Source organism: Triticum aestivum, chromosome 7A, assembly GCF_018294505.1.
Source record: "Triticum aestivum cultivar Chinese Spring chromosome 7A, IWGSC CS RefSeq v2.1, whole genome shotgun sequence".
In the NCBI taxonomy this organism is placed as follows: Eukaryota; Viridiplantae; Streptophyta; class Magnoliopsida; order Poales; family Poaceae; genus Triticum; species Triticum aestivum.
Genome location: NC_057812.1, coordinates 77,067,319 through 77,139,407, shown reverse-complemented (window position 1 = coordinate 77,139,407; position 72,089 = coordinate 77,067,319). Strand labels below are relative to the sequence as shown.

Below are 72,089 nucleotides of genomic sequence, written 5' to 3'. Positions count from 1 at the left end.
TAATATAGAGTGTAAGGAATATCACTCACACTAGCACCCTGATGTCTACTATGCAACTTTATTCTTGTAGACTCGTGTTGGGCCTCCAAGCGCAGAGTTTTGTAGGACAGTAGCAATTTTCCCTCAAGGATGATCTAAGGTTTATCAATCCGTGGGAGGTGTAGGATGAAGATGTTCTCTCTCAAACAACCCTGCAACCAAATACAAGAAATCGCTTGTGTCCCCAACACACCTAATACAACGGCAAATTGTATATGTGCACTAGTGATACGTCTCCAATGTATATATATTTTTTGATTGTTCCATGCTATTATATTATCGGTTTTGGATGTTAATGGGCTTATTTATACACTTTTATATTATTTTTGGGACTAACCTACTAAGCCAAGGCCCAGTGCAAATTGCTGTTTTTTTGCCTTTTTCCGTGTTTCGTATAAAAGGAATATCAAACAGAATCCAAACGGAATGAAACCTTCGGGAGAGTTATTTTTGGAACAAACGTGATCCAAGGGACTTGGAGTGGACGTCAAGAATCAACAAGGAGGCCACGAGGCAGGGAGGTGCGCCTGCCCCCTGGGCGCGCCCCCACCCTCGTGGGCCCCTCGTGGCTCCACCGACCTACTTCTTCCTCCTATATATATCCATATACTCTGAAAACATCCAGTAGCACCACGAAACCCTATTTCCACCGCCGCAACCTTCTGTACCCAAGAGATCCCATCTTGGGGCCTTTTCCGGAGCTCCACCGGAGGGGGAACCGATCACGGAGGGCTTCTACATCGACACCATAGCCTCTCTGATGATGTGTGAGTAGTTTACCATAGACCTTCGGGTCGATAGTTATTAGCTAGATGGATTCTTCTCTCTCTTTGGATCTCAATACAATGTTCTCCTCGATCTTCTTGGAGATCTATTTGATGTAACTCTTTTTGCGGTGTGTTTGTCGAGATCCGATGAATTGTGGGTTTATGATCAAATTTACCTATGAACAATATTTGATTCTTCTCTAAAATCTTTTATGTATGATTGGTTATCTTTGCAAGTCTCTTCGAATTATCAGTTTGGTTTGGCCTACTAGATTGTTCTTTCTTGCAATGGGAGAAGTGCTTAGCTTTGGGTTCAATCTTGCGGTGTCCTTTCCCAGTGACAGCAGGGGCAGCAAGGCACGTATTGGATTGTTGCCATTGAGGATAAAAAGATGGGATTTATATCATATGTTTATCCCTCTACATCATGTCATCTTGCCTAATGTGTTACTCTGTTCTTATTAACTTAATACTCTAGATGCATGTTGGATAGCGGTCGATGTGTGGAGTAATAGTAGTAGATGCAAAATCGTTTCGGTCTACTTGTCGCGGACGTGATGCCTATATACATGATCATGCCTAGATATTCTCATAATTATGCACTTTTCTATCAATTGCTCGACAGTAATTTGTTCACCCATCGTAATACGTATGCTATCTTGAGAGAAGCCACTAGTGAAACCTATGGCCCCCGGGTCTATCTTTTATCATATAAGTTTCCAATCTATTTTATTTTGCAATCTTTACTTTCAATCTATATCATAAAAATACCAAAAATATTTATCTTATTATTATTATCTCTATCAGATCTCACTCTATTAAGTGACCGTGAAGGGCTTGACAACCCCTTTATCGCGTTGGTTGCGAGGTTCTTATTTGTTTGTGTAGGTATGAGGGACTTGCGTGTAGTCTCCTACTGGATTGATACCTTGGTTCTAAAAAACTGAGGGAAATACTTACGCTACTTTGCTGCATCACCCTTTACTCTTCAAGGGAAAACCAACGCAGTGCTCAAGAGGTAGCAACTAGTTCGGTGAAGAGACGATAATAAAAGTGTAATATGGATGGTAGAAATATATTTTTATAATCTGAATAAATAAAAACAACAAGGTAGCAAATAGTAAACGGGCACAAAAACGGTATTGCAATGCTTGAAAATGAGGCCTACGGTATGTACTTTCGCTTGTGCAATCTCTCAACAATGCTAATATAATTGGATCATATAACCACCCCTAAAAGTGCGATGAAGAATCACTCCAAAGTTCCTACCTAGCGGAGAACATAAGAATAAATTGTTTGTAGGGTACGAAACCACCTCAAAGCTATTCTTTCTATTCGATCTATTCAAGAGTTCGTACTAAAACAACACAAAGCTATTCTTTCCGTTTGATCTATCCTAGAGTTCGTACCAAAATAACACCAAAGCAAATTCATATTCATAATACTCAATCCAACACAAAGAACTTCAAAGAGTGCCCCAAGATTTCTATCGCAGAAACAAAGACAAGAACGTGCATCAACCCCTATGCATAGATTACCCCAATGTCACCTTGGGAATCCGTGAGTTGAGTGCCAAAACATATATCAAGTGAATCAATACGATACCCCATTGTCACCACGAGTATTCAATTGAAAGACATATATCAATTATTCTCAAATCCATAAAAGTATTTAATCTGACAACAACGAAATATCAAAGGGAAAAACTCAATTCATCACAACAAGATAGAGAGGAGAAACACCATATGACCCGACTATATTAACAAAGCCCGTGATGCATCAAGATCATGACATCTCAAGAACACGAGAGAGAGAGAGAGATTAAACACATAGCTACTAGTACAAACCTCAGTCCCGAGGGTGGACTACCCCCTCCTCATCATGGTGGCCACCGAGATGATCAAGATGGCCATCGGAGATGATTCCCCCTCCGGCAGGGTGCCGGAACAGGGTCTACATTGGTTTTTGGTGGCTATAGAGGCCTGCGGTGGCGGAACTTCTGATCTAGGTTCACACCAAGGGTTTCTGGAATTTTTGGGAATTTATAGGGTAAAGAGGGGGTGCGGGAGGCCACCGAGGTGGGCAGAACCCACTTGGCGCGCCTGGGCCCCCTGGCGCGCCCTGGTGGGTTGTGCCCCCCAAGGTGCTGCTTTCGCCCATCGGAATTCTTCTGGTCCATCAAAAATCCACAAAAAGTTTCGCGGTATTTGGACTCCATTTGATATTGATTTCCTGCGATGTAAAAAACAACAACTGGCACTAGGCACTAGGTCAATAGGTTAGTCCCAAAAATGATATAAAGTTGTTATAAAATGATTGTAAAACATCCAAGAATGATAATATAACAACATGGAACAATAAAAAATTATAGATACGTTGGAGATGTATCAGCATCCCCAAGCTTAGTTCTTGCTCGTCCTCGAGTAGGTAAATGATAAAAACATAATTTTTGATGTGGAATGCTGCCTAACATGTCATCTCATATTCTTTTCTTTATAGCATGGACATTTGGACTTTTATATTGTTCGAAGCAATAGTCTAGTCTTGTCATGATAACTTAAATACTCAAGCATATCAACAAGCAACCATGTTTTTCAAAATATGAACGCTAAAATAAGTTATCCCTAGCCCATCATGCTCAATCATTGATCCATTCACGAAACACACTCGTATATTAGCTACACCCAATGCTCAAGTACGATCATAGTGCCTCCTAGTTGGTGCTTTATAAGTGAAGATGGATACTCAAATTAAAAAAAATTGCATAAAGTAAAAGAAAGGCCCTTCCCAGAGGGAAGTAGGGATTTGTAGAGGTGCCAGAGCTCAAAGTGAAAATTGAGAGATAAAAACATTTTGAGAGGCATACTTTTCCCACCAATGAAAACGACTTAGAGCTCCCAACAGTTTCCATGCTAGATATATCATAGGCGGTTCCCAAACAGAAAATAAAGTTTATTCCTTTTTCCACCATACTTTCACTTTCCATGGCTAACCGTATCCACTGGTGCCCTCCATACCAACACTTTCCAAGTAATTTATTATTTGACAACATAAAGTAATTCATTTTTCATTTCGGGGCTGGGCATCCCTAATACCTTTGCCTTACGCTCGTGCAATGACAAGTGAATAAACACTCATCATGAGAATAACACATCTAGCATGGGAAATATTGGCCACCCCTCACTGCCTCGCGAGCGGTACGAGCACACAAAATAGAAATTTATTTTGAAAATTAGAGATGGCACATACAAATTTGCTTAGAACGGCAAGAGAATACCGCATATAGGTAGGTATAGTGGACTCATGTGGCAAAACTGGTTTAAAGGATTTTGGATGCACAAGTAGTGATCATACTTAGTGCAAAATGAAGGCTAGCAAAAGATTGAGAAGCGACCAACCAAGAAATGAATAATCTCATAAGTTGGCATTGAGCATAATTAACACCGAATAATGCACCACAAGTAGGATATACTTTCATTGCACAACTATTGACTTTCATGCTTGCATAGGGAATCACAAATCTTAACACCAATATTCTTACTAAAGCATAATTACTCATCAAGATGACTCACATATCACATCAGCATATCTCAAAACTGTTTACTATATCCTTCTTGGAATGAAGTTTATTTTGTCAAGTTTTTATTATATCCTTCTTGGATATCTATCACTTTGGGACTAATTTTCAAGTGTTGCTTTTGATAAGCTCAAAAAAAATTATGTGAAGATCATGAGCATAATATTTCTTTCTCTAAAATTAATTTAAGTGAAGCAAGAGAGAATTTATACAAAAATATTAAAGCACATCATCCTCAAAAAGATATAAATGAAGCACTAGAGCAATTCCATAGAAAAGAGCTTCGTTGACGGGATGTGAATGGCGCTTACTTAGCCTCCCTGGCAACTATTTGAGGACTCTATTTTATTTAAAAAAATCAGATCTAAGTACTTTATTAAAATAGCAAGAAAAAAATGACAATCCAAGGATAGCACACATCATGTCAAGAAGCAAAAACTTAGGCTCAATCGATACTAACCAATAATTGTTGAAGAAAAAAGGTGGGATGCCTACTGAGGCATCCCCAAGCTTAGATGCTTGAGACTTCTTGAAATATTATGTTGGGGTGCCTTGGGCATCCCCAAGCTTGAGCTTTTGTGTCTCCTTAATTCCTCTCATATCACGGTTTTCCTAAATCTCAAAAACTTCATCCACACAAAACTCAACAAGAACTCATGAGATAAGTTAGTATAAATCAATGCAAAACCTTATCATTCTCTACTGTAGAAAATCACTAAAATTAGTATTCAACATTTTACACTAAATTACTCTTCATATTCAATACTCCTATACTCAAATAGAATCATTAAACAAGCAAACATATGCAAACAATGCAAACATAACAGCAATCTGCCAAAACAGTACAGTCTGTAAAGAATGCAAGAGTATCAATACTTCCCTAACTCCAAAATTTATCAAAAATTGCCACACTATAGAAATTCATCATAGCTCATTTTTCAAAAAAATTCAACATTATATCACATTCTTAATTTTCTAGGGAATTTTTGCAACAACAGTAAACTTTTTGTTTTCAAATAGCAACATGTATACTTGCAAAATAAGCATGGCAAAGGCTATAATTGCCACTTTTATTGAAATAAAAGATGAAAAACATTATTATAAATAACATAAAGCAAATACTAACAAAAAAAAATGATGCTCCAAGTAAAACTCATATCATGTGACGAATGAAGACATAGCTCCAAGTGAGGTTACCGATAATGTTGAAGACGAAAGAGGGGATGCCTTCCGGGGCATCCCCAAGCTTAGTTGCTTAGATCTTACTTGAATATTACCTTGGGGTGCCTTGGGCATCCCCAAGCTTAGGGTCGTGTCACTCTTTATTCTCCTCATATCGACATGTCACCCAAAACATGAAAACTTCAATCACACAAAACTTAACGAAACTTTGTGAGATAGGTTAGTATGATAAAGAGCAAACCATTTCACTTTTGGTAATGTCATAGACAAGATTCATAATTGTTCTCACACAATTCCTAATGTATCATATCATTTCCAAAATTTATATTGAGCAATATAAGCCATGGAAATTAGAAAACAAGCAAACTATGCATTGAAAACAGAATCTGTCATAAAGAGAACAGTCTGTAGTAATCTGTACTCCAACCATACTTATAATACTCCAAAAATTCTGAAAAAATAGGAAAACCCGGCCAATTTGTCTATTAATCTTCTTCAAAAAGAATCAGCATTTTATCACGCTTCTGTTAAAAATGAGAATTTTTTCCTGAGCGCAAAAGTTTCTGTTTTTCAGCAAGATCAAATCAACTATCACGGTAAGCCATTCCAAAGGTCTTACTTGGAACTTTATTGAAACTAAAGCTATAAAACATGATTACTACAGTAGCTTAATCATGTGAACACACAGAAACAGTAGGTAAAAGTATTGGGTTGTCTCCCAACAAGCGCTTTTCTTTAATGCCTTTTAGCTAGGCATGATGAATTCAATGATGCTCGCATAAAAGATAAGAATTGAAACATAACAAGAGCATCATGAATCACATGACAAGCACATTTAATTCTAACCCACTTCCTATATATGCACAGGGATTTTGTGAGCAAAAAATTTATGGGAACAAGAATCAACTAGCATAGGAAGGCAAAACAAGTGCAACTTCGAAACTTTCAACATAAAGAGAGGAAACTTGGTATTATTGGGATATGTAAAAGAAGTTCCCCTCTGAAAATAATTTTCAGCAGCATCATGAGTGAATTCAACAAAATAGCTATCACATAAAGCATTCTTTTCATGATACATAAGCATAGAAATTTTCTCACTCTCCACATAAGTAAATTTATTCTCATGAATAGTAGTGGGAGCAAAATCAACAAAATAACTATCATGGGATTGAAAATTAAAATCATGATGACAAGTTTCATGGTTATAATTATACAATATAGAATACATGTCATCACCATAATCATCATAGATAGCAACTTTGTTGTCATAATCAATTGCAACCTCTTCCAAAATAGTGGATTCATCACTAAATAAAGTCATGACCTCTCCAAATCCACTTTCATCATTATAATCATCATAAATAGGAGGCATGCAATCATATAACAAATTTGCACATCAAATCTTGGGGGACTAAAAATATCATCTTCATCAAACATAGCATCCCCAAGCTTATGGCTTTGCATATCATTAGCATCATGGATATTCAAAGAATTCATACTAACAACATTGCAATAATGCTCATCATTTATACCAAACATTCTATTGAATTCTTCTTCTATCAACTGAGCACAATTTTCCTTTCCATCATTTTCACAAAATACATTATAAAGATGAATAATATGATGCAACCTCAATTCCATTTTTTTGTATTTTTCTTTTCATAAAGCAAACTAGTGATAAAACAAGAAACTAAAAGATTCGATTGCAAGATCTAAAGATATACCTTCAAGCACTCACCTCCCTGGCAATGGCGCCAGAAAAGAGGTTGATGTCTACTATGCAACTTTATTCTTGTAGACTCGTGTTGGGCCTACAAGAGCAGAGTTTTATAGGATAGTAGCAATTTTCCCTCAAGTGGATGACCTAAGGTTTATCAATCCGTGGGAGGTGTAGGATGAAGATGTTCTCTCTCAAACAACCCTGTAACCAAATACAAGAAATATCTTTTGTCCCCAACACACCTAATACAATGGCAAATTGTAAAGGTGCACTAGTTCGGTGAAGAGATGTTGATAAAAGTGTAATATGGATGGTAGAAATATTTTTTTATAATCCGAATAAATAAAAACAGCAAGGTAGCAAATAGTAAACGGGCACAAAAACGGTATTGCAATGCTTGAAAATGAGGCCTAGGGTCCGTACTTTCGCTAGTGCAATCTCTCAACAATGCTAATATAATTGGATCATATAACCACCCCTCAAAGTGCGATGAAGAATCACTCCAATGTTCCTATCTAGCGGAGAACATAAGAATAAATTGTTTCTAGGGTACGAAACCACCTCAAAGCTATCCTTTCCGTTCGATATATTCAAGAGTTCATACTAAAACAACACAAAGCTATTCTTTCCGTTCGATCTGTCCTAGAGTTCATACTAAAATAAAACCAAAGAAAATTCATATTCATAATACTCAATCCAACACAAAGAGCTTCAAAGAGTGCCCCAAGATTTCTACCAGAGAAACAAAGACAAGAACATGCATCAACCCCTATGCATATATTACCCCAATGTCACCTCGGGAATCTGCGAGTTGAGTGCCAAAACTTATATCAAGTGAATCAATACGGTGCCCCATTGTCACCACAAGTATTCAATTGCAAGACATATATCAAGTGTTCTCGAATCCATAAAAGTATTCAACCTGACAACAATGAAATCTCAAAGGGAAAAACTCAATTCATCACAACAAGATAGAGAGGGGAAAACACCATATGATCCGACTATATTAACAAAGCCCGCGATACATCAAGATTGTGACATCTCAAGAACACGAGATAGAGAGATTAAACACATAGCTACTGGTACAAACCCTCAGCCCCGAGGGTGGACTACTCCCTCCTCATCATGGTGGCCACCGGGATGATGAAGATGGCCACCGGAGATGAATCCCCCCTTCGACAGGGTGCCGGAACGGGGTCTAGATTGTTTTTCATGGCTACAGAGGCCTGCGGTGGTGGAACATCTGATCTAAGTTCACCGCAAGGGTTTCTGGAATTTTTGAGAATTTATAGGGTAAAGAGGGGGTGCGGGAGGCCACCGAGGTGGCACAACCCACCTGGGTGCGCCAGGGCCCCCAGGCGCGCCCTGCTGGGTTGTGCCCCCCTCGGGGCACCCCCCAGGTGCTGCTCTGGCCCATCGGGAGTCTTTTGGTCCATAAAAAATCCAGAAAAAGTTTCGCGGTGTTTAGACTCCGTTTGATATTGATCTATTGCGATGTAAAAAACAAGCAAAAAACAGCAACTAGCACTAGGCACTGTGTCAATAGGTTAGTCCCAAAAAATGATATAAAGTTTCTATAAAAATGATTGTAAAACATCCAAGAATGATAATATAACAAAATGGAACAATTAAAAATTATAGATACGTTTGAGACGTATCACGCCCATATCATATAAACCATGATAAGAGTGATCTCCTATTTTAACTGGAATAATAGGCATGCCAACAACAGGTCTATGTTTATCTTTTCCATCAGGTTTAGCAATTCTAGCAGCTTCTTCATAGAAGTAAATAACATGCCCATCCATATCTTCTTCCAATAGATCTTTAACCATAGCAATGCTAGGTTCTACTTTAATTTTTTCATCCGGTTTAGGTGTTCTAACATATCTTTTGTTAACCATAGTTGAAACTTTAGCATGCTCCTTTATCCTAACAGGAAAAGGGGGTTTCTCAATATAAGGAGAAGGAACAACTGGATCAACATTATAAAATATAGTTTCTTCTTTAACTGGTACTGGTTCTTTAATTTCTTCTTTAGTAGGTGGGTGATATTTAAACCACTTCTCTTTAGGGAGTTCAACATGAGTAGCAAATGATTCACAAAAGGAGGCTACTATCTCAGAGTCAAGTCCATATTTAGTCCTAATTTTTTTAAAAGCATCGGTATCCATAAAAGATTTAACACAATCATACTTAAGTTTAATACCTAGCTCTTTACCTTCGCCGAGTTCCCAATCTTCAGAGTTGTGTTTAATTCTTTCCAAAAGATCCAACCGGAATTCAATAGTCTTCTTCATAAAAGAACCAGCACAAGAAGTATCAAGCATGGTTTGATCATTATGAGAAAGCCGAGCATAAAAGTTCTAGATAATAATTTCTCTTGAGAGCTCATGATTGGGGCATGAATATAACATTGACTTAAGCCTCCTCCAAGCTAGAGTGATACTTTCTCCATCACGATGCCAAAAATTATATATATAATTCCGATCACGATGAACTAGATGCATAGGATAAATTTTTTGGTGGAACTCCAATTTCAAACGATTCCAATTCCATGTTCCAATATCATCACATAGCCTATACCATGCCAATGCTCTTCCCTTCAAAGATAAAGGGAAAACATTTCTCATCACCTCATCTCCGGGTAAACCTGCAAGCTTAAACAATCCACAAATTTGTTCCACATATATCAAGTGCATATCAGGATGTTCGGTTCTATCTCCTACATAAGGATTAGCTAGCAGTTATTCTATCATACCCGAAGGAATTTCATATTAAATATTTTTGGTAGGTGCAGTAGGTTGAGGGGTTGCTAATTGTGGTTCCGGACGAGGTGAAGATACCCCGAACAAACCGCTCAAAGGATTGTTTTCCATAGTAACAGGTGACAATAAATTTCAGCACACTATGTAAATGTTTCCTTACTGAATTCCACTTACCAAAGGCGCTTCACTCCCCGGCAACAGCGCCAGAAAATAGCCTTGATGACCCACAAGTATAGGGGATCAACTATATCTCTTTTAGATAAGTAAGAGTGTTGAACCCAACGAGGAGCAGAAGGAAATGACAAGTAGTTTTCAGTAAGGTGATGTCTACAAGTGCTGAAACTGTAAGTAGTGAGTAGTTTGATAGCAAGATAATTTGTAATGAGCAAGTTACGATAATAGTAACAAGCATGCAGCAAGGTAGCCCAATCCTTTTGAGGCAAAGGACAGGCCCAAACATTCTCTTATAATAAGCAAAGCGTTCTTGAGGGTACACGGGAATTTCATCTAGTCACTTTCATCATGTTGGTTCGATTTGTGTTCGCTACTTTGATAATTTGATATGTGGGTGGACCGGTGCTTAGGTGTTGTTCTTACTTGAACAAACCTCCTACTTATGATTAACCCTCTCGCAAGCATCCGAAACTATGAGAAAAGTATTAAGAATAAATTCTAACCATAGCATTAAACTCTAGGAACCTATCGGCCCCTTACGGAATAGCGCATAAACTGGGGTTTAAGTTTCTGTCACTCTCGCAACCCATCATCTATTTGCTACTCCACAATGCACTCCCTTAGGCCCAAATATGGTGAAGTGTCATGTAGTTGACGTTCACATGACACCACTAAGGGAATAACAACATACATACCATCAAAATATCGAACACATATCAAATTCACATGATTACTTGCAACATGATTTATCCCGTGACCTCAAGAACAAAGGTAACTACTCATAAACAATAAACATGCTCATAATCAGAGGGGTATTAATATGCATAATGGATCTGAACATATAATCCTCTAGCAAATAAACCATATAGTAATCAACTACAAGATGTAATCAACACTACTAGTCACCCCCTAGCACCAATCTACAGTTCCGGTAACAAGATTGAATACAAGTGATGAACTAGGTTTTGAGATGAGATGGTGCTGGTGAAGATGTTGATGGAGATTTCCCTCCCCAAGATGGGAGAGTTGTTGGTGGTGATGATGACGATGATTTCCCCCTCTGGGAGGGAAGTTCCCCCGACAGAATCGCTCTGCCGGAGGGCAAAAGTGCTCCTGCCCAAGTTCCGCCTCGAGGCGGCGGTGCTTCATCCCAAAAGTCCTCCTCTTATTTTTTTTCTAGGTCAAAACCACTTATATACCAGAAGATGGGTACCAGAGGTGGGCCGAGGAGGTCACAACCCACCAGGACGCGCCTGGGGGGGGGGGGGGGGCTGGCGCGCCCTGGTGGGTTGTGCCCACCTGGTGCCCCCCTCTGGTGTTTATTGGCTCCAGTATTTCTTAAATAATCCATAAAAAATCTCCATGAAGTTTCTGCTCATTTGGAGTTGTGCAGAATAGGTGGCCTGACGTAGCTTTTCTAGGTCTAGATTTCCATATGCCAGAATTCTCCCTATTGGTGTGTTCCTTGCAAATTATGAGAGAAAATGCATTAGAATTACTCCAAAAAGCATTATTATGGATAAAAACATTATAAATAATAGTAAGAAAACATGATGCAAAATGGACGTATAAAATCCATGGTCAGATAATAAGCGAGATTAAGCTTAGAGCGGAAACTTCAACTGTATCTTCACTTTTGAAGGACAAGCTTCTAATTTTGAAGCTCATTTGTTAGCCAAGTACTCTCAGTCTTTAGGTCGGGGCCGCCATCTTTGGTTGGGACAACCCCACGATTCCTTTTGTATTCCAAACTCTGTGATCTTTGAGTAATGAAGACTTGGTTTCCCTCAAAAAAGACTTGCTCCATTTTTTCTTCATTTCTTCACACTCGAGTTGCTGCTCATTTCTCGATCTCTCTCGTGTGAGCTCCGTTTGCAAATTCCTTTGGCAATATTGTTGCTTGGTATGTGGCTCCTCCACCCATCCAATTATATTTTTGATTGGTGCCCCATGCTTAGAGATCCTAGATACTGTTATTAGTGATGAATTTGAGCTTGCATGGTGAGTTGAGATTTTTTTGTTGTGGTTTTGATGCATAAGGAAGTTACTAGAAGCTTTATTAGAGTGGTTACCCCTAGTTTATGTGTGTAAATTTTACTTTTTTTACATGTCCAAAAATTTTAGAACATAGGCACTATGCTCAAGAGCTTAAGAAAGAAGCTCATGGGAGTTCATCCTCATCTTCTTCAAGGAAAATTTGGTCTCAAAACATGGATGATCCTCCCGCAAGACTAGGATATTTGAACCACCGAGAAGATCCGTGAGGATAGCCAAAGTGCACAACACTCTTTTGGTCAGATTTTCCCTTATCGGAAGCTACAAATCAAAGAAAACTTCATGGATCTTGTCTTCATTGGGTTTGAGTAATTTTATTCAAAGTGAAGTTCCTACTTATGTTGAGCTCACCAGAGAATTTGTAGAAGTTTCTCTGTGAGGCTATCAATGTCACAAGCTTGTGAGGCTATCAATGTCCCTTGTGAGGGGAGTGTGAAACAAAGTAACTGATGAAAATGGTCATATATTTGTGAATGGTGGGAGTAGGATATAGTGGCCTAGAAAAATTAAGAGCATAGTTCTGGCTCTTCCAATTAGGATTATACTCCCTCCGTAACAGACTTGAAAGTCATACATATGTTTGACCATGATTATAGAATAAATTAGCAACATCCGTCAAAATAAATAAAAAATAAAAAATTCTTTTCACGATGAATCAATTATACAATTGTGGAAATATAGATATTAATACTTTTTTTAATAAAAACTTGATCAAACAGCCACAAGTTTGACTTTTGAAAACCCTAATACACCTTACAAGTTGAAACGGAGGGAGTACTAGTCTCACCAGCGAGAGATTCGTTTCTAAGTGCTTTGATCAGTTAGTTCAGTTCGTACTCCGCAAGTCTTTTTATTTAGGAATTACTCAAACAAAGGTTTTCTCAACAGTACAATAAATATTTTATGCCCCATTTACAGGAGTAAGCGACGTGCTACAAACTAAAAACAATTATGCATACATATTGCTTCTAGATAGCTCTGTATCAAGGTACTCTGAAATATCAACGGACGGACATATATCAGTTTTATACTCACGTGAGCCCAACAACTGAATTTTATGTTTTGTTTCAAACAAAAACTGCATTCATTATTCTCAGATTTTAACAATACAAAGAGGAATTCCCCTGGGCAGGAAAATTCCCTGTCAAGAGCCAAAAAGAATTTTCGGATAACATAAAAAAGGAAGGAAGATGAAGGCATTGCAGCCTAGCTGCTGGGGTAAAGCTTTAAAAACTCATGAGCTTGTGGAGACACGTACACAGGTACATGTAAGAAGGGGAATAGGGCTACAGAAGAATAGGCAACTAGAGGCCGTGATTGAGCACATGAAGGTTTTAGATCTTCCCATTTCTGTCTAGCACTTTCTTCAGCACCACGGAGAACCCCGGCGATCTCACTAGTCTAATGGATGTTATGCTCCTTCTATTCATTGGGCAGCTGATGCAATATAAGTCTAGCCATTAAAGCAGGAAGATACAAAAGGCTACCATGGAACATTCTTCTTACACTCTTCTGGGTAGGAGTACAAATGATAAGGCCCCAATGGCGAGGCCCGTCGTTAGAAGCGATGCTTCAAAACTAAACCATTCAGATGTTAGACCCTCCTACAAAGCATTAGTTCCTAGAATAAGAAAGATCCCAAGTTTGACCAACTTTATTATGAATAGAAGCAAATGGAAACTAGAGAACATGTATGATTAGTACTTCCAGTTGTATGCAAATAAACCCAATGGCAGCATGTAGAGGTAATTTCTGAGTGAAACCCATGCAGTTCTCTTACCAGTAGGATTAGCAAAAGAGAGCATTCGGTACCTGAATCAAAAATACAATCACATTGAAAGGTTTCATAAAGCATCTCAACTCCCGTAACATGGGAGCCCGCATGTATTTATATTCATATTGGCGAGGCCAGCTCTCGCAGAGGCATACATCGATAGATTACATTGTTGGTTTAAACAACCAGAGAGATATGGGGAGATAGAGAAGGTGTGACGCCCCCGATTCAATCGTACACTAATCATGAACACAAATGTGTACGATCAAGATCAGGGACTCACGGGAAGATATCACAACACAACTCTACAAATAAAATAAGTCATACAACCATCATAATACAAGCCAGGGGCCTCGAGGGCTCGAATACAAGTGCTCGATCATAGACGAGTCAGCGGAAGCAACAATATCTGAGTACAGACATAAGTTAAACAAGTTTGCCTTAAGAAGGCTAGCACAAACTGGGATACAGATCGAAAGAGGCGCAGGCCTCCTGCCTGGGATCCTCCTAACTACTCCTGGTCGTCGTCAGCGGGCTGCACGTAGTAGTAGGCACCTCCGGTGTAGTAGGGGTCGTCGTCGACGGTGGCGTCTGGCTCCTGGACTCCAGCATCTGGTTGCGACAACCAGAAAGAAAGGAAAGGGGAAAAAGTGGGGAGAAAGCAACCGTGAGTACTCATCCAAAGTACTCGCAAGCAAGGAACTACACTACATATGCATGGGTATATGTGTAAAAGGCCATATCGGTGGACTGAACTGCAGAATGCTAGAATAAAAGGGGGATAGCTAATCCTGTCGAAGACTACGCTTCTGGCAGCCTCCGTCTTGCAGCATGTAGAAGAGAGTAGATTGAAGTCCTCCAAGTAGTATCTCCAAGTAGCATCTCCAAGTAGCATCTCTAGTAGCATCTCCAGTAGCATCGAAGTAGCATAATCCTACCCGGCGATCCTCCCCTTGTCGCCCTGTGGAAAAGCGATCACCGGGTTGTCTGTGGAACTTGGAAGGGTGTGTTTTATTAAGTATCCGGTTCTAGTTGTCATAAGGTCAAGGTACAACTCCAAGTCGTCCTGTTACCGAAGATCACGGCTATTCGAATAGATTAACTTCACTGCAGGGGTGCACCAACTTACCCAACATGCTTGATCCCATTTGGTCGGACACACTTTCCTGGGTCATGCCCGGCCGCGGAAGATCAACACGTCGCAGCCCCACCTAGGCTCAACAGAGAGGCCAGCACGCCGGTCTAAACCTAAGCGCACAGGGGTATGGGCCCATCGCCCATAGCACACCTGCATGTTGCGTACGCGGCCGAAAGCAGAACTAGCCCCCTTAATACAAGAGCAGGCTTACGTTCCAATCCGGCGCGCGCCACTCAGTCGCTGGCGGCACGAAGTGCTTCGGCTGATACCACGACGTCGGGATACCCATAACTACTCCCACGTAGATGGTTAGTGCGTATAGGCTCGTAGCCAACTCAGATCAAATACCAAGATCTCGTTAAGCGTGTTAAATATCCGCGAACGCCGACCAGGGCCAGGCCCACCTGTCCCCTAGGTGGTCTCAACCTGCCCTATCGCTCCGCCACAAAGTAACAGTCGGGGGCCGTCGAGAACCCAGGCCCACCTCTACCGGGATGGAGCCACCTGTCCTTTCAGCCCCCCCATCAGAATCACTTGCGGGTACTCAACGAGCTGGCCCGACTTTAGTCACCATCTGTATAGTATGTATGTATGTATAGTATATACCCGTGATCACCTCCCGAGTGATCACGGCCCAATAGTATAGCAAGGCAGACTGACAAGAATGTAGGGCCAATGATGATAAACTAGCATCCTATACTAAGTATTTCGGATTGCGGGTAAGGTATCAATGACTGTAGCAACAATGACAGGCTATGCAACAGAATAGGAGTAACCAAACAGTAACATGCTACACTACACTAATGCAAGCAGTATAGTAAAGAATAGGCGATATCTGGTGATCAAGGGGGGGGCTTGCCTGGTTGCTCTGGCAAGAGATAGGGGTCGTCAACTCCGTAGTCGAACTGGGCAGCAGCAGCGTCGGTCTCGTAGTCTACCGAAGAGAAGAGGGGGAAGAAACAATAAATACAGTGCAAACATAAGCAAGACGACGCAAGACATGACAAGGAGCGGTGCTAGGTGTGTCCTAACGCAGTATGAGGTGATGCCGGCGAAGGGGGAAAACATCCGGGAAAGTATTCCCGGTGTTTCGTGTTTTTGGGCAGAGGAGCCGGAGGGGGAAAGTTGCGAGTTTGATATGTTAGGGGTGTGTGGCGGACGAACGGGCTGCGTATCCGGATTCGTCTCGTCGTTCTGAGCAACTTTCATGTACAAAGTATTTTCATCCGGGTTACGGTTTATTTTATATTAATTTTAAAAGGTTTAAATCATTTTTAGGATTTATTTAATTACTTAATTCTAACATTATCCAAAACAGTAATGCTGATGTCATCATGACATCAGCATGATGTCAGCAGTCAACAGAGGTGTTCACTGGGTCGCTGACGTGTGGGTCCCACATGTCATAGGTATAATAACCAAATTATCCTATTAATCAGTTTAATTAGATAACTAGGTACCTAATGTTTAATTAGTTTAATTAAGCAGGATTAATTAAGTTAATTAATTTAGTTAATTAACTAATTAATTAACATTTTTATTTACTTATTACTAATTTATTTATTTTTAATTAATTATATATATCTTTATAAATCGTTTTCGTTCTGGGTCTAGGCCCACCTGTCATTGGCACATGGGGGTGGGGCCTAGCTGTCATAGGCCCAGCGGCCTTAACGGGCGCTGGGTAGACGGGTTTCAGGCGCTGGGGCTAACGCCCATCCCGTTTGGGCGCGGTTGGGGAGCGGCGGCCACGATGGGGCGGACGGGGCTCCGGCGAGCCACCGAAGAGGCGGCGACTGGTGCTGGGGTGAAGGGCAACGGCCCTGTGGGCAACGACGGTCGCGGTCGCAGCCGGAGCAGGGCGGCACGGGTAGTGGAGAGGGCCGTCGCGGCAGATGGCACATGGCAGCGGAGCAGCAGTAGCTGCAGGCAGTGGTGGCGAGGCGAGTTGCAGGGCGAGGGCAGTAGGGGGGAGGCCACACGCGGGGCACGGGCGATGCGGCGCGTGCGCAGGGCACCAACGAGGAGGGTGGCCGGAGTAGGGCGTGTGCGGGGCGCGGCTGGCGTGCAGGTGACGCAGCGCAAGGCACGCCCGACGAGCAGAGGCACGTGGGCCTGCGCGCGCGCGGTCGGGGGAGAGCCGCGGTCGGCGTGGTGGCGGGGGCGCGCGCGCGCGGAGGCGCGGCCAGATCTGGTGACGGGAGAGAGGGGAGGGGCGCAGCTCATAGGGGGGATGTAGGGGACGGGGCAATGGGGCTCGGGGAGGATGCCAGGGACGTCGTCGGCGTGGAAGCAGACCGGTGGGGGGGGGGCGTGGTCGAGGCGGAGCGATCCGGCGAGGGAGGTCCGGAGGGGTGGCCGCGAGGTCCAGCGGCGTCAGAGGCGGGGCGGCGTCGCGCGTGTAGCGGTGGGGATGGATCCCCCTGATCCAATCGGGGGCAGAGGAGGGGAGGTGGATCGAACCCCTCCCTGATCCAGATGGGATCGAGAGAGAGGGGGGAGTGGGGATCGTGTGCCGGTTAGGGTTAGGTTTCGGTGGAGGTAGGGGTTAGTAGGGGAGGTGGACCGGGGTGGGTCGGCCCGTTCGAGCGGCTGAGGCCAGCTGGGCCACTTGTGGTCCAGCGGGGGGGGGGGTCCTGTTTCTTTCTCTCCCTTTTTTGTTTGCTAGTTTTCCTTTCTCTTTTTTTTCAATTTCTTTTCTGTTTATTTTTACCTTTGTTTTATAAATTATAAATCTAGCCCCTAAATTAGAACTAATTCTTATGACACTACCACAATTGATTTGGCACCCTAAACAATTAGTTTAAATTTGTTTAGTATTTAAAAGACAATTAAATATTAGTTTTACTGCAGTTTTTATTAATTTAGTGCTTTTAACTACTTTATAAAAAGATGTTTCCTCCACCATAAATACCTACGCATTATTTGTCACCTCTCGAACATTTTAGTATTAAAGTTTGAAAATCTTTATCGTTTGACTTTATTTTAAGTTTGAATTTCGAATCTATTTTGAACTAACACGAGATTAACAACAGTAACCGTGGTGACGTGGCATCATTAACGTGGGATTACTGTAGCCTAATTGCCCGGGCATCACAATTCTCCTCCACTACAAGAAATCTCGTCCCGAGATTTAGGAGCGGTTATAAGGGGGGAAGGGATCTGGTTACGAAATTCTAACGATTCTTCTTGGTCATAGTTGCTCTTCTCGAAGTGGTCGATCGAATACATTGATGTCTTCATTTTTCTGCTTCAGGTCATTAAGATGAAGTCGGCATCCTTTCTTCGGAAACTCCATCGTACTTACGAATAGGCCACGGGGTAGATCGGAAACGACAGAATACTATAAGGGTAATAACCTGGGATTAACCCATGAATGAGCATATGAGTACCTCTCGAGTTGAACAAATAGAACACATCGGGAGTAAAGTTGGAAGGTCCAACAAGAAGTTTCAGGCAGCTAGGCAATCGTTCAATGCCTAGTCAGAAGGTGAAAGGGGTTTCAAGCAACGGAATAATTATTGTTTCCGATGCCAAAATTGATGATCTCATCGGAAGGTGGCTCATGAATTAAATACGAGTCCACCCGGGAGGAATAACTTTGGGAACAGGGGGTGTACAGGAGAGTCAGGTTTCGATCGTGTGGAACTGTGGGTTATGGGCCCGCCATGTGGTTGAAAGTAGGAAGGGGGCCGACATCTTGCACGGTCATGATAGTAAGGCGTGTCAGAGTGTAGCCTGTCAGTTATGTCGGCAACAACATCGATACCAGGGGCGAGGGACGAAGAGAACTATTTTCCTGCTCGTTGAACGAGGCGGGCCAATAGGCAAAGTTCCCGTCCGTTGATGGCTACCGAGATGTCATCAACAGTAGAAACAGGGTCTTACTGGCACGGTTGTACTCTAACGTGTTTTACATAAGCAGAAGATTACTACTGCTTATATAATATAGATCACGAGGAGGGTTAAGCAAACCAAAGGAAAGGAAAGGTGATTACCAGGTTAAATAGAACAATGGAAAGGAAAAATGTGTTTAAACACATTTCGGGGGCATATCCTTCCCAAGGACAAGCAGAGCAAGATATCCATGACAGGATATAGAGTGGATAACCATTTAGGTAAGGGGAGAGGAATTTGATGACCATACCCATACAGCGGTGTTTGGATAATCGAGCAGGAAACATTTAGCATTGGGCTTCAAATGTTTTTGTTGAAAATCAGAGTACCATGGACATGCTTCAAGATAGCATTGACATGGTCTTTTTAAAAAAAATCAGACTTTAATACTCAAAGGATTCATCGGGAACAACTTATAGAATAAGTCTAACCACATCCTCATGGAAGAATAGATAACCTTGTTAAACGGAAACTATAACAATAGGGCCTCCGGCCAGGTGTGCTAGGCACGACATCACCTTACCGGGTCACATAAAGACCATTGTTATAACTCTTGGAAATATGTTCCAACCATCATATCTGACCGAGATTTAGATCTGATTGGTGTTGGGATACCTCAGGCTCAGGATGCCTGAGAAGAAAAGGTGCGACACAAATTAACGAGGTGACATTGTAAGACTCTCGGGGAACGAACTATGGAAGAGAGTTCCAAAACAAGAGTTCATCATTAAATCAAGGAGAGGGTGAGGAGGTGGCTGATGGACTCAGCGACTTTCCATTGGGATTCGAAAAAGAAAAGGATTTCCATGATTATATGAACAAGGAGATAACCTTTGTCAGATTAAATGATATAGTGAGGTATGCTCGAGGAAAACATACATAATTAAACATTGATTGAAAGGTGCACCCGAAATATGGGCGGGGTTGCACGACCAATGTTAGAATGGTGATTCAATTATCGGAAGACTTAGAATGAAACTATCGCCCATTCACTCCAAAGCAATAGGGTTGCTAGAAGTTTTGAATTCACACGTCATAGCTCAATTGTCGGTATTCCAGTAAAAAAACAATACGGGGTCCAAGGAATGAACGGAGATGGCGAGAAGTATTATTATATCAAGAATTCTTAAGAGGTGGTGAAATTCTCACCACATTCTTGACAAAAGAGATGGTAATACTCCAAGGTAATTACGAACAAAGGCTGGATAGCAAGGAACTCAAGGTATAAAACAGAACACGAACAAGTTTGTGTTTGAGGGGAGGCATTAAAATGGTCGATGACAACACAAATCATCAAGGGCAAGGATGGTATTTTTCATCATGAATTCAATTGATATCCAGGGAGGAGTCAAGATGTTGATGATGATCACAACAAATTTTGTCGAGAGGCTCCACGAAGATGTAATAGATCGGCGATGACATCAAGTCAAAGGAATGATGAAGCGAAAGGTTAATGGAACCGAGGGTACGGCACAAACTCGAAACCAAGATTGTTGTTCAAGGCGAAATGATATGACGATGAGGATCGATGTAAGGTTAGTTCATCGTCGAAAATTGGTGCTCCAAGAATAAGGACCAGGTAGCACAGTTAGAATCGTCACGACAATGATATAGCCAAACAGGCTAGGAATGGCGTGATCGGGTACAAACTCGTACTTATAGAAGCTTACTGAAGAGTTGTTGAACCGAAGAGCGGACTCGGTTCAGTTATCGGTGTCTTTGAGTGTTCAATAACTCAGAGCCCGCGAAAAATTGGAATCAGTGGGAAGGTAGCACTTGATGAAGAACTCATAAAAAGTTATGCAGTTCCATGATAATCTCGAGATACCAGGGGGGTAATACTCGACACAAGATCAAAGTAAAGGTTGGACTGGTGTATTGATCCATAGAAGACAATTGTTTTAACTTGTCCGAGAAATGAGATCAAAGAAGAACAATCATGGTCGGAACCACGGTTGCAAAAGGCCAGATCCTAGATATAAGATGAACTTATACCAAAGGAATAATTTATTTAAGAGAAGCTTTAATGATAAGATCTACATCGTGTCCATGGGCATGAACACAAGTTCAAGGTCGACTCCCACTTCTCCAATGCATAACCTTTCATTCACTTCTCACGTTCGATGAAGTTGCAGTGTTGAAATTTTATCTGGTGAAGCACCAGAAGAGTATGACTCGTGAAAACTTTCGGGTTCACATGGTTTAGAGAAGGCATATGTTCAACCCATAGGGGCTTCTTAGAAACATATACCACAAGTTTCAAGAGTAAATAACACAAGCCCGAAAGCAGAGCATGGTTGGCCAAGCAGAGGATACAACTTAACAAAGGCATTATGTATCAGGGGAAGAACTCACAAGGTGATCAAATGTGAAGGACACTGTCGGATAACAATCCAACAAAGGACTTGATGGTCCACAAAGGATCTGATACGAGTATCGGTACTCAACTAGAGGAAGAAGAATGCAAGGAGATCAGATTATAGAAACAACTGACTAACTCAATTGTCAAATGCAAAGGAATTATGATTTCCAAATCAAGGGATCAGAAGCAATGCTCTGATTAGGGATGGATAAGTTGAATAGCCTTAGGGTACAATCAACGACAATTGGATCGGTCGAGAACCAATTCCAGTTAAAAGAATGGAAGCTCGGCCGGAAAGGTAATTTATAAGGATCAATGATGATTGCGTGTATTCGCAACATATTGAGTCAACAGACTCAAAATGATAATGACAAAGGAATGTCAATAAGATTTCTATACTTATGGGATTAATCATAATGAAAGCAAACAAGAAATTCCAGAGCAATAGGTTGCTGAGGATTTTCGGAATATCGGGTGGTATTTCGAAGACTTTTGTGTAACACATGAACAACTGGGGGATGAGCGGATACTCGATAAGTGCGAGAATTTATTTGAAGGGGGTATTCATGCGGCAAAGAACTGCTAGGCAGTAGGCACAAAGTATTCTCAAAACAATAGAGAAAACTTCGGGGTATCTTGTAATAACAAGATCAATGGGGGATGATCATATGAATGGCAAGTGTAAGTAGTTATCCATACGGATTTATCGGTGGTCAGGAATAGCAAAAGTGATGGGCACAAAGTCTCGAGAGAACATCAGAGAGTATCTTCGGAATCTTCTGATGTAGCAGGCGATCCTCTACAGTAAGGGGCTCTCAGGGTGGATGCGATCACGAGATCCTAATCTTAGAGTTAGCATATTCATTTAACCCGAATAGTAGAGAGATCAGAGTCCCAGAGTATAGGTCAAGGAGTAAAAGATCCTACTACCACCCGATGGCGACGTGGGCCCATGGGCCACACAGCCATGTTAGTAAAAGTTTTTCAACGACTAGACTCGACTTCGGCCAAGGAGTTGGAAAGGGGTATTCCTACAGGCAGTCGGCTCTGATACCAACTTGTGACGCCCCCGATTCAATCGTACACTAATCATGCATGCAAATGTGTACGATCAAGATCAGGGACTCACGGGAAGATATCACAACACAACTCTACAAATAAAATAAGTCATACAACCATCATAATACAAGCCAGGGGCCTCGAGGGCTCGAATACAAGTGCTCGATCATAGACGAGTCAGCGGAAGCAACAATATCTGAGTACAGACATAAGTTAAACAAGTTTGCCTTAAGAAGGCTAGCACAAACTGGGATACAGATCGAAAGAGGCGCAGGCCTCCTGCCTGGGATCCTCCTAACTACTCCTGGTCGTCGTCAGCGGGCTGCACGTAGTAGTAGGCACCTCCGGTGTAGTAGGGGTCGTCGTCGACGGTGGCGTTTTGCTCCTGGACTCCAGCATCTGGTTGCGACAACCAGAAAGAAAGGAAAGGGGAAAAAAGTGGGGAGAAAGCAACCGTGAGTACTCATCCAAAGTACTCGCAAGCAAGGAACTACACTACATATGCATGGGTATATGTGTAAAAGTCCATATCGGTGGACTGAACTGCAGAATGCCAGAATAAAAGGGGGATAGCTAATCCTATCGAAGACTACGCTTCTGGCAGCCTCCGTCTTGCAGCATGTAGAAGAGAGTAGATTGAAGTCCTCCAAGTAGTATCTCCAAGTAGCATCTCCAAGTAGCATCTCCAGTAGCATCTCCAGTAGCATCGCAGTAGCATAATCCTACCCGGCGATCCTCCCCTTGTCGCCCTATGGAAAAGCGATCACCGGGTTGTCTGTGGAACTTGGAAGGGTGTGTTTTATTAAGTATCCGGTTCTAGTTGTCATAAGGTCAAGGTACAACTCCAAGTCGTCCTGTTACCAAAGATCACGGCTATTCGAATAGATTAACTTCCCTGCAGGGGTGCACCAACTTACCCAACACGCTTGATCTCATTTGGCCGGACACACTTTCCTGGGTCATGCCCGGCCGCGGAAGATCAACACGTCGCAGCCCCACCTAGGCTCAACAGAGAGGCCAGCACGCCGGTCTAAACCTAAGCGCACAGGGGTCTGGGCCCATCGCCCATAGCACACCTGCATGTTGCGTACGCGACCGAAAGCAGAACTAGCCCCCTTAATACAAGAGCAGGCTTACGTTCCAATCCGGCGGGCGCCACTCAGTCGCTGGCGTCACGAAGTGCTTCGGCTGATACCACGACGTCGGGATACCCATAACTACTCCCACGTAGATGGTTAGTGCGTATAGGCTCGTAGCCAACTCAGATCAAATACCAAGATCTCGTTTAGCGTGTTAAATATCCGCGAACGCCGACCAGGGCCAGGCCCACCTGTCCCCTAGGTGGTCTCAACCTGCCCTGCTGCTCTGCCACAAAGTAACAGTCGGGGGCCGTCGGGAACCCAGGCCCACCTCTACCGGGATGGAGCCACCTGTCCTTTCAGCCCCCCCATCAGAATCACTTGCGGGTACTCAACGAGCTGGCCCGACTTTAGTCACCATCTGTATAGTATGTATGTATGTATAGTATATACCCGTGATCACCTCCCGGGTGATCACGGCCCAATAGTATAGCAAGGCAGACTGACAAGAATGTAGGGCCAATGATGATAAACTAGCATCCTATACTAAGTATTTAGGATTGCGGGTAAGGTATCAATGACTGTAGCAACAATGATAGGCTATGCAACAGAATAGGAGTAACTGAACAGTAACATGCTACACTACTCTAATGCAAGCAGTATAGTAAAGAATAGGCGATATCTGGTGATCAAGGGGGGGGCTTGCCTGGTTGCTCTGGCAAGAGAGAGGGGTCGTCAACTCCGTAGTCGAACTGGGCAGCAACATCGTCGGTCTCGTAGTCTACCGAAGAGAAGAGGGGGAAGAAACAATAAATACAGTGCAAACATAAGCAAGACGACGCAAGACATGACAAGGAGCGGTGCTAGGTGTGTCCTAACGCAGTATGAGGTGATGCCGGTGAAGGGGGAAAACATTCGGGAAAGTATTCCCGGTGTTCCGTGTTTTCGGGCAGAGGAGCCGGAGGGGGAAAGTTGCGAGTTTGATATGTTAGGGGTGTGTGGCGGACGAACGGGTTGCGTATCCGGATTCGTCTCGTCGTTCTGAGCAACTTTCATGTACAAAGTATTTTCATCCGGGTTACGGTTTATTTTATATTAATTTTAAAAGGTTTAAATCATTTTTTAGGATTTATTTAATTACTTAATTCTAACATTATCCAAAACAGTACATGTTGATGTCGTCATGACATCAGCATGATGTCAGCAGTCAACAGAGGTGTTCACTGGGTCGCTGACATGTGGGTCCCACATGTCATAGGTATAATAACCAAATTATCCTATTAATCAGTTTAATTAGATAACTAGGTACCTAATGTTTAATTAGTTTAATTAAGCAGGATTAATTAAGTTAATTAATTTAGTTAATTAATTAATTAATTAACATTTTTATTTACTTATTACTAATTTATTTATTTTTAATTAATTATATATATCTTTATAAATCGTTTTCGTTCTGGGTCTAGGCCCACCTGTCATTGGCACACGGGGGGTGGGGCCTAGCTGTCATAGGCCCAGCGGCCTTAACGGGCGCTGGGTAGACGGGTTTCAGGCGCTGGGGCTGACGCCCATCCCGTTTGGGCGCGGTTGGGGAGCGGCGGCCACGATGGGGCGGACGGGGCTCCGACGAGCCACCGAAGAGGCGGCGACTGGTGCTGGGGTGAAGGGCAATGGCCCTGTGGGCAACGACGGTCGCGGTCGCAGCCGGAGCAGGGCGGCGCGGGTAGTGGAGAGGGCCGTCGCGGCAGATGGCACACGGCAGCGGAGCAGCAGTAGCTGCAGGCAGTGGTGGCGAGGCGAGTTGCAGGGCGAGGGCAGTAGGGGGGAGGCCACACGCGGGGCACGGGCGATGCGGCGCGTGCGCAGGGCACCAACAAGGAGGGTGGCCGGAGTAGGGCGTGTGCGGGGCGCGGCTAGCGTGCAGGTGACGCAGCGCAAGGCACGACCGACGAGCAGAGGCACGTGGGCCTGCGCGAGCACGCGGTCGGGAGAGAGCCGCGGTCGGCGTGGTGGCGGGGGCGCGCGCGCGCGGAGGCGCTGCCAGATCCGGTGACGGGAGAGAGGGGAGGGGCGCAGCTCACAGGGGGGGTGTAGGGGACGGGGCAATGGGGCTCGGGGGAGATGCCAGGGACGTCGTCAGCGTGGAAGCAGACCGGTGGGGGGGCGTGGTCGAGGCGGAGCGATCCGGCGAGGGAGGTCCGGCGGGGTGGCCGCGAGGTCCAGCGGCGTCGCGCGTGTAGCGGTGGGGATCGATCCCCCCGATCCAATCGAGGGCAGAGGAGGGGAGGTGGATCGAACCCCTGCCTGATCCAGATGGGATCGAGAGAGAGGGGGGAGTCGGGATGGTGTGCCGGTTAAGGTTAGGTTTCGGTGGAGGTAGGGGTTAGTAGGGGAGGTGGACCGGGGTGGGCCGGCCCGTTCGAGCGGCTGAGGCCAGCTGGGCCACTTGTGGTCCAGCGAGGGGGGGGTCCTCTTTTCTTTCTCTCCCTTTTTTTTGTTTGCTAGTTTTCCTTTTCTCTTTTTTTTCAATTTCTTTTCTGTTTATTTTTACCTTTGTTTTATAAATTATAAATCTAGCCCCTAAATTAGAACTAATACTTATGACACTACCACAATTGATTTGGCACCCTAAACAATTAGTTTAAATTTGTTTAGTATTTAAAAGACAATTAAATATTAGTTTTACTGCAGCTTTTATTAATTTAGTGCTTTTAACTACTTTATAAAAAGATGTTTCCTCCACCATAAATACCTACGCATTATTTGTCACCTCTCGAACATTTTAGTATTAAAGTTTGAAAATCTTTATCGTTTGACTTTATTTTAAGTTTGAATTTTGAATCTATTTTGAACTAACACGAGATTAACAACAGTAACCGTGGTGACGTGGCATCATTAACGTGGGATTACTGTAGCCTAATTGCTCGGGCGTCACAGAAGGATTACATCATTAAGAGATAAAAAAGTGCTAACAAACTAGATCCTCCTAACTAATCTATGTGAGACCCAAGTCATCTGTAGTGTGACATGTTTAACACTCCCCCATATCACAATTGTATCAAGTTGAGATTACGCTTAAACTCTTCAAAACTTCTGGCAGGCAATGCTTTTGTGAATCCATCTACAAGCTGATTTTTGGAAGGTATAAATCTGATATCAAGCTGTTTGTTGACAACACGTTCTCTTACAAAATGAAAGTCTATTTCAATATGTTTTGTTCTGGCATGGAAAACTGGATTGGCAGACAAATAGGTAGCACCAAGATTATCACACCATAGGCAAGGGGATTGATCTTGTGCTATTCCAAGTTCTTTGAGCATGGACTAAACCCAAATGACTTCTGCTGTTGCATTTGCTAATGTCTTATATTCTACTTCTGTGCTTGACCTGGAAATAGTAGCTTGTTTTCTTGCACACCATGATATTAAATTTGACCCATAAAAGATACCAAAACCACATGTTGACCTTCTGTCATCTAGACAACCAGCCTAGTCTGCATCTGAGAAGGAACTAACAAGTGTGGAAGAAGACTTACTAAATGTGAGAACTGTGGTTATAGTATTCCTTATATACCTTTGGATCCATTTTGCTGCTGTCCAGTGAGCTGTGGTAGGTGCATGAAGGAACTGACACACCTTGTTAACTGCAAAGGAGATGTCAGACCGAGTGAGAGTCAGGTATTGCAGACCACCAACTAAACTTCTATAACCAGTAATGTCCTCTTGGTTCAGTGGCTCACCTTCTGTCAGAGATAGAGATTCCGAACTTGACAACGGTGTTGGAGAAGGTTTACAGTTTTGCATGCCAATTCTACTTAACAGTTCAGTGGCATACTTTGCTTGAGATAGATGAATACCATTACCATGTTTCTTAACTTCAATACCCAAGAAGAAATGCAGATCTCCCAAGTCCTTGAGGGCAAACTCAGAGCCTAGGTCTTTGAGCAGTGCTTTCACAACTCCATCAGAAAAATTAGTAACAATAATATCATCAACATATATGAGAACAAATATGGATGTCTGATGCTTGTTATAGATAAATAGAGATGTGTCAGATTTTGATGGAACAAAACCAAGAGATTGAAGTTTCATACTCAACCGTGAGTACCAAGCCCTAGGTGCTTGTTTCAATCCATACAGGGCCTTATCAAGCTTGCAGACATGAAATGGTGCATCATTGTCTTCAAACCCAGGAGGTTGTTTCATGAACACTTCCTCTTCTAGAACACCATGAAGGAACGCGTTCTGTACATCTAGCTGTCCGAGACTCCATCCCCTAGATATAGCTATTGACAGCACAAGACGAATCGTTGTAGCTTTAACAACATGACTAAATGTATCTTCCTAGTCTATACCATACATTTGCTTGAACCCCTTTGCTACAAGTCTTGCCATGTACCGATCTATAGTGGCATCAAATTTTTTCTTGATTCGATAGATCCACTTGCAATCAATTAAGTTTTTGCCTTGCTGAGGAGGAACTAGATGCCATGTCTTGTTTTTCTGCAACGCCATGATTTCTTCATCCATGGCCAATTTCCACCTAGGATCACCAAGTGTTGTCATTAAATTGTTAGGTTCACCAGTTGCACAAGACATACCAAACTTAGAGAAATTTTTGTAATTTAAGCGAGCTATAACTCCCTTTTGAAGTCTTGTGCGTGGAGCCATAGGAGGAACTCCAGGGGGCAAAGGCGCAGGAGATCCCCCAGATGCGTCAGCCTCAGGTGCTGGCGCCTCCGATCCCGAGGCGGATCATGTCACGCCTGCTGGAGACAACCGCGGTGTGGGTGACCGGGCCAGACTGGTGGGGCCCGGCGAATTTGGCACGGGCCAACTAGGTGAGCCAGGCGTGGGTCCAGGAGCGACTGCTCGCCACGCGGCATTGGGAGATTGGAGTGGGCCCGAGCCATCGTTGTCTCGTTCGGTAGTGCGCTCCAGGCCCGAGGCAGGACCAGGTGTTGTACGCCCGACTCCCGGGGTGGATTCTAGCCCCTGCTGTGATGAAGATCCTGAGGTGGATACGCCTCGGTTTTCGCCTGTGTCTCCAGCCGGGGGGCACATAAAATGAAGGCTGTTTTCTTTGTGATTTGCACCATCTGAACATTCTACAGCAGTAAACTCAGGCATAATATGATGATTAGGTACAAGTTGATCAGTACTATTATTTAATCCCCCATGATCAACGCCGGATATGGTTGAGGGCAAAAGAAGAATTTCTTTGCTAAGAAGGGCACCGGCATTTGGGTGGAGTTTGGCAAAAGGAAAAACGGTTTCATCAAAGACGACATCCCTAGAAATATAAGCACGTCTAGTAGAAACATCAAGACACTTGGCACCCTTGTGCTATGCACTATAACCAATGAAGACACATTGGGTTGATCTGAACATGAGTTTATGATTATTGTAAGGACGAAGATTCAGCCAACAAGCGCAACCAAACACACGAAGTGACGAGTAATCTGGTTTGGTGTGAAGAAGACGTTCAGTGGGTGTTTCATGATTGATAACATGGCTAGGCAGAATATTGATGAGATGGACCGCTGTGAGAAAAGCCTCATCCCAGAACTTGAGTGGCATGGACGCGGCGGCAAGGAGGGAGATACCAATGTCAACAATGTGCCTATGCTTACTTCAGCGGAACCGTTTTGCTGATGAGCATGGGGGCAAGAAACATGATGAGAAATTCCTATCCATTGAAAAAAGGAGTTGAGTTTCTCATACTCACCACCCTAGTCTGATTGCATAGCAAGTATCTTGCAATCAAATTTTCTTTCTACTTGAGCCTGAAAGTTAAGAAAAACTTGGAAAACATTGGATCATTTCTTAAGAAGATATATCCATGTGTACTTGCTGAAATCATCAATGAAGCTCACATAATAAGTGTGCCTACCAACAGAAGAGGGAGTCGGTCCCCATACATCCGAAAAAATAAGTTGCAAGGGTTTTGTAGACACACTAGTGGAAATTGGGTATGGTAATTGGTGGCTTTTTGCTCTTTGGCAGGAATCACAAATAGTTTCACAATCATGCTCATCGACAAAAGTGAGCTTATTTTTGCTAACAATTTGATAGACAATTGAAAAAGATGGGTGGCCTAAACGATTATGCCATCATTCTGAACACACCTTGAAAGCTCCATAGGCTTGCTTATTGAACTTGGAAAACTTGGGAATCAACGGGTAGAGACCTTGCACACATCTACCGCGATAGAGGACCCTCCTCGTGACCTGATCCTTTATAAAGAAGAAAAAAGGGTGAAACTCTATGAAGACACCATTATCAAGAGTAATACGATGAACTCAAAGGAGATTTTTTTGATGCATTGGGGATATGTAGAACTTCATCTACAAGAATATCACGATGTGGGGTTTTAATAATAGACTTGCCAACATGACTTATCATCGTACCTGGACCATTTTCTGCAGTGTGAACCTGCTCTTGGCCATGATATTTCTCACGCGTGGTCATTTTCTCTATCTCGGAGGTGATGTTCTCATTTGCACCAGAGTCAAGATACCATTTGGAATCTACTCCATATGAGGCATCTGCTGCAGCTGCAACTCGTCTCCTCTGAGAGTTGTCCTCTGCATAGCGCCACTTACATTCTTTTGCAATGTGGTTATTTTTTGCAAATCTCACACTTGTTCTCATATTCTTCATAACCGATGAAGCGGCCGCGGCCACCAGCACCTTGACGGCCTTGATTGTTGTTGTAGTTATGGCGTGGGGGCCATTGTTGTTGTAGTAGCCCCCACCATCGCCACCATTGTAGCCGCCGTTGTAGCCACCACTAGGGCCGCAGTATCCACCACTGCTGCCCTGGTTGTAGCTGCCACCACCACCTTCGATGTTGTTGCCACCGCCACCGTTGCTGTAGTTGTTGTTGCCGCCACCGTTTCCACCCTTGGGTGAGTTGCGGTAGCCACCCTTGGGAGAGCCGTCGTGCCCTCGTGAGGCACTGTTGGCCGAGGACTTGAAAGCCCCGGCGCCTGTGCCCTGGAACAGCTCCATACGCTGATCAAAATTCGCCACCATGCTGAAGAGATCATCAACAGATAGTGGTTCGGTGCGAACATCTAGGGCTGAGATGAGTGGTTGGTAGTCCATGTCAAGACCAGGAACTATGAAGGAGATTAGTTCTTCCTCTAGAAGGGGTTTCCCTGCCATAGCAAGTTCATCTGACAGGGCTCTCATGTGACCGAAGAAGGCAGCAACAGATTGGGTTCCTTTCTGGGTGTTGGTGAGGGCGGTGCGGCAAGTGTTTACTTTCGGTCTGGATTGGGCTACAAACATGTTTGCGAGAGCGGACTGCTACCTCTTTTAGCACTGCGTTGGTTTTCCCTGAAGAGGAAGGGATGATGAAGCAAAGTAGCGTAAGTATTTCCCTCAGTTTTTGAGAACCAAGGTATCAATCCAGTAGGAGGCTACACGCGAGTCCCTCGCACCTGCACAAAACAAATAAATCCTCGCAACCAACGCAAATAGGGATTGTCAATCCCTATAGGGCCACTTACGAGAGTGAGATCTGATAGATATGATAAAGATAATATCTTTGGTATTTTTATGATAAAGATGCAAAGTAAAATAAAGGCAAAGTAAATAACTAAGTAGTAGCAGATTGATATGATAAAGATAGACCCGGGGCCATAGGTTTCACTAGTGGCTTCTCTCGAGAGCATAAGTATTCTATGGTGGGTGAACAAATTACTGTTGAGCAATTGATAGAATTGAGCATAGTTATGGGAATATCTAGGTATGATCATGTATATAGGCATCACGTCCGAGACAAGTAGACCGACTCCTGCCTGCATCTACTACTATTACTCCACTGATCGACCGCTATCCAGCATGCATCTAGAGTATTAAGTTAAAAACAGAGTAACGCATTAAGCAAGATGACATGATGTAGAGGGATAGACTATTGCAATATGAATAAAACCCAATCTTGTTATCCTCGATGGCAACAATACAATACGTGCCTTGCTGCCCTTACTGTCACCGGGAAAGGACACCGCAATATTGAACCCAAAGCTAAGCACTTCTCCCATTGCAAGAAAGATCAATCTAGTAGGCCAAACCAAACTGATAATTCTAAGAGACTTGCAAAGATAACCAATCATACATAAACGAATTCAGATAAGATTCAAATATTATTCATAGATAGACTTGATCATAAACCCACAATTCATCGGTCTCAACAAACACACCGCAAAAAGAAGATTACATCGAATAGATCTCCACAAGAGAGGGGGAGAACATTGTATTGAGATCCAAAAAGAGAGAAGAAGCCATCTAGCTACTAACTATGGACCCGTAGGTCTGAGGTAAACTACTCACACTTCATCGGAGGGGCTATGGTGTTGATGAAGAAGCCCTCAGTGATCGATGCCCCCTCTGGCGGAGCTCCGGAATAAGCCCCAAGATGGGATCTCGTGGATATAGGAAGTTGCGGCGGTGGAATTAGGTTTTTGGCTCCGTATCTGATCGTTTGGGGGTACGTGGGTATATGTATAGGAGGAAGAAGTACGTCGGTGGAGCAACAGGGGGCCCATGAGGGTGGAGGGCGCACCTGGGGGGGGGGGGGTAGGCGCGCCCCCTACCTCGTGGCCTCCTGTTACGTGTCTTGACGTAGGGTCCAAGTCTCCTGAGTTGTATTCGATGAGAAAATCACGTTCCCGAAGGTTTCATTCTATTTGGACTCCGTTTGATATTCCTTTTCTTTGAAACTCTAAAACAGGCAAAAAACATCAATTCTGGGCTGGGCCTCCGGTTAATAGGTTAGTCCCGAAAATAATATAAAAGTGGATAATAAAGCCCAATAATGTCCAAAACAGTAGATAATATAGCATGGAGCAATCAAAAATTATAGATACATTGGAGACGTATCAAGCATCCCCAAGCTTAATTCCTGCTCGTCCTCGTGTAGGTAAATGATAAAAAACAGAATTTTTGATGCGGAGTGCTACTTGGCATAATTTTAATGTAATTCTTCTTAATTGTGGTATGAATATTCAGATCTGAAAGATTCAAGACAAAAGTTCATATTGACATAAAAATGATAATACTTCAAGCATACTAACAAAGCAATTATGTCTTCTCAAAATAACATGGCTAAAGAAAGTTATCCCTACAAAATCATATAGTCTGGCTATGCTCTATCTTCACCACACAAAATATTTAAATCATGCACAACCCCGATGACAAGCCAAGCAATTGTTTCATACTTTTGACATTCTCAAAACTTTTTCAATCTTCACGCAATACATGAGCATGAGCCATGGATATAGCACTAAAGGTGGAATAGAGTGGTGGTTGTGGAGAAGACAAAAAGGAGAAGATAGTCTCACATCAACTAGGCGTATCAACGGGCTATGGAGATGCCCATCAATAGATATCAATGTGAGTGAGTAGGGATTGCCATGCAATGGATGCACTAGAGCTATAAGTATATGAAATCTCAAAAAGAAACTAAGTGGGTGTGCATCCAACTTGCTTGCTCATGAAGACCTAGAGCAATTTGAGGAAGCCCATCATTGGAATATACAAGCCAAGTTCTATAATGAAAAATTCCCACTAGTATATGAAAGTGATAACATGAGAGACTCTCTACTATGAAGATCATGGTGCTACTTTGAACACAAGTGTGGTAAAAGGATAGTAACATTGTCCCTTCTCTCTTTTTCTCTCATTTTTTATTTGGGCCTTTTCTCTTTTTTATGGCCTCTTTTCTTTCTCTTTATTTTTTTATTTTTCGTCCGGAGTCTCATCCCGACTTGTGGGTGTGACGCCCGGGTAATTAAGCTACAGTAATCCCCACTAATGTTGCCACGTCACCTTTGTCACGTTAGTTAATCTCGGGTTAGTTCAAAAACCGGTTCTAATTTCAAATTCAAAATCGAGCAAACAATAAAAGTTTTCAAATATTAAAAATTTAAATGTTCAGAGTGAACCAAATAATACATAGATAATTATGGTGGTGAAACCACTTTTTTATAAAATGTTTAAGTGCTCAAGGGAAAATTAAACAACAGCAAAGGAAAGTAATTAAAAGCCTTTTGTATTTTGTAAAATAATAAACTATTTTATTTAGCTGTCCAAATTAATGTGGCAGTGGTATCTTTAACATACCATATTTAGGTGTTGTTCTCACATTTTTCGAAATTGAAATAAATTAAAATTTTAATAACCGAAAAGAAGAAATAAAAAAAAGGGAAAGGGAAAAAGGAGGCCCCCCCCCTGGGCTCCGGCCCAGCAGGCCGGCCCAGTCGAACACCGGCCCAGCCGGGCCTCCTTATCCATCCCCCCCCCCACCCCCGAAACCCTACCCACGACCCCCACTCTCCCTCGCCCCCTCCCCCACGTTCGCTCCCCTCTCCCCCGATCTGGATCGGGATCGGGGGAGGCCACCGACGCGCCGCCGCCCCCCTGAGGCCACCGCCGCCGCACGAGGCCGCACCACCCGGAGCGCCTTCGCCTCGCCGCCTCTCCGGCTCACCTCCCCTCGCTCCGCTTTCCCCCATCCCGATTCTGGATCGGGGGGAACAAACCCCATGTCGCCCCGACCCCTCGACGAACCCAGCCATCGCTGGAGCCACCCCGCCGGACCTTCCCTCACCGGATCTCTCCTCCTCAAGCCGCTCGCCGGAGCCGCCTCGCCTTCCTCTTCGTCGTCGACCGCGTCCCCGTCACCCACCTCGAGCACCGCTGCCCCGTGCCCTACAGCCCCCTATGAGCTCCCCATCTCCTCCGCTCTCCCTCTCGCACCCGCCCGTGCGACCACGTCGCCGCACCCCCATTTGCCGCTCGCGGCCTCGCCGCTGTCGTCGCCCCGCAGCCACGCGCGCTGGTGCTCCTGTGCGCCACCGCATGCATCGCCGTTCCCGGCCGAAGCCTCTCCGCCTTCCCCCGCCATCCACTATGGACGCGAGCTCGACCCGCGGCCGCGCCGACCTCCCTCGCGCCCTCTTCCCCTGGCCACCTCCCCTCCGGCCCGCCGCTCTGATCCGGCCGGCGCCCGTGCAGCCCCTGGCTGCCGGCGCCCGTGCCTGGCTTCCCCTGACCCCGCTCGGGCTGGCAGGCGCCCGCCCACCTGGGGCTATGCCCCGTTTCGCCAGCGCCCATGCGCCCACATGCCCGTAACCGCATGACCCGGTGCCCGCTAAGGCCTCTGGGCCACTGACAAGGGGGCCTTGCCCCATAACGTTTTAATAAAAAAAAGGAAAATAAAATAAAAATAAATTATTAATGAATTAATGAATTAATGAATTAATTAATTAAGCTAATTAATCATCTTTACTTAATCTAATTAACTAATTAATTTAATTAAACAGTAATTAGTTAATTAAACCCTAATTAACCTATTCAGAGGATGACAGGTGGGTCCCACTGGACCCACACGTCAGTTTGACCAGTCAACACCTCTGTTGACTGCTGACGTCATGCTGACGTCATGATGACGTCAGCAAACACTGTTTTGGATAATGTTGAATTAAATAAATTAAATAAATTCTAAAAATGATTTAAAACTTTAGAAAATCATATCTTTTAATCAGTAACTCGGATTAAAATATTTTCAACATGAAAGTTTCTCAGAACGACGAGACGAATCCGGATACGCGGTCCGTTCGTCCGCCACACACCCCTAACCTATCGAACCCGCAACTTTCCCCCCTCCGGTTCCTCTGCCCGAAAACGCGAAACTCCGAGAATACTTTCCCTGATGTTTCCCCCTTTCGTCGGTATCACTTACTACCGCGTTAGGGCACACCGAACACCGCGGATTGCCTTGTTATATTTTGTGATGCTTGTTTGCTCTGTATTCATTATTTCTTCCCCCTCTTCTCTCCGGTAGACTACGAGACCGACGCTGCTGCTGCCCAGTTCGACTACGGAGTTGACGACCCCTTTCTCTTGCCAGAGCAACCAGGCAAGCCCCCCCCTTGATCACCAGATATCGCCTATTCTCCTCTATACTGCTTGCATTAGAGTAGTGTAGCATGTTACTGCTTTCGTTAATCCTATTCTGATGCATAGCCTGACATTGTCGCTACATCTGTTGATACCTTACCTGCAATCCTAAATGCTTAGTATAGGATGCTAGTTTATCATCGTTGGCCCTACATTCTCGTCAGTCTGCCATGCTATACTACTGGGCTGTGATCACTTCGGGAGGTGATCACGGGCATATACTATGTACTTTACACTGTTACATTACCTGCGATACTGTTCGGAGTTGGGGGCTGAAGGGGCAGGTGGCTCCATCCCGGTAGAGGTGGGCCTGGGTTCCCGACGGCCCTCGACTGTTACTTTGTGGCGGAGCGACAGGGCAGGTTGAGACCACCTAGGAGACAGGTGGGCCTGGCCCTGTTCGGCGTTCGCGGATACTTAACACGCTTAACGAGATCTTGGTATTTGATCTGAGTCTGGCTACGAGCCTATACGCACTAACCATCTACGTGGGAGTAGTTATGGGTATCCCGACGTCGTGGTATCAGCCGAAGCACTTCAGACGTCAGCGACGGAGCGGCGCGCGCCGGGTTGGACTGCGTTAACGCAACTTCCTTTGTAATGGAGGTTGCTAGGTCTGCTCACCGGCCGCGTACGCAACGTGCAGGTGTGCTCAGGGCGATGGGCCCAGACCCCTGCGCGCTTAGGTTTAGACCGGCGTGCTGGCCTCTCTGTTGAGCCTAGGTGGGGCTGCGACGTGTTGATCTTCCGAGGCCGGACATGACCCAGGAAAGTGTGTCCGGCCAAATGGGATCGAGCGTGTTGGGCTATGTGGTGCACCCCTGCAGGGATGTTAATCTATTCGAATAGCCGTGATCTTCGGTAACAGGACGACTTGGAGTTGTACCTTGACCTTATGACAACTAGAACCGGATACTTAATAAAACACACCCTTTCAAGTTCCACAGACAACCCGGTGATCGCTTTTCCGCAGGGCGACGAGGGGAGGATCGCCGGGTAGGATTATGCTATGCGATGCTACTTGGAGATGCTACTTGGATGACTACAATCTACTCTCTTCTATATGCTGCAAGACGAAGGTGACCAGAAGCGTAGTCTTCGACAGGATTAGTTATCCCCCTCTTATTCTGGCATTCTGCAGTTCAGTCCACTGATATGGCCTCCTTACACATATACCCATGCATTTGTAGTGTAGTTCCTTGCTTGCGAGTACTTTGGATGAGTACTCACGGTTGCTTTCTCCCCCCTTTTTTCCCCCTTTCCTTCTTTCTGGTTGTCGCAACCAGATGCTGGAGTCCAGGAGCCAGACGCTACCGTCGACGACGACCCCTACTACACCGGAGGTGCCTACTACTACGTGCTGCCCGCTGACGACGACCTGGAGTAGTTAGGAGGATCCCAGGCAGGAGGCCTGCGCCTCTTTCGATCTGTATCCCAGTTTGTGCTAGCCTTCTTAAGGCAAACTTGTTTAACTTATGTCTGTACTCAGATATTGTTGCTTCCGCTGACTCGTCTATGATCGAGCACTTGTATTCGAGCCCTCGAGGCCCCTGGCTTGTATTATGATGCTTGTATGACTTATTTTATTTGTAGAGTTGTGTTGTGATATCTTCCCGTGAGTCCCTGATCTTGATCGTACACATTTGCGTGCATGATTAGTGTACGATTAAATCGGGGGCGTCACAAGTTGGTATCAGAGCCGACTGCCTGTAGGAATCCCCCTTCCAACTCCTTGGCCGAAGTCGAGTCTAGACATTGCAAAACTTTTACTAACATGGCTGTGTGTCTTACGGGCACACGTCGCCATTGGGTGGTAGTAGGATCTTTTACTCCTCGACCTCTACTCTGGGACTCTGATCTCTCCTCTATTCGGGTTAAATGAAGTTTACTAAATCTAACACTAGGATCTCGTTATCACTTTCACCCGGAGAGCCCCTTGTTACTGATGATCGTCTGCTGCACCAGAAGACCCTGAAGATACTCTCCGCTGTTAACCCGAGAACTTGTGTTCATCGCGTTTGCAATTCCCCGTCCACTGCAAACCCTTATGGATAACTACTTGCAGTTGTTATTCTTACATTCATCCCCAGTGGTCTTGTTATTACAAGATACCCTGAAAAACTCGTCATTGTTTCGATAATCCCTTGAGCTTACTGCCTTGCTGTTCTTTGTCACTTGAATACCCCTACGGTTAATTCTCGCACTTATCGAGTATCCACTCATCCCCCAGTTGTTCATGTGTTACACAAAAGTCTTCGAAATACCACCCGATATTCCGACAATCCTCAGCAACCTATTGCTCTGGAATTTCTTGTTTGCTTTCATTATGATTAATCCCATAAGTATAGAAATCTTATTGACATTCCTTGTCATTATCATTTTGAGTATGTTGACTCAATATGTTGCGAATACACGCAATCATCATTGATCCCTATAAATTACCTTTCGGCTGAGCTTCCATTCTTTTAACTGGAATTGGTTCCCGACCAATCCAATTGTCGTTGATTGTACCCTAAGGCTATTCAACTTATCCCTCCCTAATCAGAGCATTGCTTCTGATCCCTTGATTTTGAAATCATAATTCCTTTGCATTTGACAATTGAGTTAGTCAGTTGTTTTTATAATCTGATCTCCTTGCATTCTTCTTCCTCTAGTTGAGTACCGATACTCGTATCAGATCCTTTGTGGACCATCAAGTCCTTTGTTGGATTGTTATCCGACAGTGTCCTTCACATTTGATCACTTTGTGAGTTCTTCCCCTGATACATAATGCCTTTGTTAAGTTGTATCCTCTGCTTGGCCAACCATGCTCTGCTTTCGGGCTTGTGTTATTTACTCTTGAAACTTGTGGTATACGTTTCTAAGAAGCCCCTGTGGGTTGAACATATGCCTTCTCTAAACCGTGTGAACCCGAAAGTTTTCACGAGTCATACTCTTCTGGTGCTTCACCAGATAAAATTTCAACACTGCATCTTCATCGAACGTGAGAAGTGAATGAAAGGTTATGCATTGGAGAAGTGGGAGTCGACCTTGAACTTGTGTTCATGCCCATGGACACGATGTAGATCTTATCATTAAAGCTTCTTTTAAATAAATTATTCCTTTGGTATAAGTTCATCTTATATCTAGGATCTGGCCTTTTGCAACCGTGGTTCCGACCATGATTGTTCTTCTTTGATCTCATTTCTCGGACAAGTTAAAACAATTGTCTTCTATGGATCAATACACCAGTCCCACCTTTACTTTGATCTTGTGTCGAGTATTACCCCCCTGGTATCTCGAGATTATCATGGAACTGCATAACTCCTTATGAGTTCTTCATCAAGTGCTACCTTCCCACTGATTCCAATTTTTCGCGGGCTCTGAGTTATTGAACACTCAAAGACACCGATAACTGAACCGAGTCCGCTCTACGGTTCAACAACTCTTCAGTAAGCTTCTATAAGTACGAGTTTGTACCCGATCACGCCATTCCTAGCCTGTTCGGCTATATCATTGTCGTGACGATTCTAACTGTGCTACCTGGTCCTTATTCTCGGAGCACCAATTTTCGACGATAAACTAACCTTACGTCGATCCTCATCGTCATATCATTTCGCCTTGAACAACAAGCTTGATTTCAGGTTTGTGTCGTACCTATGGTTCCAATAACCTCTTGCTTCATCATTCTTTTGACTTGATATGATCGCGGATCGATTACATCTTCGTGGAATCTCCCGGCAAATGTGTCGCGATCATCATCATCATTCTGAGCTCATCCAGGATACCAATTGGATTCATGATGAGAAATACCATCCTTGCCTCGATGAATTGTATTATCATCGACCACTTTATTGCCTTCCCACCAACACAAGCTTGTTCATGTTTGGTGTTATACCTTGAGTTCCTTGCTGTCCAGCAATTGATCTTCCTTACCTCGGAAGTATTACCATCTCTTTTTGTCAAGAATGTGGCGAGAATTTTACCACCTCTTAATAATTCTTGATATCATAATACTTCTTGCCATCTTCATTCATTCCTTGGTCCCCGTATTGTTTTCAACCGGAATACCGACAATGGAGCTATGACGTGTGAATTCAAAACTCCTAGCAAACCTATTGCTTTGAAGTGAATGGGCGATAGTTCATTCTAAGTCCTTCGCTAATTGAATCACCATTCTAACATTGGTCGTGCAACCCAACCCGTACTTCGGGCGCACCCTTCAACCAATGTTTAATTGTGTATGTTTTCCTCGAGCTTACTTCCTTATATCAGTTGATCTGACAAATGTTATCTCCTTGTTCACTTAATGGTGGAAATCCATCTTTTGGAAATCTCGATGGATTATCGCTGAGCCCATCAGCCACCTCCTCCTCTCCTTGGTTTAATGATGAACTATTGTTCAGGAACCCACTCCCATAGTTCATTTCCTGAGAATCTTGAAATGTCATTTCGTCTATTTGTGTTGCACCTTTTATTCTCGAACATCCTGAGTCTGAGGTATCATTACACCAATCGGATCTGAATCTCGGTCAGATATGATGGTTGGGACAATTTTCCAAGAGTTATGATGTTGATCCGTTGATGACCCGGTAACATGATGTCATGCCTAGCACCCCCCCCTGGCTGGAGGACCTATCATTATAGATTCCTTTTCAGCAAGGTTATCCGTTCATCCATGAGGAAATTGTAAGACTTAATCTACAAGTTATTCCTGATGGATCCTTCGTGTTTCCAAAGTCTGATCTTCACCTGAAGACCATGTCACTGCTATCTCGAAGCATGTCAATGGTACTCCGATTTTCAACAGGAACATTTGAAGCATGATGCTAAATGTTAATTATCAATTATCCTAACACCGTTGTATGAGTAATATCATGAGATTCCTCCCCCCTTACCTAAATGGTTTTCTACTTTATATCCTGTCATGGATATCTTGCTCTGCTTGTCCTTGGGAAGGATATACCCTCGAAATATGTGTTTAAACATATTTTCCTTTCCATTGTTCTGTTTAATCTGATGATCATATTTTCCTTCCATTGGTTTGTTAAACCTTTTCTATGATCTATATGATATAAGCAGTAATAATCCACTGCTTGTGCAAACACCTCGATGTACAACTCTGTCAGTAAGACCTTGTTACTATTGTTGATGACATTCCGGTAACCACCGATGGACGGGAACCTTGCCTATTGGTCCGCCTCGTTTCAACGAGCAGGAAAATGGTTCTCTTCGTCCCTCGCCCTTGGTACCAACGTTGTTGCCGACATAACTGACTTGGTACTCTCTGACATGCCTTGCTATCATGACCGTGAAAGATGTCACTGCTCCTATTACAAAAAAAAACCACATGGTGGGCCTATAACCCACAGTTCCACAGGATCGAAACCTGACTCTCCTGTACACCCCCTGTTTCCAAAGTTATTCCTCCCCCGTGGGCTCGTATGTAATTCATGAGCCACCTTCCGATGAGATCGTCAATTCTGGCTTCAGACACAATAATTATTCCGTGGTTTTAAAACCACTTTCACCTTCTGACTAGGCATTGAACGATTGCCTGGCTGCCTGAAACTTCTTATTGTACCTTCCAACTTTACCCTCGAAGTGTTTATTTGTTCAACTCGAGAGGTACTCATATGCTCATTCATGGGTTAATCCCAGATCATTACCCTTATAACATACTATCGTTGCCAATATGCCTCGTTACCTATTCGTAAATACGATGAAGATCCTGAAGAAAGGATGCCGACTTCATCATGATGACCTAAAGCGGAGAAATGAAGACATCAATATAATGGGTCGACCTCTTCGAGAAGAGCAACCAAGACTGAGAAGATCCGTTAGCATATCGTAACTAGATCCCTCCCCCCCCTTACTCGTGCTCCTAAATCTCGGGACGAGATTTCTTGTAGTGGAGGAGAATTGTGACGCCCGGGTAATTAAGCTACAGTAATCCCCACTAATGTTGCCACGTCACCTTTGTCACGGTAGTTAATCTCGGGTTAGTTCAAAAACCGGTTCTAATTTCAAATTCAAAATCGAGCAAACAATAAAAGTTTTCAAATATTAAAAATTTAAATGTTCGGAGTGAACCAAATAATACATAGATAATTATGGTGGTGAAACCACTTTTTTATAAAATGTTTAAGTGCTCAAGGGAAAATTAAACAACAGCAAAGGAAAGTAATTAAAAGCCTTTTGTATTTTGTAAAATAATAAACTATTTTATTTAGCTGTCCAAATTAATGTGGCAGTGGTATCTTTAACATACCATATTTAGGTGTTGTTCTCACATTTTTCGAAATTGAAATAAATTAAAATTTTAATAACCGAAAAGAAGAAATAAAAAAAAGGGAAAGGGAAAAAAGGAGGCCCCCCCCCCCTGGGCTCCGGCCCAGCAGGCCGGCCCAGTCGAACACCGGCCCAGCCGGGCCTCCTTATCCATCCCCCCCCACCCCCGAAACCCTACCCACGACCCCCACTCTCCCTCGCCCCCTCCCCCACGTTCGCTCCCCTCTCCCCCGATCTGGATCGGGATCGGGGGAGGCCACCGACGCGCCGCCGCCCCCCTGAGGCCACCGCCGCCGCACGAGGCCGCACCACCCGGAGCGCCTTCGCCTCGCCGCCTCTCCGGCTCACCTCCCCTCGCTCCGCTTTCCCCCATCCCGATTCTGGATCGGGGGGAACAAACCCCATGTCGCCCCGACCCCTCGACGAACCCAGCCATCGCTGGAGCCACCCCGCCGGACCTTCCCTCACCGGATCTCTCCTCCTCAAGCCGCTCGCCGGAGCCGCCTCGCCTTCCTCTTCGTCGTCGACCGCGTCCCCGTCACCCACCTCGAGCACCGCTGCCCCGTGCCCTACAGCCCCCTGTGAGCTCCCCATCTCCTCCGCTCTCCCTCTCGCACCCGCCCGTGCGACCACGTCGCCGCACCCCCATTTGCCGCTCGCGGCCTCGCCGCTGTCGTCGCCCCGCAGCCACGCGCGCTGGTGCTCCTGTGCGCCACCGCATGCATCGCCGTTCCCGGCCGAAGCCTCTCCGCCTTCCCCCGCCATCCACTATGGACGCGAGCTCGACCCGCGGCCGCGCCGACCTCCCTCGCGCCCTCTTCCCCTGGCCACCTCCCCTCCGGCCCGCCGCTCTGATCCGGCCGGCGCCCGTGCAGCCCCTGGCTGCCGGCGCCCGTGCCTGGCTTCCCCTGACCCCGCTCGGGCTGGCAGGCGCCCGCCCACCTGGGGCTATGCCCCGTTTCGCCAGCGCCCATGCGCCCACATGCCCGTAACCGCATGACCCGGTGCCCGCTAAGGCCTCTGGGCCACTGACAAGGGGGCCCTGCCCCATAACGTTTTAATAAAAAAAAGGAAAATAAAATAAAAATAAATTATTAATGAATTAATGAATTAATTAATTAATTAATTAAGCTAATTAATCATCTTTACTTAATCTAATTAACTAATTAGTTTAATTAAACAGTAATTAGTTAATTAAACCCTAATTAACCTATTCAGAGGATGACAGGTGGGTCCCACTGGACCCACACGTCAGTTTGACCAGTCAACACCTCTGTTGACTGCTGACGTCATGCTGACGTCATGATGACGTCAGCAAACACTGTTTTGGATAATGTTGAATTAAATAAATTAAATAAATTCTAAAAATGATTTAAAACTTTAGAAAATCATATCTTTTAATCAGTAACTCGGATTAAATATTTTCAACATGAAAGTTGCTCAGAACGACGAGACGATTCCGGATACGCAGTCCGTTCGTCCGCCACACCCCCTAACCTATCGAACCCGCAACTTTCCCCCTCCGGCTCCTCTGCCCGAAAACACGAAACACCGGGAATACTTTCCCGGATGTTTCCCCCTTTCGTCGGTATCACTTACTACCGCGTTAGGGCACACCGAACACCGCGGATTGCCTTGTTATATTTTGTGATGCTTGTTTGCTCTGTATTCATTATTTCTTCCCCCTCTTCTCTCCGGTAGACTACGAGACCGACGCTGCTGCTGCCCAGTTCGACTACGGAGTTGACGACCCCTCTCTCTTGCCAGAGCAACCAGGCAAGCCCCCCCCCCCTTGATCACCAGATATCGCCTATTCTCCTCTATACTGCTTGCATTAGAGTAGTGTAGCATGTTACTGCTTTCGTTAATCCTATTCTGATGCATAGCCTGACATTGTCGCTACATCTGTTGATACCTTACCTGCAATCCTAAATGCTTAGTATAGGATGCTAGTTTATCATCGTTGGCCCTACATTCTCGTCAGTCTGCCATGCTATACTACTGGGCTGTGATCACTTCGGGAGGTGATCACGGGCATATACTATGTACTTTACACTGTTACATTACCTGCGATACTGTTCGGAGTTGGGGGCTGAAGGGGCAGGTGGCTCCATCCCGGTAGAGGTGGGCCTGGGTTCCCGACGGCCCTCGACTGTTACTTTGTGGCGGAGCGACAGGGCAGGTTGAGACCACCTAGGAGACAGGTGGGCCTGGCCCTGTTCGGCGTTCGCGGATACTTAACACGCTTAACGAGATCTTGATATTTGATCTGAGTCTGGCTACGAGCCTATACGCACTAACCATCTACGTGGGAGTAGTTATGGGTATCCCGACGTCGTGGTATCAGCCGAAGCACTTCAGACGTCAGCGACGGAGCGGCGCGCGCCGGGTTGGACTGCGTTAACGCAACTTCCTTTGTAATGGAGGTTGCTAGGTCTGCTCACCGGCCGCGTACGCAACGTGCAGGTGTGCTCAGGGCGATGGGCCCAGACCCCTGCGCGCTTAGGTTTAGACCGGCGTGCTGGCCTCTCTGTTGAGCCTAGGTGGGGCTGCGACGTGTTGATCTTCCGAGGCCGGACATGACCCAGGAAAGTGTGTCCGGCCAAATGGGATCGAGCGTGTTGGGCTATGTGGTGCACCCCTGCAGGGATGTTAATCTATTCGAATAGCCGTGATCTTCGGTAACAGGACGACTTGGAGTTGTACCTTGACCTTATGACAACTAGAACCGGATACTTAATAAAACACACCCTTTCAAGTTCCACAGACAACCCGGTGATCGCTTTTCCGCAGGGCGACGAGGGGAGGATCGCCGGGTAGGATTATGCTATGCGATGCTACTTGGAGATGCTACTTGGATGACTACAATCTACTCTCTTCTATATGCTGCAAGACGAAGGTGACCAGAAGCGTAGTCTTCGACAGGATTAGTTATCCCCCTCTTATTCTGGCATTCTGCAGTTCAGTCCACTGATATGGCCTCCTTACACATATACCCATGCATTTGTAGTGTAGTTCCTTGCTTGCGAGTACTTTGGATGAGTACTCACGGTTGCTTTCTCCCCCCTTTTTTCCCCCTTTCCTTCTTTCTGGTTGTCGCAACCAGATGCTGGAGTCCAGGAGCCAGACGCCACCGTCGACGACGACCCCTACTACACCGGAGGTGCCTACTACTACGTGCTGCCCGCTGACGACGACCTGGAGTAGTTAGGAGGATCCCAGGCAGGAGGCCTGCGCCTCTTTCGATCTGTATCCCAGTTTGTGCTGGCCTTCTTAAGGCAAACTTGTTTAACTTATGTCTGTACTCAGATATTGTTGCTTCCGCTGACTCGTCTATGATCGAGCACTTGTATTCGAGCCCTCGAGGCCCCTGGCTTGTATTATGATGCTTGTATGACTTATTTTATTTGTAGAGTTGTGTTGTGATATCTTCCCGTGAGTCCCTGATCTTGATCGTACACATTTGCGTGCATGATTAGTGTACGATTAAATCGGGGGCGTCACAGTGGGAGAATCATAGTCTCCATCATCCTTTACTCACTGGGACAATGCTCTAATAATGATGATCATCACACTTTTATTTTTTTCTTACAACTCAACAATTACAACTCGATACTTAGAACAAAATATGACTCTATGTGAATGCCTCCGGCGGTGTACCGGGATATGCAATGATGCATGGGTGACAAGTATGAAAGAATTATGAACGGTGGCTTTGCCACAAATACTATGTCAACTACATGATCATGCTAAGCAATATGACAATGATGGAGTGTGTCATAAACGGAACGGTGGAAAGTTGCATGGCAATATATCTCGGAATGGCTATGGAAATGCCATAATAGGTAGGTATGGTGGCTGTTTTGGGGAAGGTATATGGTGGGTGTATGATACCGGCGAAAGGTGTGCGGTATTAGAGAGGCTAGCAAAGGTGGAAGGGTGAGAGTGCGTATAATCCATGGACTCAACATTAGTCATAAAGAACTCATATACTTATCGCAAAAATCTACAAGTTATCAAAGCAAAGTATTACGCGCATGCTCCTAGGGGGTAGATTGGTAGGAAAAGACCATCGCTCATCCCCGACCGCCACTCATAAGGAAGACAATCAATAAATAAATCATGCTCCGACTTCATCACATAACGGTTCACCATACGTGCATGCTACAGGAATCACAAGCTTCAACACAAGTATTTCTCAAATTCACAACTACTCAACTAGCATGACTTTAATATCACCATCTCCATATCTCAAAACAATTATCAAGTATCAAACTTCTCATAGTCTTCAACACACTCATAAGAAAGTTTTATTATTAATCTTGCATACCAAGCATATTAGGATTTTTAGCAAATTACCATGCTATTAAGACACTCAAAATAATCTAAGTGAAGCATGAGAGATCAATAGTTTCTATAAAATGAATCCACCACTGTGCTCTAAAAGATATAAGTGAAGCACTAGAGCAAAATTATGTAACTCAAAAGATATAAGCGAAGCACATAGAGTATTCTAACAAATTACAAATCATGTATGGCTCTCTCAAAAGGTGTGTACAGCAAGGATGATTGTGGTAAACTAACAAGAAAAGACTCAAATCATACAAGACGCTCCAAGCAAAACACATATCATGTGGTAAATAAAAATATAGCTCCAAGTAAAGTTACCGATAGAAGTAGACGTAACAGGGGATGCCTTCTGGGGCATCCCCAAGCTTTGGCTTTTAGGTGTCCTTAGATTATCTTGGGGGTGCCATGGGAATCCCCAAGCTTAAGCTCTTGCCACTCCTTGTTCCATAATCCATCAAATCTTTACCCAAAACTTGAAAACTTCACAACACAAAACTTAATGTAGAAAATCTCGTGAGCTCCGTTAGCGAAAGAAAACAAAATACCACTTCAAGGTAATGTAATGAACTCATTCTTTATTTATATGGGTGTTATACCTACTGTATTCCAACTTCTCTATGTTTTATAAACTATTTTACTAGCCATAGATTCATCAAAATAAGCAAACAACACACGAAAAACAGAATCTGTCAAAAACAGAACAGTGGTGTAGTAATCTGTAGCTAGCGCAAGATATGGTACCCCCAAAATTCTAAAATAAATTGCTGGACGTGAGGAATTTATCTATTAATCATCTGCAAAAATTATTAACTAAATAGCACTTTCCAAATAAAAATGACAGCAGTTCTCGTGAGCGCTAAAGTTTCTGTTTTTTACAGCAAGTTCAACAAGACTTTCCCCAAGTCTTCCCAACGGTTCTACTTGGCACAAACACTAATTAAACACAAAAAACACAACCAAAACAGAGGCTAGATAATTTATTTATTTCATAACAACAAGGAAAAATATTGGGTTGTCTCCCAACAAGCGCTTTTCTTTAAAGCCTTATAGCTAGGCATAATATTTCAATGATGCTCACATGAAAGACAAGAATTGAAGCACAAAGAGAGCATCATAAAAACACTTGAAAAACACATCTAAGTCTAACATACTTACTATGCATAGGCATCTTATAGGCAAACAAATTATCAAGGCAAACAAAAACTAGCATATGAAAGGAAGCGGAAAGAAACAATAGCAATCTCAACATAACGAGAGGTAATTTAGTAACATGAAAATTTCTACCACCCTATTTTCCTCTCTCGTAATAATTACATGTAGGGTCATAAGCAAATTCAACAAAATAGCTATCACATAAAATATTTTCAACACGATCCACATGCATGAAAAGTTGACATTCTTCCAAAATAGTGGGATCTAAAGTTGACACTCTTCCAAACCCACTTTCAGTATTATTGCAAACAATATTATCAATCTCATAATCATCATGGGGAGTAAATAAATTTTGAAGATCAAAAGAAGAATCACCCCAATCATGATCATTGCAACAAGTAGAGGACATATCAAAACTAGCATCCCCAAGCTTAGGGTTTTGCATATTATTAGCACAATTTACATAAATAGAATTTATAATAAAATCATTGCGATCATGCTTTTTATTCAAAGATCTATCGTGAATCGCTTCATAAGGTAATTCATCACACTTTTCAGATTCATGAATTTCAAGCAAAACCTCATAAAGATAATCTAGTGCACAAAACTCACTAGCAATTGGTTCATCATAATTGGATCTCTTAAAAAGATTAGCAAGCAGATGAGGATCCATGGATCTTAAGTTCTCTGTTTAGTAATAAATAAACAACTATTCCAACCATACGAGCAAACAAGAAACGGGCAAAAGAGGCAAATAGAGAGGGAGGAGGGGGATAGAGAGAGAGGGCAAATAAAACGGCAAGGGTGAAGTGGCGGAGAGGAAAACGAGAGGCAAATGGCAAATAATGTAATGTGGGAGATAAGGGTATGTGATGGGTACTTGGTATGTTGACTTTTGTGTAGACCTCCCCGGCAACGGCGCCAGAAATCCTTCTTGCTACCTCTTTTAGCACTGCGTTGGTTTTCCCCGAAGAGGAAGGGATGATGCAGCAAAGTAGCGTAAGTATTTCCCTTAGTTGTTGAGAACCAAGGTATCAATCCAGTAGGAGGCTATGCGCGAGTCCCTCGCACCTGCACTAAACAAATAAATCCTCACAACCAACGCAAATAGGGGTTGTCAATCCCTATAGGGCCACTTACGAGAGTGAGATCTGATAGATATGATAAAGATAATATTTTTGGTATTTTTATGATAAAGATCCAAAGTAAAATAAAGGCAAAGTAAATAAGTAAGTAATAGGAGATTGATATGATAAAGATAGACCCGAGGCCATAGGTTTCACTAGTGGCTTCTCTCGAGAGCATAAGTATTCTACGGTGGGTGAACAAATTACTGTTGAGCAATTGACAGAATTGAGCATAGTTATGAGAATATCTAGGTATGATCATGTATATAGGCATCACATCCGAGACAAGTAGATCGACTCCTGCCTGCATCTACTACTATTACTCCACTCATAGACCGCTATCTAGCATGCATCTAGAGTATTAAGTTAAAAACAGAGTAATGCATTAAGCAAGATGACATGATGTAGAGGGATAGACTCATGCAATATGAAGAAAACCCCATCGTGTTATCCTCGATGGCAACAATACAATACGTGCCTTGCTGCCCTTACTGTCACCGGGAAAGGACACCGCAAGATTGAACCCAAAGCTAAGCACTTCTCCCATTGCAAGAAAGATCAATCTAGTAGGCCAAACCAAACTAATAATTCGAAAAGACTTGCAAAGATAACCAATCATACATAAAAGAATTCAGAGAAGATTCAAATATTATTCATAGATAGACTTGATCATAAACCCACAATTCATCGGTCTCAACAAACACGCCACAAAAAGAAGATTACATCGAATAGATCTCCACAAGAGAGGGGGAGAACATTGTATTGAGATCCAAAAAGAGAGAAGAAGCCATCTAGATACTAACTATGGACCCGTAGGTCTGAGGTAAACTACTCACACTTCATCGGAGGGGCTATGGTGTTGATGAAGAAGCCCTCAGTGATCGATGCCCCCTCCGGCGAAGCTCCGGAACAGGCCCCAAGATGGGATCTCGTGGATACAGAAAGTTGCGGCGGTGGAATTAGGTTTTTGGCTCTGTATCTGATCGTTTCGGGGTACGTGGGTATATATATAGGAGGAAGAAGTACGTCGGTGGAGCAACAGGGGGCCTACGAGGGTGGAGGGAGCGCCTGGGGGGTGGGGTAGGTGCGCCCCCCTACCTCATGGCCTCCTGTTACGTGTCTTGACGTAGGGTCCAAGTCTCCTGAGTTGTATTCGATGACAAAATCACGTTCCCGAAGGTTTCATTTTGTTTGGACTCCGTTTGATATTCCTTTTTTCGAAACCCTAAAACAGGCAAAAAACATCAATTTTGGGCTGGGCCTCTGGTTAGTAAGTTAGTCCCAAGAATAATATAAAAGTGGATAATAAAGCCCAATAATGTCCAAAACAGTAGATAATATAGCATGGAGCAATCAAAAATTATAGATACGTTGGAGACGTATCACGGACCAGATGGCTTGTGATTTTTTCAGAGAGGCAACTTGCACCAGGACTTCCTTAGAAAGATTCCTTAGCAGATAGGCTACTAGTTGCTGATCTTGGATTAACCAAGCAGCATAGACTGGGTTGGGAACGATCTGTTCCTTCCCTTCAGAGTTTTTGGAGGTGATTTTGGCTGATGGTTCGGGGATGGTTCCATCAAGGTAACCAAAGAGGCCTGCCCCAATGATTTGGGATCGGGCTTGGGCACGCCATAGCACATAGTTTGTGCGGGTTAAGGGTTCAGAGATGGTGTTGTTGAGGCCGGCTAAGGGGACTTGGCTTGAGGAAGACATGGCAGGTAGGAGAGGGACGATGGAAGCTAGATGAGATGGAAGAGGAGGCTCTGTATACCATGAAAGGTTTCATAAAGCGTCTCAACTCCCGTAACATGGGAGCCCACATGTATTTATATTCATATTGGCGAGGCCAGCTCTCGCAGAGGCATATATCGATAGATTACATTGTTGGTTTAAATAACGAGAGAGATATGGGGAGATAGAGAAGGATTACATCATTAAGAGATAAACAAGTGCTAACAAACTAGATCCTCCTAACTACTCTACGTGAGACCCAAGTCATCTGTAACATGACATGTTTAACACACATGTCAAGGATACAAATTAGGTTGGTTTCACACATGTTAACATTTTGATTGATGTAACTTCTACAGTAGATCTAGTAATAACGGGTTGGAATGACTAAATTACCCTCCAGCAAGGTAGTCATCGCGGCATAAGTACGCAAGGGCCATGAAATGTGGTAACTGCCAATAGTACAAAGCAACAGGTAGAAGCATAGAGTTGAGTGACACTTCAGATGCTGCTGCTGCCCACCTGTATGAAGATAAATAAGGGCCACATGCCGTGTAAACATAATATTGCACAGCCACATTGATATTCATTCAATAAATAAACAGAAATGCAATAATACACAGAATATATGCCCATGATACACAAAAGCATGATAGTCTACACCTGTGTAGGTAGTCTATTAGAGCGATGCTACAAATACTAAAGGGTTTATAAAATAGAAATGTAGGGAAGTGATTATGAATAGCTGCATGTTGTGGTCAAGGACAGATGTAAAGACATGAATTTACAGATAGAAAAACCATACACCCATTCCAGTTCTCAAATTTGAGTCATCATATTCATCTAATGCACCTTTTGCTTTAACCGCACCATAGTGCATTCCAACCCCTAAAGACCTTCTAGTGCAATAATGCTGGCATTCCAGTAAAAGAAGGGTTCAGGTAACATAAAGAGTCGCGTCCGGTTGTAAATTTGCTTTCTTGTATCTCCTTCCTTTATAATGCCAGTGGGAGACTTAGAGCCTTCCTTCTCCTTGAAGTATTATCGGACTCCGAGCCTATATGTGACCCCTTTCTTTTTATTTGCTTGCTTAAGATGTCAGTGTATGGCCTGAAACAGTCTCCAGGGCAGTGGAATCATCCATTTTGATTCTTTATGTCAGTAGCTATGGATTTGAGAGTAGTTCATAACTTCAATTTGTGTGCTTAAGCTGGTAGGTCCAGATGTCTCTATGATATGTTGCTTTATTCTGATGAGTCTGTTATGGCCGTGGGTGCACAAGGCAGCAGGAAATAGGCTTATCCATGAAGGCGTCAGATACATTATGCTAGAGATAGGAAAGTTAAGAAAAGGAGTAACTCAATTAGTAATTGTCCTTGTTGGATACAGTTGGGTCCATTACAAAAAGGCTAGTTAAATTAAGAAGAGTCCAACTGAACTAGGAAGGTAGCTATGGTTTGGCCTTGAGTTTAATAAACCATAAAAAAGGCACGCCTAGGCTCTAGGCAGTAGCAAAACGCCCAACGCTTAATTGCGGCTAATGTGCGCACTTTGGTCAGAAAAGCGCAAGGCAGTGGCAAAACTCACAATTAGCGCCTAGCGCCTTTTAAAACTTTGGTCTAAACTGAAATACATCTTGCGAATCAAGTTAGTCATCCTACATAAAGGACTAGCATGTATAACATTTAATCACGCAATAAGAGAATAGTTTATCAATCTGTCATCTCCCTCATTCGTCCTCCCTAAGTCATGTTCTATTACCCAATCCCATACGTCGGGCCATGCATGATCTTCATGGCAGTATTAAACCAGATTGTTCCAGTTGCCAGGCCATTAAATGACTATAACCAGGGAGCAGAACAAGAAATTAAAATAGGAGATGAAGAATATACACTCGCTCCATTATTCTACATATAAAATACCACCTTCAACCCGCACCTAGACAATCCAGAAATGTGTCTTCAGCAGTAACATACCCTAGAAGTGGTGGAATGGCGCCAACAACTACTCCCACCCATGTATTGACAGGGTGTATTTGCTTCAATGGAGTGTATACAAATGCATACATGATGAGATTGGATGCTACAAGCCCAGCAGCTAAGCCATTAGACTGCACAGACCTTGCCAAAAATTCTCAATGTTTAGTTCCAATAACACAGCACTTTACCAACTTCAGTGGACGTACACACTTAAAACAAAGTGTAAAGCAAGTACAGGCAAATGGCAGAGCCGAACCTTGCAAGCCAGTAATGTTGTTTCTGCAACTCCAACACTTGTAGCCCACATGGCAGCATGCACAGGACTAATACGCCCTGATGGTAGGGGCCGTCGCATTGTCCTTTTAATTTTAGCATCATTATTTATCTCGAACACCTGAAAAGGATGTCGATGCACCAAGTTCATTGTCTCTAAGTGTGATAACCAGGTGTATAATGATATCTATAAATCCCGAAATAATGTACTCCCTTCGTCCCAAAATAAGTGTCTCAACCTTAGTACAACTTTGTACTAGAGTTAGTACAAAGTTGAGACACTTATTTTGGGACGGAGGGAGTAAATATGTAAGAAAAGCAGAATAACTTCCCAAAAACTGATATTAAAGTGTGACATTGTGTGACAATGAACATAAAAGGATTGCAAGAATGTGAACAAAAATGAATATTGGTTTTGTTAACCATCATGCTAATGGTAAAGGCTACCCCAAAAAACAAGCACACACCTGGTTGAGAGTGTTGGCAGATGTTGCAACCATCATGGTACCAGTGCATGTGTAGCATAGTCCAGCAATGTCTACAATGCTGCCACTCCCGAGCACATGTCCAGCTCCTGTTGTTGCCACAACAAGTGCACTAGATACCATAAAAATGGAATGTATAATCAAATGGAAGAAATGCAACAAGAGGACAAATAATTCATCAATCACAAGGAGTTCCAAGATGCAAGACACACCATGGAAAATTCAAAATCATAAGGTTGTCTGAATGTATTCCAAAGGACATATATTAACCCATATGGCCACTCTCCAGACGTACATTAAGCCAAATCCCACAGAACAATTTCACCAAAGAAGGCATTACAACTAGCATTTTTCATAGGGAGAATAGATGGTCATGCCTACTGTCTGAGATATTTTAACTAACTGAATTTTGAGGTATTGTATCAAACTCTCGATTCAATTTATGCATTCTAGCCAAAAAGAAGTAATAATGGATGTTAGATGGCACATCAGACTTTCAATAACCTGTGAATTGCATTCCCGTTCTAAATAAGGGTATTATGTGGTTCAACAAACAATAGAATATAAATACCGTATGTGCAATATGAATTCTAGAGAGAACATACAACTGAACATTTGGACTACAAACATATGGGATATTGTTTCATATGAGGACAGATTGCTAGAAGTCGAGTGCCATCAAAATTTATGAAATCTGATGAATGGAAAAAACTACAGATAGTAAACACCTTATGACAAAAACATACAGGAAATAATTAAATTATAGTTCATTTTTACCACCATAAAGGTAATCTTAGCCTTTCAGGCACACTAAACCACCAATTGACCACTATGCATATATAGTCAAGGTGGATCGTCCAAGATAGTAATGATTTGGCAGCGGCCACTATCTACCATCTAGGATCGCCACCGGACGCAAAAGTTTTGGTCAGACCCTAATATTTCAGGACATGGTTCCAAAAGCACAACAAAAGTGAATGGTGAAGCAAAAACAAGAACAAGAAGAAGAGAAGATGTCATGTTCCAAACAAACCTAAGTATAAAGACATCTACTGCATCACACCTCTGTTAAGTGTGTCAAGGTAAATTGAATGCAGTTCTGCTTATCAAGAAATTTGGGGTTTCCATCATTGTGGTTATAACAAAAAGAGGTGTGGCTTGTCTAGTCTGCAATACACTTACAATTCCATTTCTACAACATAAACAAAAGGGCTACATTAGCTAGTTTGTCACATAGCACCGTATGTTTCCTAAACATCATCAGAAGTTAATTTCATAGAGCCAGTATTACGTGTGCGAAGCGGAAAACGTCTTACCTCGTACAGAGGGGACGCTGCGTATATTATAGGCAGGGGTGCGAGTCCTGATAACGCATACAGTTAAGATTACAGGAGGGATTACAACTTGGAGGTCAAGCTAGGAAGAGATAGAGTTATAGTTACAGAAGATAAACATCTCCTAGCCTATAACCGAAGACTCCTGCTAAGATATGCTACAAGTCGCCCTAGTACATTGGACACGTACGACAGACTTGATATCTGAAGTTTAACACCCTCCCTTAATCACAACTTCATCAAGTTGAGATTATGCTTGAAGTCTTTGAAACTTCTTGTAGGCAAAAGGCTTTGTAAATCCATCTGCAAGTTGATCTTTGGAATGCACAAAGCGAATGTCAAGTTGCTTCTGAGCAACTCTTTCTCTGACAAAATGAAAATCTATCTCTATATGCTTTGTCCTGGCATGGCACACTGGATTTGCAGAGAGATATGTTGCACCAAGGTTGTCACACCACAAACAAGGAGCATGCTTACTTTGTATGCCAAGTTCCTTCAGCATGGACTGAACCCATATTATCTCTGCTGTGGCATTTGCCAACGCCTTGTACTCAGCCTCTGTGCTTGACCTGGATACAGTAGCCTGCTTACGTGCACACCATGATATCAAATTTGGTGCATAGAATACTGCAAAGCCACCAGTGGAGCGTCTGTCATCAAGACAACATGCCCAGTCAGAGTTAGAAAATGCACTAACAAGAGTGAATGGCAATTTGCTAAAGTTCAGTCCCAAGCTCAAGGTACGCTTAACATATCGAACTATACGTTTTGCAGCTGTCAAATGAACATTGGTGGGTGCATAAAGAAACTGGCAGACTTTGTTGACAGCAAAGGAAATATCAGGCTTGGTAAGTGTGAGATACTGAAGAGCTCCAACCAGGCTTTTGTATTTAGTGTTGTCCTCTTTATTGAAAAGCTCACCTTCTGCAAGAGATAACTTTTCTGAGCTAGATAATGGAGTAAGTGAGGGTTTACATCCCTGCAATCCAGCTTTCTTAACCAGGTCAGTTGCACATTTTTCTTGAGAGAGGAGAATTCCATCCTTGTGTTTCTTCACCTCAATCCCAAGAAATTAATGCAAGTCACCAAGATCCTTTAGAGCAAAGTCTGCACTTCAATCCTTGAGGAGTCCTGTGATTGCTTCGTCAGATGAGCTAGTCACAATAATATCATCAACATATATAAGAACAAATATGCACGTGTTGGAGTTGTTGTAGATAAACAATGATGTGTCAGACTTGGAAGGAACAAAACCTAGTGCTTGCATTTTGTGATAGAGGCGAGCATACCATGCCCTTGGAGCTTGTTTTAAACCATATAGTGCTATCAAGTTTACACACATGAGAAGGAGCATTCTTACTCTCAAACCCAGGAGGTTGTTTCATATACACTTCCTCTTCCAGAACTCCATGGAGGAACGCATTCTGAACATCGAGCTATCTAATACTCCATCCTCTAGAGACTGCAATAGACAGGACAAGACGAATAGTGGCTGCCTTTACCACTGGACTGAAGGTGTCCTCATAGTCTATGCTATACCTCTGTTTAAACCCCTTTGCAACGAGTCTAGCCTTATATCGACCAATGGTTCCATCAGCTTTCCTCTTAATCCTGAAAATCCACTTGCAATCAATCAAGTTTTTACCTTGCTGTGGGGGAACCAAGTGCCATGTTTTGTTTCTTTTCATTGCCATATATTCTTCATGCATAGCTTTATTCCACTTCTCATCACACAATGCCGCTTCAAGGGTGTTAGGCTCACCTAGTTCACCTGTGGAGCAAACCATACCATACTTTGTCATATGCTTGTAATTAATAGTTTGAATTACCCCTTATTGCAGATGTGTATGCCACTGTTGAGACACAGCCGGATCGGCCATAGAGGATCCGCCAGACTGCTCCTGTGTGACATCAGATCCCAAGAGCGATCCTGATGGATTTTCTGCGGCTGTTTGTTGAAGTGGAGCACCTGGAATGACCACAGAGGATCCCGGTGTAGCATCTGCATGTGCATGCAGCCCATCATTGCGTGATGATGGCGCATCCACCTGGGTCGCGGCGCCGGTCGCCCCAGTCAAGCCCTCCCTGTGTCGCGCGCCATCGTGCCGCGTGTACGTCACGGGTTCGCTGGCGTACCTCGTACTGCCTGATTGGTGCGGGGCATTCTGCACCTGAGCATGCGTGGCCCCGTGGGACCGGCACGTGGGTCTAGAGGAGGCACGGGGCGCGCGCATGCGCCTGCCTCGGCAGCAGGGGCGATCCCGAGGCGCCTGCACCTGACGCGGGATCAGGAGGCGATCCCGAGGTGGATTCAATCCGTTGCAACTGGATGGATCCCGAGGGCAAGTTGTCTCCCCTGGTGAAGCACATGGAATATGGCGTTGTTTTAGCTCTGTTTTCTTTAGTTTCCGCACGAATTTCTTCTGTTCCATCAACACAAAACGCATGCACATCAATAGATGGGTTAGTCAACAGTAAGTCATCTATATTAGGTCCCCCTTGATCAAAACTAGTGAGATGAGGAGGCAAAAGAAGGATTTCTTTTCATAGGAGTGCACCAGCATTGGGTTGGAGGTCGGCGAACGGAAATTTGGTTTCATCAAAGACCACATCACGTGAGATGTAGACACGGCCAGTGGAGACATCTAAACACTTGACCCCTTTATGATGTGCACTATACCCTAGGAAAGCACACTGTTTTGAGCGAAACATGAGTTTGCGGTTGTTGTAGGGACGAAGGTTCGACCAACATGCACACCCAAAAACACAGAGAGACTTATAGTCTGGTTTAGTGTGAAGGAGTCGTTCTACTGGAGTTTCATTGTTAATGACATGACTAGGTAGCATGTTGATAATGTGAACGGCTGTGAGAAAAGCTTCGTCCCAAAACTTGAGAGGCATGGATGCGCAGAGGGCAAGGCCAACCTTGACAATGTGCATGTGCTTGCGTTCGGCGGAACCGTTTTGTTGGTGAGCATGCGGGCATGCCACATGGTGCGAAATGCCAAGATTTTGGAAGAAGAAATTTAACTTTTCGTATTCCCCTCCCCAATCCGATTGGACAGCGATGATTTTGCTATCAAACTTTCGTTCAACAAGCGCTTGAAAGTTTTGGAAAACTTGAAACACATCGGATCTCCGTTTGAGGAGATAGATCCAAGAGAATTTACTATAGTCATCAATGAAACTGGCGTAATAAGTATGTCTATCAACGGAGGTAGGGGCTGGACCCCAAACATCGGAAAAAATGAGTTGCAATGGTTTGGTAGAAACACTAGTGGAGATAGGATATGGCAATTGATGACTTTTAGCTCGTTGACATGAATCACAAATAGTTTCAACATGACGCTCACCAATAAACGGGAGCTTATTTTTCCTAAGCAACTTTTCTACTAAAGAAAAAGAGGCATGTCGTAAACGATCGTGCCATCGTATGGACGAAAGCTTGATAGCACCACAAGCTTGTTTATTGAATCTTCTAAACTTCAGAATCAATGGGTAGAGCCCTCGAACACATCTACCTTGATAGAGAATTGTCCTCGTTGCCTGATCCTTGATCAAAAAGAAAAAAGGATGAAATTCGAGAAAGGCATTATTATCAAAGGCAATTCTATGGACGGAAAGTGCACTAGGGACATGCAAAATTTTCTTAATGTGTAGTTTGCGACTAGGGGTACAAAATATAGAGTGACCAATGTGACTTATACCCATACCTTCTCCGCTAGCAGTATGGATTTGATCTTTGCCGCGGTATTTTTTCTTCATGCTGACCTTCTCAAGCTCGTTCATGATGTGGTTTGTCGCTCCGCTATCGATGTACCAATTGGTGTCAATACCGTAGGAACCATCAGCGGTGGCAGCTACCTTGTCATTGTCTTGAGAATCAGCATCATCATCATAACGGTATCAGCAATATTTTGCTGTGTGGCCGGGCTTCCCGCAGATCTGGCACCTCGGAGTCTCTGGACGCGTTCTGTTGCCACCACCGCGCCCTCGCCCGCAGCCTCGGCCGCCCGAGCGCTGAGGAGAGGGGCCGCGGTTGTTGCCGCCGCCGCCAGATCGCCCCTTGTACCGAGGAGGGCCACGCGAGCAGGATCCTCCACCCCGGCCGCGTGACGCCGTGTTTGCAGAAGATTTGAAGCCGCTGGATCCGTGGAACTGGGCCATGCGCTAGTCGAAGTTGGACAGCATGGCGAAGAGCTCGTCGAGGGTCGCAGGAGTGACACGGGCGTCGAGAGCCAACACCAGAGGTTGATAGTCTACCTCCAACCCATGGATGATGTACGAGATGAGCTCATCGTCCTGGATAGGCTTGCCCGTCGCGGCCAGCTCATCGGCATAGCCACGCATGACGGCGAAGTAGGAGGCCACTGAGAGGTTTCCCTTCTGCATGTTGATGAGGCAGGTGCGGATGTTGTTGATGCGACTCGCCGATTGTGAAGACAACATGGCCGTGAGCGTCATCCAGAGCGCGCCCGCCGTGGTGACCGTGGTCACCGTGACCAGGACCTCTTTTGTGAGGTTATTCAGCAGGTAGCCAAGGACCTGCTGATCCTCCCGTACCCATATAGGGTGGAGAGGGTTGGGCGATGAAGTCTTCTTGCCATCCTTGGTTGTGACGAGGAGCTTGGCCAGCTCCGGGTTGGTGCCGTCGATGTAGCCGAAGACGCCGGCACCGCGCAGCTGAGGTGTGATCTGCGTGCGCCACAACACGTAGTTCGTGCGCGACAGCTTCTCTGTGACCTGATTGTTGAGGCTAGGCAAGAAGGAGCCGGAGGAAGACATGGCTAGGCTAGATGGGTTCGACAGAAGCTCTAGATGGGAAAAGGAAAGGCTCTGACTACCATGTGCGAAGCAGAAAACGTCTTACCTCGTATAAAGGGGACGCTGCGTATATTATAGGCAGGGGTGCGAGTCCTGATAACACATACAGTTAAGATTATAGGAGGGATTACAACTTGAAGATCAAGCTAGGAAGAGATAGAGTTATAGTTACAGAAGATAAACATCTCCTAGCCTATAACCGAAGACTCCTGCTAAGATACACTACAAGTCGCCCGAGTACATTGGACATGTACGGCGGACTTGATATCTGAAGTTTAACATTACGAAGCCCAGGTTCACAATTCAGCACACTAGATCCTACAGTGCATAAACGTTAAGGGGTATTAATGAGTTAGTGCTCAACTGTTACAGATCCCAAATCACAAAGTTAGTAAAATTCATTTCTATGGAATTTAACCATAAGAATTGAAGAGTATATCTTTATTTCATTCTGAAAAACATGAATTGTAAGAATATAAGTCATCTTCTGAAGGGAAACATAAGCAAATCGCACACCTGAGACGGGCTTTGGAGAGCTCCCAGTAGCACACCTGTAGTGCCGCAGCACGTCAGAGGCGGATCTGGCTCCCGACGAAACAGCTACCGAGTAGGCCGCCGCTTCAGCAACGGATGGGTGCAGGGGAGGTGGCAGAGGGTACCGAGCAGGTGGCCCGCGCTGAAGCGATGGGAAGAACAACCGTAGAGGGGTTGCGGATGGGATCAGCGAGCAAGCCCAAGCGGAGAGCCCTCGCGGTGGAGGCGGCAGTGGCGCTGCCTCTCCACATGGCTGTGGAGGCGATAACGAACGACAGGAGGCTGGAAAATCTGGTGAATGCTTTCGGCCAAAGAGGTGGAGCTGTCACATCTTACATCTTACATCTTATGTTCTTAAGAAGTTGATCTCCATTACTACGGATTCTCTTAACATGCAGCCCGTCCACATCATCATCTAGCCACGTCAGCAATTCTTGCCATATATACATGCAATATGTAGGCATACCTGTGATGCAATGCAACCTTCCACCGCAGCGTAATTGTTCATGTTATCTCCTGACCATTCATTTATATAAAAAATAATTGTAGCGATCCAACCTCAAACGGTCAAGTCTTTGTGCTTCAGTGTCATCGTTGGATTGGTAATGCTGACACACACAGTACTCGAAGGATTTATAACAAAGTGGCTATCACACACTTATTACATCGAATGTCTCAAGAGAGAACTTATTACAATAAATATGGCTTAAGGCCATCTAATACGATAACAGCGCAAGACTTGGAAGATAAAGTGAATCCATCAACTCCAACGGCATAGCTGAGTGCATGAAAAACGACCTATCGCATCTTACTCCTTGTCTGAAAAGTCTGCAACATGATACGTTGCAGCCCGAAAATGGGTCAGCACGTGGAATATGCTGGCAATGTAACACGGGAGAGTAATGAACAAATAAATGCTATCACTACATGCATATATGGCTGGTGGAGGCTATATGGTTAATATGTTTTGCGAAAAGCCAATTTTCCCTACAACAAAGGAATATATTTTATTTAACTATCATGGTAGTTGATCAATATTGAGAAGGTTCGTTCAACTCAATCCCAATTAAAAGTAATTATCAACCCAACAAATTAATTTAGAGTGATGAGATCCATATGATAATCCAATAACCAGATACTCAAGATGTCCATAACCGGGGACACGACTAACCATGATTAGTTTATACAATCTGCAGAGGTTTGCACACTTTTCCCCACAAGACTCGATCTCCTCCGTTGGATTTCTCGCACTACAGGGTGTTTGAGAAACGGATGACCGAGACACAATCTTTCAGAAGCATTTGCTCTCTACTCTGGGCGGACCGGTACACCTACAATCCCCTACATCTGCTAGTCCACCTCTTCAAGAGCTCACGCAACTTACTCAACTATGCCAGAGCCCATAATGGCTTGTGGCTGCACATGAAAGTTTCTACCATGAATAGTCTTATGATTCCTTTGAGCCTAGGTGGCAGACCGTAGGATGATCACACGGGTACTCCGGGACATCCTAGGACAACACTAGATTCTCCAGGTGCCCACAAGTAATCCACCCAGATGTGTATTAAAGTTGCCACCTTAAGTTGAACCATTAATTAACAACTCACAACTGTAATGGATACACTCAAACCCAATCCACGTCTACGAGCATAGCATGGCAATGTAAGCATAACGTAGAAGTAACTCCCAAGGGTTTGATAATAAAGCAAGTAATAGGTTCTACCTCATCATCTACTTCCCAGACCCACATGTTAGGAGATCCTACTCATGCACAGTGTGAGGGTTGAAACTAATGCATAAAAACTGGGTGATAAAGGGGTATGATCAAAGTGTTACTTGTCTTGCTGATGATCTGCAAATCCTAAAGACTCGTAGTAGCACGCTTCGCACTCCCGATGTTCTATCGTAAACAAACATTAGCATACATAAGCAATCAAACAAGGATGCACGGGTAAAACTCAAATAAGAAGATCTAACCAGAAAGTTCAACTCAAGAACTCCGCTTTGCAAAAAGAACCAAATCAAACGGAGCAACAAAACTCAAACTGTGAAAGAAACAAGATCTTATTTACTAGTCTAGACTAAAATCAAATTTTACAGTACCAAAATCCTGTTCAAGCTGGTTAAACAGAAAGAGGGCTTCGAGACAAAGATCCAGGCGCTTGAATCGCCTGATTCCGATAAACGGGTGAAAAGATAAACTAAAACTAAGACCAGGGCAGAAATCGCGATCGAAAATAATCACGGAAAACCCTGGAAAAAAAACTAACGAACAGGCTAACGAACGAACGTTCGTTGTCTATGACTAATGGATGAATGACATTCGCTAAAACGAACGTACGGACGAACGTCCGCAAAATAAGTAAACCGACGGAAAAACCGATCTAATAGAAAAAAACGAGATCTAGGGTTTCGAAAGAAAACCGAACGGTTTTCTCGCGAAAACAGGCGGCGGCGGCGGCTACCTCTGGCGGCAGACGGAGAGGCAGCAGCGGAACAGCAGTGCGGCGGCAGTGCGGCTCCGGCAGGTCAGGCGCGGGGCGGCAAGGCGGCGACGAGCGGGGTCGGCGGCGACGTGGCGGGAGGCGGGCGGCGGCGCGCGGCGCTGGCTACGACGGCGGGCGAGCGGTGCTAGGGTTTCGGGGGCTGGGGTGACTTGGGCCTCGGGCCTCAGGGGGTGTGGCTTATAAAGCCCCGGGCTAAGTGTCCTAGCCGGACATGGCCCGGTAAGTCGGTTTGCACTTTTTTTAAAAAAAATATTCTGACGCGCAGAAAAATAATTAAAAGAAATGCTAAACGGACTCCAAAAATCCTGAAATAAATTTTCCCTGTCCTCTAAAACTATAGCGGACAAAGTGTACATTTATTTGAGCCTCTAATGCAATTTTGAAAAACACATATTTTTCCTAATCCAAATAAAATAGTGATAAAATCCCAAATAAAAAAATACAAATTGATTTTAATATTTTTCCTCCAACATTTCATTTATTTTGGAGAAGTCATATTATCTCCTCTCATATAATTTTAATATGAAATATTCTCGAGGAGAAAAATAATTAAAACCAAAGTGATCCTTGTTTCAATATTTGAGAAAAGTTCAAATATGAGAACTAGGAAAATCCCCAACTCTCTCTGAGGGTCCTTGTGTTGCTTAGGATTTCAAGGATCGCAAAACAAAATGCAATAAAATATGATATGCATGAATGACCTATGTATAACATTCCAAATTGAAAATTTGGGATGTTACAAACCTACCCCCCTTAAGATGAATCTCTCCTCGAGGTTCAGGTTGGCTAGAAAATAGGTGTGGGTGGTCTTTGCGTAGATCATCCTCTCTTTCCCAAGTGGCTTCGTCCTCGGTATGGTGGCTCCACTGAAATTTGCAAAACTTGATAACTGCGGGTAACTCGACTGGCAAACTCGAGAATCTTGACTGGTTTCTCCTCATATGTCAAATCACTGTCTAACTGAATTGCTTCTAGGGGCACTGTATCTCTTAGAGGAATATTGGCCATCTCAGCATGGCATTTCTTCATCTGGAAAACGTGAAACACATCATGAACTCCTGACAGTCCTTCAGGTAACTCCAACTTGTAAGCAACCTCTCCCATGCATTCCAAAACACGGTTCGGTCCTACAAATCTTGGGGCTAACTTTCCCTTAACTCTGAAACGCTTAACTCCTCGTAGAGGTGATACTCGCAGATATGCTTTGTCTCTAATTTCATAAACTACCTCCTTGCGTTTCAAGTCTGCATAACTCTTCTGTCTGGACTAAGCTACTTTCAGTCTATCCCGAATTAGCTTAACCCTCTCCTCGGACTCCTTAATCAAATCCGGTCCAAACAACTGGCGGTCTTCAACTTCATCCCACATCAATGGTGTTCGGCATCTTCTTTCGTACAGGGCTTCAAACGGTGCCATCTTCAAACTAGCTTGGTAGCTGTTGTTGTACGAGAACTCCTCATAGGGTAAATTTTCATCCCAACTAGACCCGTAGTCTAGCGCACAAACTCTCAACCTGTCCTCCAGAATCTGATTGACTCTCTCAGTCTGTCCATCTGTCTACGGGTGAAAAGGTGTACTGAACTCCAGCCTGGTTCCCAAAGTCTGGTGCAGTTGGTGCCAAAACTTTGAAATAAATTGTGTTCCTCTGTCTGATACGATGGTCCTCGGAACTCCATGCAGACATACGATCCTGGTCATATATATCTTGGCCAACTTCGCACTTGTATATGTGGGTTTCACTGGGATAAAGTGAGCTACTTTGGTCAAGCGGTCCACTACTACCCATATAGAATCATATCCCGATCGGGTCCTGGGTAATTCGGTGATAAAGTCTGTGCCAAGCTTATCCCACTTCCATTCGGGTATCGGCATAGGCTGCAGTAATCCTGCTGGCTTCTGATGTTCTGCCTTCACTCTTTGACATACATCACATACGGCTACATACCCGGCAATATCCTTCTTCATTCCAGTCCACCAGAAACGCTCCTTCAAATCAAAATACATCTTGGTGTTTCCAGGGTGTATCAAGTATGGTGAATCATGAGCTTCCTGTAATATCAACTTCCTGATCTCGGCATTATTGGGCACAAATACACGGTCCTCAAACCACAAGGTGTCGTGCTCATCCTCACAAAAACCTTTGGCTTTGCCTTCACTGATCTTCTCCTTTATCTCAACAATTTCTGTGTCATCCTTCTGGGCTTCTCGAATCTTTCCCAACAAGGTCGACTGAACTTCCATGGTTGTAACAAAACTTCTATGAACAATCTCTAAATGTAGCTCCCTGAAATCTTCTGCTAACTCCCTTGGCAAACCTCCTGTTACTAAGGTATTAGCATAACTCTTCCGGCTCAAAGCATCTGCTACCACATTGGCCTTGCCTAGATGATAGTGCAACTTCATATCATAATACTTTATAAGCTCCAACCATCTCCTTTGCCTGAGGTTCAACTCCTTCTATGTGAAAATGTACTTCACACTCTTATGATCTGTGTACACATCACAATGGTTCCCAATAAGAAAATGTCTCCAGGTCTTGAGTGCATGCACTACGGCTGCCAACTCCAAGTCATGTGTGGCATAGTTCAACTCATGCGGTCGAAGTTGTCATGAGTCATATGAAACAACTCTTCTGTCTTGCATAAGTACTCCTCCAAGTCCTAAGCGAGAGGCGTCGCAATACACCTGGAAATCCTTGCGTATATCCGGCAGAATCAGCACTGGGGCTGTAGTCAAACGTTTCTTTAACTCCTGGAAACTTGCTTCACATTCCTTAGTCCAATGGAACTTGGTATCCTTCTTCAACAACTTCGTCATAGGCTTTGCAATCTTAGACAAATTTTCAATGAATCTCTGATAGTATCCCGCGAGTCCAAAAAAACTGCGGATCTCTCCAACTGAGGTGGGTGCCAACCACTCAGTGAACGACTGAACTTTGATGGGATCTACTGCTATACCTTCTCCTAATATAACATGTCCAATAAATCCAACTTCCTTCAACCAAAACTCACATTTGCTGAATTTGGCACACAACTGATGTTCCCTGAGTTTCTCGAGAACTAAACGCAAATGCTCCTTATGTTCCTCTTCATCCTTTGAGTATACTAAAATATCCTCAATGAACACCATGACAAACTTATCCAAGAACTCCATGAATACCTTATTCATCATACTCATGAAATAGGTAGGGGCATTAGTCAATCCAAATGACATAATCGTATACTCATAAAGCCCATACCTTGTGGTAAAAGATGTCTTTGGTATATCCTTTTTTCGAATCTTCATCTGGTGGTAACCTGGTCGCAGGTCGATCTTCGAAAACACTTTAGCTCCTTGCAGGTGGTCAAACATATCATTGATCATCAGTAGTGGGTACTTGTTCTTGATTGTCACTTCATTCAATGCCCGATAATCAACAACCATTCTCATAGACTTATCCTTCTTCTCAACCAATAGCACTGGGCTCCCCATGGTGATGAACTCCGTCGGATGTAACCTTTCTCCAATAACTCCTTAATATGTTTCTTGATCTCCTCCAGATCATTCGCGGGCATCCGATACGGTCTCTTTGATATAGGCCCGGTGCCTGGCAACAGCTCTATCAAAAACTTGATGTCTCGGTTTGGAGGCATGCCTGGTAACTCCTCTGGAAATACATCTGGGTAATCCTTCACAACAGGCACTTCCTCCTAAACAACTCCCGTGAGAGAATGTACTTGGGTTCTCCTTGGCGCATGCCTGGATACATACTTGATCCTTTTTCCCTCCCGGGTAGTAAGCAGAATTGACTTACTGGCGCAATCGATGTTTCCTCCATACATCGACACCCAATCCATTCCTAGTATCACATCTAATCCTTGCGACTCCATAATTATCAAGTCAGAGGAGAAAACATGACTACCTATGGTTAATGGCATCTGAAAACATCCATTTCTTGCCATATACTCGGGTCCGGGTGAGGTTACTAGCATAGGTGTCTTAAGAACTCTAGTGGGCAACTTATACTTATCCACAAATCCCCTTGATATGTATGAATGCGATGCACCAGTATCAAAAAGAATGATTGCAGTAAACGACTTAACTAAAAAATTTCCGATAACTGCATCTAGTTGCTCTTCAACCTCCTCCACGTTCACGCGGTTCACTTGTCCTTTGTTAAATGGATTGGGCTTCTTCCCAGAGCTCCCATTACCATTTCCATTCTTCACTTCAGGGCACTCAATGGCATAGTGTCTAGTCTTCCCGCACTTGAAACAAGTAACGTGGCTTAGGTCCCTCTTGGTGGGTGTGGCTGGATTGGAACAGTTCTGATTGCTGCTTGCTCCATTCCCATTCCCATTCCCATTCTTTGGTCCATTATGATTATGGGAACTTCCTCCATTGTGAGTGTGGCCTCCATGGTTATGGGTAAGCCCTCCCGAGTTCGGGGTAAAACGAGGCTTCTACTGAGATCCTGAATTGTACTTCCCTTGTCCATATTTCCTCTTGCGACTCTCTATCTGCTGTTGCTTCCCTTCGATCATGAGAGCTTTATCTACCAACTCCTGGTAGTTGTTAAATATTGCCACCATTAACTGCATACTCATCTCATCATTCAGCCCTTCCATAAACTTCTCCTGCTTCGCGGCATCTGTGGCCACATCATCTGGAGCATAGCGGGATAACTTACTAAACTCCTCCACGTACTAGCCTACAATACGGTTCCCTTGGCATAAGTTGCGCAACCCACGCTTCTTCATGCTCATAGCTCCAGTGGATACGTGGGCTGTGCGGAATGCTTGTTGAAACTGCTCCTAGGTGACATTGGCTATAGGAAAAGTGGTTGTGTAATTCTTCCACCATGCGGCTGCGGGTCCATCTAATTAGTGTGCGGCAAAACGCACCTTCTCAGCATCTATGCAACCTGCGGTGGTCAACTCCCTTCCAATCCTGCGCAGCCAATCATCAGCAACTATTGGCTTGATGCTACTGGAAAACACCGGTGGCTGCAGCCTCAGAAAACGGGCTAAGTTGTCAACTGGGGGTGGTGGCGGTGGGTTGTTGTTGTTGTTGTTTCCTTGGTTCTGAACTAACAACTGCATCAAGGCATTCTGCTGCTGGATCAACTGAGTGAGCTCCGGTGGGAAAGCAAAACTGGGGTCACCTCTCGGAGGCATTTGATGGGTTTAGAGGGAAGAGATTAGAATAGAATGAGTTCTAATGAGAAAACACTACCCATATGCACATGAGACAAACACAATCATATCATATCACTCAATCAATCAAGCAAGGGCATACAATCTGTCTAACTATCATTATAGTGCTCGGACTACTAATGTTTACATGGGGGGTACTACTAATAGTATGGTGGTCTACTAGAAATTTTGATTGGTGGAAGACTCCATGATATCCGCTCCAGCTTCGTCTTCATAGTCATCATCACTACTATCCGGGTCGATGTCGGTGTCGTCGATGATGATGTAGTCTTCAGAACGAATCTCCTTGGGTTCGTCGTCTTCTCCTCCTGGCGTGGGGTCTCCCATAAAAACTCCTAGCTTCCTGGTCATGTCGTCATTCCTCTCCACAAGTATCATCATTTCCTCCTCATATCCATTGCGTGTAGACTTAAGCTCCTCTTCTAGCTCCATGATCCTGATCATCGCCTTCTTCAAATCTATCATGCTTGCGCACATCTGGTTCTCCTAGCGACGAATGTGATGGTTTAATTCCTATATGAATAATGCAATGGACATGTCCTTCCTGGTGTTGATCATCTCCTATTGCTCATCTTGGCGCCCACATATCTAGTAGATAGTGTCCTTTAGCTCCTTGTTGTAAACTTCACCGATGCATCCCATAGCAATGTGGGCTTCCATACTCTTGCCTAGACTACAAGTTGGTGCATCAAAGGAAAACTCTATGGGTTTAGTGACTGGCGAGAACGTCCTTCCTAGAACTTGAACTCGAATCATCTAGCGCTCCTCTTCTAGTAAAGTGGCGGTATAGGTCCTGGTAAAGCTTGGTATTCCAATGTTCAGGTACTTAGTGACTTCCTTCAAGTGTCGTCCAAAAATGTGTGTCTTCATCCGGTTGTGCAAACTTGTTCCTCGAGTCCACCATCCTAAAGAGTAGAAAATGGAGAGGAGTCAGAAATAAGTAGAGAAGAGTGGCATATGGATTTTCTTAGTGGTTGTGTCCTACATTCAATGTGTGCTCTGATACCATCTTGTAGCGACCCGACCTCAAATGGTCAAGTATCTGTGCTTCAGTGTCATCCTTGGATCGGTAATGCTGACACACACAGTACTCGAAGGATTTATAATAGAGTGGCAAGCACACACTTATTACATCGAATGTCTCAAGAGAGAACTTATTACAATAAATATGGCTTAAGTCCATCTAATAAGATAACAGCGGAAGGCTTGGAAGATAAAGTGACTCCATCAACTCCAATGGCATAGCTGAGTGCATGACAAAAGACCTATCATCTTACTCCTCGTCTGAAAAGTCTGCAACATGATACGTTGCAGCTCGAAAACGGATCAACACATGGAATATGTTGGCAATGTAACACAGGAGAGTAATGAACAGCTAAATGCTATCACTACATGCATATATGTCTCGTGGAGGCTGTATGGTTAATATGTTTTGCGAAAAGCCAATTTTTCCCTACAATAAAGGAATATATTTTATTTAACTATCATGGTAGTTGATCAATATTGAGAAGGTTCCTCCAACTCAATCCCAATTAAAAGTAATTATCAACCCAACAAATTAATTTAGAGTGATGAGATCCATATGATAATCCAAGAACCAGATACTCAAGATGTCCATAACCGGGGGACACGGCTAACCATGATTAGTTTATACACTCTACAGAGGTTTGCGCACTTTTCCCCACAAGACTCGATCTCCTCCGTTGGATTTCTCGCACTATAGGGTGTTTGAGAAACGGATGACCGACAATCTTTCAGAAACATTTGCTCTCTACTCCGGGCGGACCGGTACACCTACAACCCCCTACATCTGCTAGTCCACCTCTTCAAGAGCTCACGCAACTTACTCAACTATGCCAGAGCCCATAATGGCTTGTGGCTGCACACGGAAGTTTCTAGCATGAATAGTCTTATGATCCCTTTGAGCCTGGGTGGCGGACCATAGGATGATCACACGGGTACTCCGGGACATCCTAGGACAACATTGGATTCTCCAGGTGCCCACAAGCAATCCACCCAGATGTGTATTAAAGTTGCCACCTTAAGTTGAACCATTAATTAACAACTCAAAACTGTAATGGATACACTCAAACCCAATCCACATCTACGAGCATAGCATGACAATGTAAGCATGACATAGAAGTAACTCCCAAGGGTTTGATAATAAAACAGGTAATAGGTTCTACCTCATCATCTACTTCCCAGACCCACATGTTAGGAGATCCTACTCATGCAATGTGTGAGGGTTGAAACTAATGCATAAAAACCGGGTGATAAAGGGGTATGATCAAAGTGTTACTTGCCTTGCTGACGATCTGCAAATCCTAAAGACTCGTAGTAGCAAACTTCGCACTCCGGGTGTTCTATCATAAACAAACAATAGCATACATAATCAATCAAACAAGGATTCATGGGTAAAATTCAAATAAGAAGATCTATCCATAAAGTTCAACTGAAGAACTCCGGTTTGCAAAAAGAATCAAATCAAACGGAGCAACGAAACTCAAACTGTGAAAGAAACAAGATCTGATTTACTAGACTGGACTGAAATCAAATTTTACAGTACCAAAATCTTGTTCAAGTTGGTTAAACAAAAAGAAGGCTTCGAGACGAAGATCCAGGCGCTTGAATCACCTGATTCCGATAAACGAGCGAAAAGATAAAATAAAACTAAGATCAGAGCAGAAATCGCGATCGAAAATAATCGCAGAAAACCCTAGAAAAAGAAAAAACTGACGAATAGGCTAATGAATGAATGTTCACTATCTGTGACTAACGGATGAACGGCGTTCGTTAAAACGAATGTACGGACGAACATCCGCAAAATAAATAAACCGACAGAAAAACCGATCTAATAGAAAAAGCGGGATCTAGGGTTTCGAAAGAAAACCGAACGGTTTTCTCACGAAAACCGGCAGCGGAACGGCGGTGCGGGGGCGGTGCGGCTCCGGCGGACGGCGAGGCGGCGGTGGAACGGCGGTGCGAGGCGGCGCGGCTCCGGCGGGTCGGGTGTGGGGCGGCAAGGCAGTGCGGCGGCGAGCTACACTAGTAGAAAACGGGCCTATTGTCCCGGTTCGTAAGGGCCTTTTGTCCCGGTTCCTGAACCGGGACTAAAGGGTCGGTACTAATGCCCTGTCCCTTTAGTCCCGGTTCAATCCAGAACCGGGACAGATGGGCCTCCACGTGGCCTGTGCGCGGAGCCCGGGCAGGAGGGCCTTTGGTCCCGGTTGGTGGCACCAACCGGGACCAATAGGCATCCACGCGTCAGCATTTCTGTGGCTGGGGTTTTTGTTTTTTTTTGAAAGGGGGGGGGGTTGGGGGTTTTGGGGGGTTAATTTAGGTGTTTCATATATTGTGTTAGCTAGCTATAATTAATAGAGAGAAATGTTCTCTCTTATGTCCGTGCTTGGTCGACGCTACGTACTATACATACGTATAGAGAGGACTAGACACGCTAGCTAGCTAGTAAGCAAACGAAGGAAACAGAAGATCGTCATGAACATATATGCATACAGAGAGAAGTGATATCGACCACCTCTCCTTCTCCGAGAGATTGGTCGAACAACAAGTTCTCGTATATCTATCCGACACTACCGGCTACATATATACAATAATTATCTCTTACAAATATAATCTCCTAACATACGGACGCATGGTCCACATAGTATTCTCCGTCTTCAGCGATCACGTGGTCAAGAAAGAATGCCGCCAATTCCTCTTGAATTGCTCGCATGCGAGCTGGTGCTAGGAGTTCATCCCGCTTCCGAAACATCTAATTTGAAGAAGGGGGTCAATACATATATATATGAATGAATGAAACTCAACACAAATGATGGTAATAAAATAAAATTGTGAATGTTGTTATTTACGCACTTCATATTGTTCGTCAGAGTAGCCCCGCTCACAGGTCGTGTGGCGGATGGACTCGCAAACGTAGTATCCACAGAAATCATTCCCTTGTTCCTGCCACAACCACTTTACAAGAAATAGAGGTCAATCAAACTGATAAGCAAGAATGCCAAATGGTATTGATGAAACTAGCGCTTGAATCACTAGGAGATGCGCGGAACATGCTACTATAGTACTTACTTTCGGGTGTCTAAATTGCAGCTTCTTCGGCAGTCCCGGAGCTTTTTTGGTGAATTTTCTCCAAACCCTGCCAGACAAAGAAAACAATTACTTGATATATCAGGAAATGAACAAAGTTGCTGATATGGTGGATAATGATCGATTTAACTTACTTCTCGAGCATTTGAGTCATGTCCGCATAGTCCTGGGGATCTTTTCGTCTCGAGTCTAAGACGGTTACTAGTCCCTGCTCAAGCTTAATCTCTAGGAGAATATAGTGGAAACTGCACACGCATGCATAACTCATCAATTACATTACTATAACCTTGACTAATATATAAGGGAAACCGAATATGCACAAGACAGTAACACTCACTTGAAGTTGTAAGGAAAGAGTATTATATCTTTGTTTTCATTTATTACCAACGATCGTAGCAAGTTGGCCTCGGTATCTGCGGCATGAAATTTAACCTGAGTTGCATCTATGAGATTTGTGTTAATGAACCCAATATCACCGATTTGTCTTTTCTTCAATTCGACGATCTTCAATCTGCATAATATAGTGAGGATAATTATAAATACATGCAATGAAAGAGCTGAGCTATATAGAGAGACTTAATGACAGAAGTAGTACTACTTACAGACAGTAGCAGGTGACCGTTGCTTTATCGAGGGCCAATTGATTGAAAAACAAAAAGAA

General features: G+C 44.0%; 1 pseudogene; it reads right to left on the bottom strand.

Annotated features, from left to right (window-relative positions):
- Nucleotides 1-13,488: 13,488 nt before the first annotated feature.
- On the bottom strand, nucleotides 13,489-59,870 carry LOC123153050 (protoheme IX farnesyltransferase, mitochondrial-like; annotated as a pseudogene).
- Nucleotides 59,871-72,089: the final 12,219 nt, after the last annotated feature.